Source organism: Hypanus sabinus, chromosome 12 (genome assembly GCF_030144855.1).
Source record: "Hypanus sabinus isolate sHypSab1 chromosome 12, sHypSab1.hap1, whole genome shotgun sequence".
In the NCBI taxonomy this organism is placed as follows: domain Eukaryota; kingdom Metazoa; phylum Chordata; class Chondrichthyes; order Myliobatiformes; family Dasyatidae; genus Hypanus; species Hypanus sabinus.
The window spans coordinates 32,463,273-32,524,220 of record NC_082717.1 but is presented as its reverse complement, the minus strand read 5'-3'; the positions used below and the strand labels follow the sequence as shown (position 1 = coordinate 32,524,220).

Below are 60,948 nucleotides of genomic sequence, written 5' to 3'. Positions count from 1 at the left end.
CCCCCCCCCCACCAAATAATATCAGAGGTGTTATACTTGCCTGAGAGCCAAGGAAACTCCTGCATTACTTGACTGCCCCTTCTCACAGTCATGCACTTATCTAACTGATCCTTTGGTGTGATCACCTCCTAAAGCTCCTCTGTATAATACTCTCTGCCTCCTTTATGTTCTTCAGTGAGTCCAACTGCTACTCCATTTGATCCATGCAGACTGAAAGGAGCTACAGTTTTCACTCTTCATACATTAAGGACACCAAAACACTCTCTGCACCTCCTAAGACAAGCAGACCATTCCTCTGACTGCCATTGCAGTCTCTTTTAACAACCATTAAGTTTTTCATTGGACATGGCATCAAAGGTTACAGGGAGAAGGCCGGGAACTGGGGTTGAGGAGGAGATAGAAAAGAAGGATCAGCCATGATTGAACGGAGGAGCAGACTCGATGGCCTCATTCTGTTCTTCTGGTCTAAAAGAAACAAGAAAAGGAAAAGGAACAAAGTTGTGCAAAGGAGTGAATGCACACAGTCTTTTCAAAGGGTTGAGGAATGAAGAACAAGAGAATTTGAAGTAAGAATGAAGGTATCTAATAGGAACCTAAGGGACAACTTTTTGACCCAGAGAACAATCTGCCAGAGAAAATGGTTGAGTCAAGTACATTAATAATATTTGTAAAGTATTTGGACAGGTATATGGATAGGAAAGGTTTAAAGAGCCAAACATGGGGAAACGGGACTGGCTTAAATGAGAATTTTAGTTAGTTTACATCAGATGGACTGAAGGGCCTGTTTCTGTACTATATGGCTTCATGACTCTACAAGCCTAAAGAGCCCAAAACGATTTGTAATTCTGACCAAGTACAATGATAACATTAGTAAAATGAGCAATATATTAATATGAGAGAAAACTGGAAGCTTGAAACAATATTCTTCCTGTCTTTATGCCACAGCATGCTTTTGAAAGATTAGGGTGATTAGGTTCTAAGTGGTGATTCAGAATATAAGATAAAGTTATGAAGACATCTTTCCAAAATTTCTCCAAGCTAGGACAGAACCAGTACATATGAATAAGAGAGGCCTTGCCACTTTTGTATTTATCACAAAGGGGACTAATATTAGGGTAAAATCGAGATAATTTAGATTTAGACATATGGGCTCTATGAACAATCTTAAACTGTAAAAGGCAATGGTGAGCACAAAGAGAGGTTGAATTAACCGATTTGAGAATCGAGTCCCAAGTCTCATCAGATAAAGAGATATTTAAATCATGCTCCCAAACCATTCTATTTTTATCCATAGGGCAACGCCGTAAGAATGCTAATTTATCATGAATAAATGATATTAAGCCTTTACCCAGTGGATTAATAGAAAGAAATAAATCCATAACATTTTTCTCAGGCATTTCAGGGAAGTTAGGAATTAAAGTGTCTAATTTGGAGATATCTAAAAAAATGAGCATTAGGCAGATTGAACTTAGCAGAGAGCTATTGAAAAGATGCGAAGCGATTATCAATAAAAAGATCTTCAAAATGTCTAATGCCCTTCCTATACCAATCATGGAATGTTGAATCATGCATAGTAGGTTAAAAAAGGTGATTATGTAAGATAGGACTAGAAAAGGAAAAACCATAGAAACCATAAAATTTCCTAAACTGAGCCCATATTCACAAGGTGTGTTTAACAAGAGGATTAACAATTAATCTGGACAAACTACTAGGGAGTACAGAGCCAAGAAGTGCAGAAATAGATAAATCTCTAGTGGAACTCAACTCCATCGCCACCCAATTAGGGCACTCGGGTTGGCTATGGAAAAAAGACCAAAAGGTAGCACAACGTATATTGGCTGCCCAATAATATAAATGAAAGTTAAGTAAGGCCATGCCACCCTCTTTTTTAGATTTTTGGAGACAAACTTTATTTATTCTAGAATGCCCATTCTTCCACAGATATGACAAAATAATAGAGTCTAAGGAATCAAAAAAAGATTTAGGAATAAAAATTGGGATTGATTGAAATAAATATAAAAACTTAGGGAGAACATACATTTTAACAACATTAATACGGCCTACCAAAGGCATAGATAGAGGTGATCATTGTGACAGACTCTGTTTTGTAGTATATAAAAGATTGGCAAAATTTTCACGAATAAGATCTTTAAATTTCCTTGTGACTGTAATCCCAAGATAAGTAAATTGATTATGAACTACTTTAAAAGGGAGATCACGGAATGTTAATTCTTGTGCTTCTTTATTAATTGAGAAAAGTTCACTCTTATGTAAATTAAGTTTATAGCTAGAAAACTGGCTAAACTGATCAAGAAGTGAGAACATTCGAGGTAAGGATGTAGACGGATTTGAAAGAAAAAGTAATAAGTCATCAGCATAAAGAGAAACTTTATGCTCAACACCCCCCCCCCCTCCAAATCCCGGTCAATTCAGGACAGCTTCGAAAGGCTATCACCAAAGGTTCTATAGCCAATTCAAAGAGAAAGGGACTTAAAGGGCATCCTTGACAGGTGCCACGTTTGAGGTTAAATAACTGGGATTTCTGAAAATTAGTCAAAACAGGGGCAGTAGGACACTGTTACAGCAATTTGATCCCAGAGATAAAACTTTGACCGAAGTCAAATTTTTCCAAAACTGCAGAAAGGTAGTTCCACTCTATACGATCAAATGCTTTCTCCGCATCGAGGGAAATAACACCTTCAGGAATCCCAGTTGAAGGTGAATATAAAATGTTAAATAAATGCCAAATATTAAAAAAAGGAAGACAGTTTTTAATAAAACCAGTTTGATCATCAAAAATAATAGAGGGTACAACAGTTATTAATCTATGCCAAAACTTTGGCCGAGATTTTAACATCAACATTAAGCAAAGAAATCGGCCTATACGAGGAACACTCTGTTGGGTCTTTACCATTTTTTAATAAAAGAATAATAGATGCCTCATTAAAAGAGGGTGGCAATTTACCATAATTAAACGAGTCAGATAGTACTGAGAGTAACTGAGGAGAATGAAGTGAAGAGAATGATTTATAAAATTCTACGGGGAACCCATCAGGTCCAGGAGATTTCCCTGAAGCCAATGCAAAAATTGCAAAAGATATTTCTTCTGATGATATAGGCACATTAAGTTTGGCTTTAAAATCAGATGAAAGCAAAGGAATATTCAGATTATTTAAAAAAAGATCAACAGAAATATTCTCATTCAGAGAACCAGAGGAATAAAGTCGAGAGTAAAAATTTTTAAATGCGTCATTGATTTCTAAGTGATCCGATGTAAAGTCTCCATTCTCCTTCCGGATCTTTGTAATATGTTGTTTAGCTTTGGAACGCCTCAGCTGATTGACTAGTGTTACGGACTCAGCAACAATAAATATATGAGTGAGGCAGGGGTTTTTATAACAAATAACACATTTATTAAACACTGAAAACAAACCCCCCAAAAGTAAACAAACCTCTCACGTAACCGGGAATCAGCTGCTGTGCGGCAGCTTAAACAGTTCTTAAAGCGATGTTGCAAAAACAGTTCTTCGAAGTAGTATTGCAAAAGTTCAAAATGCTCATAGTCCATTTAAGGGGGAGACTTCTTAAGACGATTTAAATTCTCTTTCACATCGTGTTGTTGCAGTTCCCCGCCAAACCACACTTTTCCCATGAAGAAGATGAAGAATGAAACGGCTTAAAGGCACTGACCTTTCCTTTACAACACTGTACTCAATCCTTTCTGCTATTCACAGGGATTAACACGAGCACAGTCAACGAATTCCTTCGGAATGAGGATCAAACAAGGTCGAACCTGTTCCACCGTCGAAATCGATTCTCCTCGATCTTTTAACTCCTGAACTCCGATCTTCACTCTCCACTGATTCTCAACTAGCAGTATTATAAAGAGACTGCTGGCAATGGCCTTTTAAACTTTAGGCATTAAATAGAACTTCATCTTTCAACTAAACTGCGTCATAACATTAAATCACGCAGTGGCATGAAGTCAACATGGCAAATCCAGCCACGAACTGCCCCTCCTCACAGGGAGGGGTCCTCCTTTTATACCCTGTAAAAAAGCCTGTCACATGTCCTCTACTGGCGGGAAAATGATGTCACTCCACCATCACAAGACCATTACCTCAAGTCCAGTATAGTTTCAACATCTGTCACGTGACAAGTACACCACTGTCACGTGTCACAGGTACGTAACACTAGAAATTTACCAGATTTGTCACCATGAATATAAAAGCGACTCTTACTTTCAAGAAGTTGGCATTCAACAGGTTGAGTAGACAGAAGATTAAATTTAGTTTGAAGTTCTATACGCTTCTTGTATAATTCAGGATTCTTAGTTTGAGCATACAGTTGATCTAATTCTATAATCTGATTAATGAGGTCTAATCGATCTGTACAGGACTTTCTATTAAGATTTGCTGTATAGGAGATTATTTGACCCCTCAAATATGCTTTCATGGCATCCCAGACAATCTGGGATGACATTTCAGACGATATATTGGTGTTAAAATAAAAGGTTATCTGATCCTTAATAAATTTTAGAAAGTCATCATCCAATAATAAAGTCGAGTCAAGACGCAAGTGTTTACTCCTCTGAGGGAGACCAGGAAAATTTAAAGATGAAGTAATTGGGGCATGGTCAGAAATCAGTATACTCTGATAATCACAAGAATAGACAAATGGAATAAGTTGATTATCAAGTAAAAAATAGTCAATTCTAGTAAAGGTATGGTGAACATGCGAAAAAAAAGAATAGTCTTTCTCAGTAGGATGAAGGAATCTGAGATACCATAATTAGAATGAAAAGAGTGAATAGCTAAGGCAGATTTAGTAGGTAATCTAGAAACAGAGGATGATCGATCCAAATTAGAATCCAACCAACAATTAAAATTGCCACCCAGTGTAAGGGAGTATGAGTTTAAATCTGGTAGTGAGGAGAAAAAACGTTCAAAAAAATTAACATAATCAAAATTGGGAGCATACAGGTTTGCTCGTACGACTTTAGTATTATATAATTAGCAGAAACAGTAATAAAACGGCCATTTGTATCAGATATCTTACTATGGAGTTCAAAAGGAATATTTGAATTAATAAGAATAGAGAACCCCCCCCCCCCCGCTTTGGCGGTAAAGGATGAATGAAAATGCTGACCCGCCCACTTTGACAAAAGCCGAGAATTATCAAAACTATGAATATGAGTTTCTTGAAGTAAAGCAATGTCAACTTTGAGTTGTTTAATATGCGAGAAGACCTTCTTTTAACAGGATGATTCAATCCCTTTACATTCCAGCTCACAAATTTAAGTGTATTAACCATTATCAATTGTTAGTGCATAGAAGGTAGCAGGCATATAAAAAATCAAGAAGTACAGTAACAGTCTGGGAGCAAAAATGTAAACATAGATCAGTAGAATCTAAACAGAGACATGTCCTGAATAACAAAGGAAAACAAAAGAAACAGTGAGTAGTGTTGGAACTGGAGAACCCACCCCACTCTCGCAACCCAAAACTAGACGGCTACCCGAAAAGGCAGCTTGCTCTACAAAAAAGTTAACCCAAAAATGACTTCCAGTTCCATATCGTTAACAAAAGTTCCATATAAATAATATAGCAAATAATAACTAATTTATGCAGTAGAGAACAGAATTACAAATAGGAACAACTTCAACAGAAAAAGTATAAAACTTAATACAAAAAAAATCAGAAAAGAAAACTAAAACTAACCTACCAGCGAAGCGCTATTTTTAAAGCAACTATTTAATATTCATATATATACTTACAGTAATTGAGTTATTTATTTTTTCCTTCTATATTTATCATGTATTGCATTGTACTGCTGCTGTTAAGTTAACAAGTTTCACAATACATGCTGGTGATAATAAATCTGATTCTGATTCTAATCAGCTATAATTGGTCAACTAGCAAATATGAAAGACGAGGGTATACATTTATAGGTTGTTTTAACATATAGTGTGTTATGGCCAGGAGAGCACTGTGTGCCAGATACAAATTTGATTGAGTGCAGGACTTTGGTGAGATAACAACAATGCTGCAGCTTTATACTTAAGTAATTAAATAAATTCATTCAAATAATTGGATTGATTAACTAACTTATTCACATGGCAGGGCATGTGGTGTGTTGCAGTTTTAGTCATTTGGAGATGATGGAGATTGTTGTGATCTATGCCAAACTCAGATAGAGTATGTGTACAGCTGAAGGAAACTTGGATCATATTCATGAGCTGGAGACCAATATTTGGACATTGATGTGGTTATGGGAGAGGAAACTCACCTGGTCACTTTATTTCTACTGGCAGTCACAGCCGTTAATGTGAGTACTGTAGAAATAGTCAGTCAAGAGAGATATAAATGTGTGACAATGACTGAGGCAGGTATATGGAACCAGGAGGTAGCACAGGAGGAACCTGAACCCTTGCTCAACAGGCACATGAATCCTGCATCTTTTAGTGTGCATTAGAGCAGATAAACAAACTGACTATGGCACATGAGGTAGAGGTTGGGAGAGTAACACAAATGTAGTTGTGACCTGAGACAGTATAGTTAGGAGGCAGATCGTGTTTTCTGAGTTTGCAAACAGGAGTCCTGATTGCTGTGTTGTCCACTTGGTGTCAGGTTTAAGGAAATCTCAAGTCCATACAAGAACTTGTGGGGACAGTGGGGAGAATATGTTCACCCACGTAGATCCAACCATGTAGAAAGGACTAATAAAATTATCCTACAGAATCAGCACAAATAGCTGGTATTCAAATTAAAAAGCAGAACCACAGAAGTTACCACCTCTGGTTAACTACCAAATATGCAAATATCCTCAAGATCCAAGAGACAAATGTGTGGTTTCAAATTACTGTGGAAAAATATGCTTCATTTCATGGGGCATTGGCACCAATGCTGGGAAAATAGAGAAGTGGTTTGTTGGGATGAGCTTCCTTTGAAACAGACTGTGAGCAATGTCTGAGTGAATGGAATAATTCGACCTGTTATAAAACCAATGTAGGTGTGGTAAGACAGCACTTAGAAAACTAAAGAGAAAGAACAGGGAGGTAGTGGAGTATTGCAAAGTGTGCAATGACAAGGTCTTTCAGAGAGGGGTAGAACAATCAGAGTTGCAGCAGAAAAATAGAATAAACAGACAAAATTGAAGGCTGCAGATCAGAATGCATGCAACATTCATAACAAAACAAGTGATTTAATAGCACAAAATGAAATAGGTATGATCTAACAGCCATTACTGAGACATGGTTGAAAGATTGGGAATTGAATATTCCCGAATACTTAGAAGACAATGGTGAAATGGAAATAAAGGAGAGATTCCCTCCTATTATACAATGACAGAAAGGATCTTAGATTATAAAATAAAGAAACTGTATCAGTGTGGCTGGAACCAAGAAAGAGCAAGATATAAAAATCATCGATGGGAGCTATATGTTGGCCTCAGACAGTGATGGAAGCATAAAGTTCAGAATAAATCCAAAAATTAGAGATATGTATTACATGAGCACTTCAATAATCATTGTGGATATTAACTTACATATATACACACATACACATCTAATACAACTAAAATCAAGGGCAAGTTTATCCTGGGTCTGGTAAAAAAATGCGGCTATTGAAACTTCTGTGGCACATTCCAGTTTGGGTTGTCATGTAGACCTGAGATAGTGTGGGTTCTTTTCCGGTGTCCCTTTGGATCAACGCTGCTATAACTGGAAGACTTCAAAAATGCACTGGGGAGAATATGTCAAAAGGAGTGTCCGTTTTGGTAAATTTTTCAGATATTTCCTTTTTCAAGGGTAAACAGGACGATCCATCATCACTTACAGGACAATCCATCACCACTTTCATGATTTGTCATCCTTTTGAATTCAGCCTTGTAATTGTGTCCTCTAAGAAACAGAGCCCATCTCTGCATTCATGCTACTGCTGTTGGTTGAACACCTTTCAGTGGATTGAAAATCAGTAACAAGGATAAATGGTCTCTTACACAGGTACTGATTGAAATGTTTTGCACTCCAAACCGGACTCAAGGCCTGCCTGTCTATCTGAGCATATTCTTTCTCTGCAGCGGCAAGAGGACGTGATGCAAAACCTATGGGGGCACTCCCTTCCATCACTTCCATAAGATGTGACATGACTGCATCTATACTATGAGGTGAGAGGCCACAGGTAAGCTTCAATGGACAATGTGGTTCACAATGTGTGAGTACAGTGTCTGATGTCACCACTTCCTTTGTCTTTTGGGAATCCACGTTACACTGCTTTGCCCATTGCTATTTCTTCCTGATCTGTAGTAATAAGTTCAACAAGTGGAGTGCAGTACCCAAGTTTGGCAGGAATCTGTTACAGTAATTGAAAAACCCTAAAAAGAACCTCAATTGTGACATGCCCTTTGGCCTTGGAACATTCAGTACCGCTTGAATTTTCACAACACACTTGTGGATTCATTGTGCTCCAATGGTGCGACTGCAGTAAGTAATTTTTGATTTGAAGAATTCATTTTTGTTGCGTCATGATCTTCTAATCTTTTTAACACTGTCTTGACATTTTGGAGAAGTTCTTTGTCATCTTCACCGGTAACAATGATGTCATCCAAGTGACACCCAATCTCTGAGCAGCTTGACAGCACTTGGTCCATAGCCTTCTACCAGAGTGCTGTTGCATATGCTACTCCAGAAATAAACCTAATATGACGATAAAGCCCTTTGTGTGTGTTAATGGTGAGAAACACTTTGGACTCTTCTTCCACCTCCATCTGTAGGTAGGCCTCAGCTAAGTCCACTTTGCTGAAGTATTTTCTTCCAGAAAAATTTGCGAAGATATCCTTTATCCTTAGCAGAAGGATTTGATCTATTTGCAGTACTGGGAAGCAAATCTCAGTTGACTCAGTTCAATTACATTACTTTTTCTCTAAATGCACTTCCTGAAAGAATACAGAGGCTTCTGGAATTAATGGAAGACAACAGGTGGAGAAGAGATGAGGAGTTGAAAGAAATCAGCATTATAAATTAAATGAAGAGATATAAATGGGTACAAAATCATCACCACTGAAGCCAGGCTATACAGTCTGTGGACCCTTTCTTTATATGTGTCTATTTCCTTAAATAGTGGGATTACACTTGCTAGAGTGGGAACTGTCATGGAATCAATGGAATGTTCATTTTCCCCTTTCAAAACTGCAGGATGCAGGTCATCAGGTCCTTCAGGTTTATTGGCTTTCATATCCATTTATATCTCCAAATTCTTTTTTATAATGTTGATTTCTTTCAACTCCTCATTTGCTCTCTACCTATTGGCTTCCATTATTTCCAGAAGCCTCTCTATCTTCCTTCTATGCAAACGAATACTTGTTTAATTTTTCTGCCTTTCCGATGTCCTCTCGCCTCAGTGTAAAAGAGTTGTAAATAACATTTGTTAGCGTTTTCCTATTTACTAATCTACAGAAGCTTTTGCTGTCTGCTTTTTCATCATATCTCTTTGACAAACTCTTATATTGTATTCTCCATTTGCTCATCAATTTCTCGGGCATCCTTTGTTGTGGTATGAAATTTTCTATCCTCAGTATAACAGCTATTTTTGCTCACACTATAAGCCTTTTCATCCCATCCTATAGTTCTGTTAACAAGACAGGATCACTTCTTTTGCTGAAGTTTTACATCTTGAAAGAATAAAACTTTGTCTTAATTCTTTAAATCTTTGCCTCTGGTCATTTACTGTAATACCTTTTAATCTTCTTAATGTGTTTTCTCAATATGGAAAAGCAAGCTAACACCTCATCCTTCCATAACATGCTTAGAACCTGAACACTAATTTCAGTTTATACTGAGTCATTTGGAATTGTTTTTGAACATTTTGGCTAGTTATTATCACAAATCCCTAAAGGAACCTTTACAACCAGATTAAACTGATCTAGTCAAGTAACTCTAGAAACCCACTGGATTTTTATCTTATTCTATCTAGAGGTACAGGATGCGACGTGCTCCTCAACCCCAATGAACTGCACTGCCCACCACCCCACCTATTTAACCCTAGCTTAATCACAGGACAATTTACAATGACCATTCAACCTGCTAAGCAGTACACATTTGGAATGTGGGAGGAAGCCCACATGGTCACGGAAATGATGTACAAACTTCTTACAAACAGCGGCAGAATTGAACTTTGAACTCCAACACACCGAGCGGTGATCGTGTGCTAACCACTATTCTACAACGGTGCCCCACTATATTTTCACTAATATCATTTCCCCAATCTCTATATGTACAGTACTGTGCAAACGTCTTTGGCACCCGAGCTATGTATATGTGCCTAAAATTTTTGCTCAGTACAGTATCTGGATGACAAGAGAGCAATGCATTACATATTTGATTTGAGAGTTGGAGCTTATAGCTAAGCAGGGAGGAGTGTAGTGCATTTAATATTTCAGTAATATTTGAGTAATATTGTAAATTTATTGTTTGTATAAGCATTCTTTGAATTATGTATAATTCATTCCAGGTTATATGTAAAAGTATGTGAATGGTATACATCATTATGCCACTACGTCATATATGCACATCTCACTAAAGAGAAATTAAATAGACATGCATTTCATGGCTCCTGGGTTTTTCTTTTGATTGGTTTCTGGAGTTACAAAACATAATACCGAGAGTGAAGTGAATCTTAGAAATTCTCTATCCACGAAGGCCATGGAGTCTGGTTATTTCCATGACAGATATTGATGGATTTTTAAATATTAAGCTAATCAAGGGTTAAGTGTTTAGTTCAGCCATGATCTTACAGAACAGTCATGAGGAGCTAAATTGCTTCCCTTTGTTTCTATTTCTCATATTTTTTCCAGAGACATTCATCACTTCTCTGTAGTTGATGAATTCTGTATATCTTGCTGATAACTCCATAAGAAGCTATACTGTCACCCTAGCAACACTGAAGCATCACACAATTTCAAGCTTTCACCATGCTCCCTGACTTTTTAAGACCAAGGAAATCATGCTGGACCATTTTCACTTGCCAGACTTCTTTCATGGATATTCACCACTGTAATAAATGGAAAAGTAGGATGAAAATCATAGTGGGAGTAGCAAAGGCACTCCATCTAATATCATATGATGCCACCATCACTCAGGACTTCAGAATCTGAAAGGTTTACCATAAGTTATCAGAGCAGAATTACAACATTTGGCCCATTAAGGTTGCTACATCAATTGATCACGGCTGATATTTTCCCTCTCCCATTCTCCTGCCTTCTCCCTGTTACCCTTAACCCCTTCAATATAAGAGTCCTTCAAAGAGATATGATGAAAAAAAAACAGACTGCAAAATCTTCAATCTCTGCCTTAAATACATACATTGACTTGGTAGGCATCACCTTCTGTGGCTACAAATTCCATAGATTCACCACCCTATGCCTGAAGAAATTCTTCTTCAGCTCAGTATTAAACGAACATCTCTTACAACTCTCCTGCTCTGCTTTAGTGGAATATTGTTGGTAAGACCCTCCTGAGATGAGTGGAAGTCTATTTTGGTATAATGATGCTTCCATTTGATATAAGGAACCAATTATTCGCCATGGTTCTGGTCCTGACACCAGGAAAGATGAAGCACAATAATGCCTTTTCCTAGATATGCTTAGTATTGAATAGATAGAGTGGAACTGTTTGGAAAACCTGTCAATAACCCAGACCAATGAGACATATCGCTTACCAGACGTAAGCTATAGGTACATGTAGTCTAAAACCTTAAAAGTGTGGTTCCTACCTCTTAAACAGATCTTAAAGGTCTTCTTTTTTTGTATCTGGAGTTTCTCACTTGTATTTGTAATAGCAGATCCAAGCAGCTGTTCTCTTGAACTACATATAACCTGCTCCCAGCAGAGTAGTTTAGAACTTAAGAGGAATTGAATGTGATTTAGTTTCTGGAGCTCATTCCGCTAGTCAGTATTCATGGTTCATCTTTTACTTCATTCCATACATTCAATTTTGCTCAAATAACAAATTCTTCAGATTAATAGAAATCTATTAATTTAAAGTTAACATTTGGCTTGTAATCTGTTGTGATTGGCCGATACTAGTGTTTGAATGTTACTCCTAAGATGCGCCAATTATTGAGTTCTTCTCAATCTATTTCCTCAGTTCCCCTTGATGTTTCAAAAGCTTCAAACAAATCACATTTTAACAATCTAAATTCCAGGATATTCCACCATAGTTTCAACAATATTGTAATTTAAGCAAATTGGAATCCAGACATTATTGTGATAAATCTGTGCTTCACTGCTCCGAGAGCCCCCCACGTATCTCATCAAAGAACCACTAACAGCATTTCACAAGTAGTCTATTCAGGGCTGTAACATCTATCCCTTCTATTTTAGATCTCTAACATTTTGATTACTTTAAATTATATTTTTTCAATGATTATATTATTTTATTACTTAACATACTCATTTTGTTCTTCCAGGCATTATAGCTTTTCATCAAATAGAGAAGTATGTGTCATTGTCTTGTTATGTCCAAAGTGGATGCCCTCACATTTGCTTGTATACAAATCCATTGGATATTTTTATTCACTTATTCTAATGATATCTTCTCTTAACTGCAGTCTTACATTTGCACGGATTACATTGTAACCCATTTATGTACAAAACTAGATGCTGGTTTTCTATTTGAAAACCTAAGATATTAATAAAAATGATTAATAATTACAGTGCCAGCATAAATCTTTTTGTGCATCACTGGTTTCTTCCCGGCATCTGGAGTGCCCTGCCCTTCAGCTCTTGCTCTCAACCATCTCTCACCCAAAGCAATAATGCGCTTTCAGTTTCTCAGCCTTCAAGTTTATCTGACAGCCTTTATCAAATGGCTTTGGGAAGTCCATATAAAGAAGATCTTTAAAGATCCTTCACTTACAGTTTTAGCCACCTCATAAAAATATTTAATCGAGTTTATTTGACATGACATGACCTAGACTTGGCAAATCCATGCTGCCTCTCTCTGATTAGCTAAACGCTTTTATTGTTGAGTTAATCTGTCCTTAATTATAGGCTCTGTTGATGGCCAGACAATGATCATAAAACCATATGACATAGGAGCAGAATTAGGCCATTCAGCCCATTGAGCCTGCTCTGCCATTCTCCCATGGCTGATTTATTATCCCTCTCAACCCCTTATTCCTACCTTTTCCCTGTAACCTTTGACACCCTTACTAATCAAGAACCCATCAAACTCTGCTTTAAATACATCCAGTAAATTGGCCTCCATAGCCATCTGGAGCAATGAATCCCAAGGATTCACTACCTTTTAGCTAAAGAAATTCATCCTTATCCCTATCCTACAGGGAGGTCCTTATATTCTGTGGCTGTGCCCTCTGCTCATAATCTCTCCCACTTTGAAAACATCCTCTCCATCCACTCTAGAGGATTTCAATATCCAATAGGTTTCAATAAGATCTCCCATAATTCTTTTCAACTCCAGCAAGTATAGGCCCAGAGCCATCAAACGTTCCTCAAACATTAACCCTTTCATTCCCAACATCATACTCGCGAATCTCCTTTGGACTCTCTCCAATCCCAGTACATCCTTTCTTCAATAAGGGGGCTGAAACTGCTCACAGTACTCCAAATGCAGTATGACTAACACTTTATAAAGCCTCAAAATTATATCCTTGCTTTAATATTCTCATCCTCTCAAAATGAATTAATGTATTTCCCCTTTGAACTCACTTTCCACCTCACCATCCTTCACTTCCAATGGAAATCTGTGACCTTAAGCACACTGAAGACACACATGACACATCCTCACTTCCTCTTTCTGTTTCACTTCCTCTTTCTGTTTCACTTCAGTTCGTTACTGCCTGTTATGTGGCTGGCATGAATCACCAAAGGTTGATTTGCAGGTGCAGCAGACTATCAAGAAGGCAAATGGAACGTTGGCCTTCATTGATCGAGGGATTGAATTCAAGAGCAGGGAGGTTATGCTGCAACTGTACGGGGTACTGGTGAGGCCACACCTGGAGTACTGTGTGCACTTCTGGTCTCCTTACTTGAGGAAGGATATACTGGCCTTGAAGGCAGTGCAGAAGAGGTTCACCAGATTGATTCCAGAGATGAAGGGACTGGACTTTGAGGAGAGATTGAGTCGCCCCAGGCTGTACTCACTGGAATTCGGAAGAATGAAGGAAAATCTTATAGAAACATATAAAATTATGAAAGGGATAAATAAGATAGAGGCAGGAAAGTTGTTTCCACTGGTAAGTGAGACTAGAACTAGGGGACAAAGCCTCAAGATCGGGGGAGTAGGATGAAGATGAGGAGGAACTGCTTTTCCCTGAGAGTGGTGAATCTATGGAATTCTCCACCCAATGAAGCAATGGAGGCTACCTCAGTAGATATACTTAAGACAAGGTTGCATAGATTTTTGCATAGTAGGGGAATTAAAGGTTATGGGGGTACGGCAGGGAGGTGGAGATGAGTCCATGATCTTGTTGAATGGTGGAGCAGGTTTGATGTGCCAGATGGCCAACTCCTGTTGCTATTTCTTATGTTCTTATGTTCCTATGGTGTTTATGGCAGCAGTGAAGGTCCTTTGCTTCAGCAACCCTCCATATCCACCAACACACATTATCATTTTCATGACATCTTTCCATCAACTGCAGGAGCTGCAATACCAGTCTTTTTACCTTTTCATTTTCCTTCAGCCCCATTTATGTTGTTCTTGGACTCCGTCCTCTCAAATGATTTATCTTCTGTTTTGTGTTCATCTGAATCTTCAGTCCTCCCACCAACTACCCATTCTCTCTGCAACTTAAAAATAGTTTAATTTCTAACTTTTCCCACTTGTGATAAAAGTTTATGACCTGAAATTTTAACTTTATTCATCTATTCATTGATGCTGAATATTTCTAATATTTTATTGTTTGCTGACAAGTACTTATAAACATGGTTTTTAATTTCTGAGTTTCCCTCTTTCACCTTTATTAGAATACTTAAAGTCCTCAGAGACTTATGGGTCTCTTTCTTTGACATGTGACTTAGTAGGAACCCAGTGGGTGGATTGTACAAGGCAACTTTATTATTTAAAAAAGTCAATACCATCAATTTTGCTCCATTAAGCATTGAAAATGATGAAGGAATTCAACCTCAGACACATAAAAGTTTGCAATGTGCAGCTCAGTTCAAGAATGTTGCATGCCATAAGGGCATAATAAAAATACGTTTGAAAAAATCCAAAATACCCTACTGAGGAAACTAATTTTCATTGGGAAATATTAGTGCTTTTTGTACTTCCTACATATGTCTTAAGACCTGACCTGCCATATGGAGGCAACTTATAAAATGTGTAAAAGTCAGTCAACTCTCAAAATTTTCCAAGAACACATTTCAATGGACACTCAATAATCCGGCAATAAATTCGTAAAGTTAACAGCCAGAATTTCCCAAAAACTAAGTGGATGCTAACACTAAACTAAAAGAGATGTTTTTATTTTTTTTAATCAGAAGAGTCTTCCATTTTCCAGAAGGACTCTTCCATTGTCAATGTGATTAGCAATTAACTTCATCATCATTGAGCAAAATAACACCAGTCTTGAAGGGGATACTTTCATTAAATAATCTGAAGTTTTTTACAACCAAACAATATTAAAACCTTTACAGTAGGTTCTGATGCAATATTTATTAGGGGGATAAATGAAAAATCTCTAATGTATAGGGAAAGCTAAAATTAAAAATGTCACTGCTGGCTAGCAAAAGCAGACAACAAAACTACATTTCTACCTGAAACATATTTGGAAACCATGGAGCTGAAAAGGAAAGAAAAGTTACACTAACTACAGTCAAGTTTGTTATTACAGATACAGAGACTAATAAAATGGCCTTTCTGATTGTTCATTTTATGGAAGGCTGAGATTCTTTATGGTCTGTGCTTGAATTTCAACCAAGGGAAAAGTCAGTTTATTATGGTAAGTGCTTTGCTTAGGTCGGTTAGCAATAGCAAGGTTTCGTTCCACAGTAAAGGTGCATAGAGCTAGAGAATTGCCGTAGTAAGCGTTCAAGACTGGTAGATCATTTCCTGACATATTTAAGACAAAATAAAACACTAAATGAACTTATTAAGAACATAATGCTGGTCATGAAAACTGATCTTCTCAAACTGAAGAGTATTTTAGTTGCAACACATAAAATAGTCTGGTAAATTGACCATAGTAAACTGATCCACTGGCCTTACTTGTGTAGAACCAGCCATATATCCTTTCTCACAGGTAACAAAATGGTCAAGTCAGGGTAATGCTTCCTAGCATTCAGGCCAAGGTTCCAAGATAAATCTGGAGCGGTAGTTGATAAAGTGGGGTTATGGCAACCCAATCTTAAAAGGCATGAGAAATATTCTGTATTTGACTTTGAGTCCTTCTCTACACCTGTTATCTGTGTATCTCTGAGTGCCTGCTCTAATCTGAAAAATGTGATTTGCATGATTCAAATAAATCAATGAATTACCAGATTATATAAGCTCTCGTTGCTCATTTAATTTGTCAGATGTGTCAGCCTAATTTTGAAATCTTGCTTCAGAGGGCTGTAGATACTCAGTCAGTGAGACTATTCAATGCTTAGAAAGTTTAAATATACTTTGGGTACGTGGAATGGGTGTACAATCAAGATGGGACAGGAAATTAGATCATTCATACTCTTACTGAATGGCAGAGGATGCCTGTGAGGCCCACATATGTTCTTCTATGCATATGTAGGATCACATTTCTCACCCAGTCTTTCCATTTTATGCTTTATTGTCCATTCTCATGTATTGTGATATTTCCAGGTTTCTCTTTCTCAAAGGTACCAGTATAACTTAAAGAGTAAGTTGAACAGAAATCTAACAATGGAATTTCAGTGTTTCAAGCAAATCTGTAATGTTTTAAGTCAAATATTTTTCTTGAGATTGTGCCATATCCTCCCACGATAATGTTAAAGATCTTTAGCAATAATATGGCAAGTTTATTTCCTCCAAATATCTTTGTTGGCTCAGATTTTGTATATACAACATAAAACAGTAGAGCACTGGATGCCATTAGACCTATGATAAGCCAATTCTGATATCAATTTATACTAAATGTCCTGCTCCTCGATATTATCCATTTCCCTCCATTCCCTTTATATTTGTGAGTCTATCTAAAAGCCTCTGAAACTCCACCAAGCTGCCTCTTTCCACTTCCGGAAACCTATTTCAGACACCTACCACTCTGTGCAAAAAAAACCATGTCCCTCCCATCGCCTTTCAACATCCCTCCTCTGATCTCAAAAGCATGTCCTCTGACCGCCTACACTACTTTCATAATTTTAAAAACCTCTACCTGATCTCTGACACTCACAGGAGAACACCCCAAGTTTATCCAACCTTTTCTTATAGTTATTACCATCTCATCCATGCAGTACCCTGGTAAGATTCTTCTGCACCCCCACCATAGTCTCCACAGCTTTCCTCTAATGGTGTGACCAGAATTGCATACAATACCACAAGTACAACCTGATTAAGCATTTATAGCTGCAGTGTGACTTCTTACTCTTATACTCAGTACCCCTATCAATGAAGACAAACATGCCATACACCTCCATTACCAACTTATCCACCTACATAACCACTTATAGTGAACTATGGACCTGGACCCCCAAGATCCCTTTACACCCCAATGACATTGAGAGGTATAATGTAGCAGATGCCTCGTACACCAGTCCTCTCACCAAATGGTTATGTCAGCTTTGAGCCAGGTTCTGGGGATGAGGTGGTTAGAGCAAGTTTGTTTGAATTTTTTCAGGAGGTATGAAACGGTTAGGCAAAAGAGAGTCGCTGGATGTTACTTATTTGGGTTTTCAGAAGGTTTTTATCAGGGTGCTGCATACAAGACTGAGAAGCAAGGCAAGAGCCGATGATATTAGAGGCATGGTTCAAATATTGGCTGTTGGTCGAAGTTAGAGAGGAGGGATAAAGGAATCCTTTTCAGAGGTGTCAGTGTTGGGACCTCAGCTTTTCACTTTATACATTTATGGACTTTAAGACCATAACATGTAGGAGCAGGAAAGGTCATTTGGCCCATCAAGTCTGTTCTGCCATTTCATCATGGCTGATCCAATTTTCCTCTCAAGCCTAATCTCCTGCCTTCTCCCCATATCCCTTCATGCCCTGACCAATCAATAATCTTCCTTAAATATACATAAAGACTTTGCCTCCACAGCTGCCTGTGGCAAAGACTTCCACAGATTCATCACTCACTGGCTAAACAAATTCCTCCTCATTTTCATTCTAAAATGACGCCCCTCTATTCTGAGGCAGCGTCCTCTGGTCTTAGACACTCCCACAATAGGAAACATTCTCTCCATCCACTCTATCAATGCATTTCTCCATTCAATAAGTTTCAATGAGGTCACCCCTCATTCACCTGAATTTTAGTGAATGCTGGCCCAGAGCCATCAAACATTCTTCATATGACAAGCCATTCAATCCTGGAATCATTTTTTTAACCTCTTTTGAACCCTCTTTAGTTTCAGCACATCCTTTCTAAGATAAGGGGCCTAAAACTCCAAGTGAGGCACCACCAGTGCTTTATAAAATCTCAACATTACATCCTTGCATTTATATTCTAGTTCTCTTGAAATGAATGCTAACATCAGATTTGCCTTCCTCACCACAGTCTCCCCTGCAAATTAATCTTTAAGGAATCCTGTCCAAGGACCCCCAAGTCCCTTTGCACCTCAGTTTTTTGTACTTTCTCTCCATTTAGAAAATAGTCAATGCTTTCTCTTCTTCTACCAAAGTGTATGTATGACAATACACTTCCCAACACTGTATTCCATCTGCCACTTCTTTGCCCATACTCCTAATCTAAGTCCTTCTGTACCCTCTCTGCTTCCTCAGAACTGTCTGCCCCTCCACCTATCTTCATATTGTCTGCAAATTTTGCAACAAAGCCATCAATTCCATCATCCAAATCATTGACATATACATAAAAAGAATCGGTCCCAACACAGACACCTGTGGAACACCACTAGGCACCAGCAGCCAATCAGAAATTGCTCCCTTCATTCCCACTCTTAGCCTTCTGCCAATCAGCCACTGCATTATCCATGCTAGAATCTTTACTGTGATACCACGGGCTTGTAGCTTGTTAAGCAACCTCCCATGTGGCACCTTATGAAAGGCCTTCTGAAAATCCAAGTACACAACCGCAACCAATTCTTCTTTGTCTATCCTGCTTGTTATTTCTTCAAAAAATTCCAACAGATTTGTCTGGCAAAATTTTCCCTTAAGAAACTTAACTTGGACAAAGTGCTCATCAGAGGTTAATGAGCTCAAACTACGAATGAAAGTCACATCAAATAAGGAGTATTTCATGATTGTGTGAATTCGAGAGAGTTCAAAAGGTGCATGATGTCAGCCAGTAGAACGCGAAAGGTTTAAAAAGAATACTACCATATCCAGCAGGCAGGGGAGTGAGAGACAGCAGAGTGATAGGGCTTTGGCTCAACAGACTTAGGTGGTAACGGGACGAGGCGAGGTTGGTTTAACTGTGTTAATTGCAGAGAGAAAGTAGTATGTGTGTGAGGCCAGTTTTCTGTGCTCGGTGTCAGATGTGGGGGTCCTGGAGTCTCCCAGCCTCCTGGACGGCCATATCTGCACCCGGTGTGTCGAGCTGCAGCTCCTAAGAGACTGCATTAGGGAACTGGAGATGCAGCTTCATCTTCATGGAGATTCTCCTTCATCTGGTCAGGGAGAGCGAGGAGGTGATAGAGAGGAGTTATAGACAGGTGGTCATACCAGGGCCACGGGAGATAGACAAGTGGATCACAGTCAGGAGGGGGAAGGGGAAGAGTCAGGCACTAGAGAGTACCCCTGTGGCTGTACCCCTTGACAATAAGTACTCCTGTTTGAGTACTGTTGGGGGGTGGGGGGGGGGGGGACAGCCTACCTGGGGGAAGCAACAGTGGCCATGCCTCTATCGCTCAGAAGGGTAGGGTAAGGAAGAGGAAGGCAGTAGTGTTAGGGGACTCTATAGTTAAGGGCTCAGACAGGCAATTCAGTGGACACAGGAAAGAAACTCGGATGGTAGTTTGCCTCCCAGGTGTCAGGGTTCGGGATGTTTCAGATGGTGTTCAAGGTATCCTGCAGTGGGAGGGAGAACAGCCAGAGGTCGTGGTACATAGGTAGAAAAAGGAAAGACCTCCTGAAAAAAGATAACAGGGAGTTAGGAAGGAAGTTGAGAAGCAGGACCGCAAAGGTAGTTATCTCGGGATTACTGCCTGTGCAACACGACGGTGAGTATAGGAATAGAATGAGGTGGAGGATAAATGTGTGCCTGTGGGATTGGAGCAGTGGGCAGGGATTCAGATTTCTGAATCATTGGGACCTCTTTTGGGGCAGGTGTGACCTTTACAAAAAGGACGGGTTACACTTGAATCCCAGGGGGAACCAATATCCTGGTGGGGAGGTTTGCTAAGGCTACTGGGGAGAGTTTAAACTAGAATTGCTGGGGGTGGGAACCAAACTGAAGAGACTGGGGAAGAGGAGGTTGGCTCACAAATAGAGAAAGCTTGTAGACAGTACGAGAGGGAGGATAGGCGAGAGATAGAAAAGGGACATGCTCAGACCGAAGGTTTGAGATGTGTCTATTTTAACACAAGGTGTATTGTGAACAAAGAGAGTGGATGAGTACTTGGAGATATGATGTAGTGGCCATTACAGAGACCTGGATGGTTCAGGGACAGGAATGGCTACTTCAAATGCCAGGTTTTTGATGTTTCAGAAAGGACAGGGAGGGAAGCAAAAGGGGTGGGGGCGTGGCACTGATGATCAGAAATAGTGTCATGGCTGCAGAAAAAGTGGACGCCATGGAGGGATTGACTAAGGAGTCTCTGTGGGTAGAGGTCAGGAACAGGAAGCAAAAAATAACTTTACTGGATGTTTTTAATAGGCCGCCCAATAGTGACAGTGATATCGAGGAGCAGATAGTGAAACAGATCCTGGAAAGGTGTAACAATAACAGTTGTTGTGATAGGAGATTTAAATTTCCCAAATATCAATTGGCATCTTCCTAGAGCAAGGGGCTTAGATGGGGTGGAGTCTGTTAGGAGTGTTCAGGAAGGTTTCTTGACACAATATGTAGATAAGCCTACAAGAGGAGAGGCTCCACTTGATTTGGTATTGGGAAATGAATCTGGTCAGGTGTCAGATCTCTCAGTGGGAGAGCATTTTGGAGATAGTGTTCATAATTCTATCTCCTTTACAATAGCATTAGAGAGAGATAGGAACAGACAAGTTAGAAAAATGTTTAATTGGAGCAAGGGGAATTATGAGGCTATCAGGCAGGAAATTGGAGGCTTAAATTGGAAGCAGATGTTCTCAGGGAAAAGTACAGAAGAAATGTGGCAAATATTCAGGGGATATTCGTGTGGAGATCTGCATAGGTACTTTCCAAAGAGACAGGGAAGTTATGGTAGGGAACAGGAACCGTGGTGTACAAAGGCTGTAATAAATCTAGTGAAGAAGAAAAGAAAAGCTTACAAAAGATTCAGAGAGCTAGGTAATGTTAGAGATCTAGAAGATTATAAGGCTAACAGAAAGAAGTTTAAGAAGGAAATTAGGAGGGCCAGAAGGGGCCATGAGAAGGCCTTGGCAGGCAGAATTAAGGAAAACCCCAAGGCATTCTACAAGTATGTGAAGAACAAGAGGATTAGACGTGAAAGAAGAGGACCTATCAAGTGTGACAGTGGGAAAGTGTGTATGGAACCGGAGGAAATAGCAGTGGTACTTAATGAGTACTTTGCTTCAGTATTCACTATAGAAAAGGTTCTTGGTGATTGTCGGGATGATTTCCAGTGGATTGAAAAGTTTGAGCATGTAGATATTAAGAAAGAGGATGTGCTGGAGCTTTCGGAAAGCATCAAGTTGGATAAGTCGAAAGGACCAAATGAGATGTGCCCCAAGCTACTCTGGGAGGCAAGGGAGGAGATTGCTGAGCCTCTGGCAATGGTCTTTGCATCATCAATAGGGACGGGAGAGGTTTCAGAGGATTGGAGGGTTGTGGATGTTGTTCCTTTATTCAAGAAAGGGAGTAGAGATAGCCCATGAAATTATAGACAAGTGAGTCTGACCTCAGTGGTTGGTAAGGTGATGGAGAAGATCCTGAGAGGCAGGACTTATGAACATTTGGTAATATGATTAGGAGTAGTCAGTATGGCTTTGTCAAGGGCAAGTCCTACCTTACGAGCCTGATTGAATTTTTTGAGGATGTGACTTAACACATTGATGAAGGAAGAGCAGTAGATGTAGTGTATATGGATTCCAACAAGGCACTTGATAAGGTACCCCATGTAAGGCTTATTGAGAAAGTAAGGAAGCAAGGGATCCAAGGGCACATTGCTTTACGGATCCAGAATTAGCTTGCCCACAGAAGGTAGTGTGGTTGTAGACCGATCATATTCTGCATGGAGGTCAGTCACCAGTGGAATGCCTCAGGGATCTGTTCTGGGACCCTTACGTTTTGTGATTTCTATAAATGACCTGGATGAGGAAGTGGAGGGTAGGATTAGTTAGTTTGCTGATGACACAAAGGTTGGAGGTGTTATGGATAGTGTGGAGGGCTGTCAGAGGTTACAGCGGGACATTGATAGGATGTAAAACTGGGCTGAGAAGTGGAAGATGGACTTCAATCCAGATAAGTGTGAAGTGATTCATTTTGGTAGGTCAAATATGATGGTAGAATATAGTATTAATGGTAAGACTCTTGGCAGTGTGGAGGATTAGAGGGATCTTGGAGTCCGAGACAATAGGATGCTCGAAGCAGCTGCACAGGTTGAATTTGTGGTTAAGAAGGGGTACGGTGTATTGGTCTTCGTCAATCATGGAATTGAATTTAGGAGTCTAGAGGTAATGTTGCAGCTATATAGGACCCTGGTCAGACCCCACTTGGAGGAAGGATGTGGAAAGCATAGAGAAGGTGCAGAGGAGATTTACAAGGATGTTGCCTGGATTGAGGAGCATGCCTTATGAGAGCAGGTTGAGTGAACTCAGCCTTTTCTCCTTGGAGCGACAGAGGATGGGGGTGACTTGATAGGGGTGTATAAGATGATGAGAGGCATTGATCATGTGGATTGTTAGAGGCTTTTTCCCAGGGCTGGAGTGGTTGCCATAAGAGGACACAGGTTTAAGGCGCTGGGGAGTAGGTACAGTGAAGTCAGGGGTTAAGTTTTTTACTCAAGAGAGTGGTGAGTGCGGGTAATGGGCTGCCAGCAGCAGTGGTGGAGGCAGATATGATAGGGTCTTTTAAGAGACTTTTGGATAGGTACATGGAGCTTAAAAAAATAGAGGGCTATGGGTAAGTCTAGCAATTTCTAACATAGAAACATGTTCAGCACTACTTTGTTGGCCGAAGGGCCTGTATTGTGCAGTAGGTGTTCTATGTTTCTATGATGAGGGGCATGTCATCAAAACGTACAAAAAACCAAAAGGACTGGACAAGAGGAAAGTGTAGAGGATGCTTCTGTTAGTATAAGTGTTTAAAAAATGAGAGCAGAACCTTAGAAACAAACTGAGATGAAGAAGAATTCCTTCAGCGAGAAGATGATAAATCTGGATAATTCGTTGCTACAGATAACAAGTCATTGGATGTATTGGAAAGAGTTGAGCATTATAGCAAGAAAGCAGGAGAATCATCCATGAATGAATGACAGGACAGTCTTGATGAGTCGAACGGCTTAATTCTACTGCTATATCTTACGTTCTCCATGCAGACACAAAGATACAATGAAGCCACTGGTAAAACCACTACTATTCTAGATGAGATTAAAGTTAGAACAGATATAGAATAAAATCAAAGCTATCTTCCACTGTTCTACTCTCTCTACACACTTGACTGTGAAGCTATGCACAGTTCAAACACCATCTATAAATTCCTTAATGACACTACTGTTGCTTGTAAAGTTTCGGATGGTAACAAGGTGTACAGGAGTGAGAAAGATCGAGCGATTGAGTGGTGTCGCAAGAACAACCCTGCACTCAACATCAGCAAGATCAAGAAACTGATTGGGGACTTCAGAAAGTAAAACTTTGGAGAATACACGGAAGGCTTCGTTGAGGGGTTGGCAGAAGAATGAGTAAGCATCTTTAGGTTCATTGACATCAACATCTCAGAGGATCTGTTTTGGGCCGAACACATTGATGCAATCAGCAACTATTCTTCATTACAAGTTCTAAAACCTGAGTCTCTACCTCCCTCTGCAACTGGATCCTCGACTTCCTCACTGGGAGACCACAGTCAGTGCAGATTGGAAATAACATCTCCTCATCATTGACAATCAAGACTGGCACTCCTCAAGGATGTGCCCTTAGCCCACGTCTCTACTTTCTCTACACCCATGACTGTGTGGTGTGGCAGAGCTCAATGTCCATCAGTGAATTTGCTGATGACTCAATTGGTGTTGCAGAATTTCAGCTGGTAACATGGAGCCATGCAGGAGTGAAATAGATCAGCCGATAGAGTGGTGTTACAACAACAACCTTGCTCTCAGTATCAGTAAAACCAAGGAATTGATTGTGGACTTTGGGAAAAGGAGGTCAAAGGAACACACTCCAGTCCTCAGCAAGGGATCAGCAGTGGAAAGAGGTTAACAGTTTCAAGTTCCTCAGTGTCAATATCTCTGAAGACCTATTCTGGGCTTAACATATTTATGCAATTACAAAGAAGGCACCACAGTGGCTATATCTCATTAGGAAATTGAGGAGGCTTGGTATGTCATTAAATACTCTCACAAATTTCTACAGATTCTAACTGGTTGCTTTATTGTCTAGTATGGAGGGGACACTGCACAAGATTGGAAAAAGCTGCAGAAAGTTGTGAACTCAGCCAAAACCATCATGGGCACTAGCCTCCCCAGCACTGAGGACACCTTCAAAAGTCAATGCCTCAAAAAGCAAGCATCTATCATTAATGACCCCTATAATCCAGGAACATAAGATATAAGGACATGCCATCTTCTCATTTCTATCATCAAGGAGGAGGTACAGGAGCCTGAAGACACCCACTCAGGATGTCAGGAACAGATTCTTCCTCTCTGCCATCAGATTCTGAATGGACAATAAACCCATAAACACTACCACACTACTTTTGCTCTCTTTTTGCACTATTTTTTTTTTATTTTTATATCTTATACTTATTGTAATTTATAGTTTTTTAAATTATATATTGCAATGTAATGCAGCTGCAAAACAACAAATTTGACAACATGTTCCCGTGATATTGAGCCTGATTATGATCCTGATTCAGTTTCTGATTTTGAGGGGATTTCGTATGTCACCGAAGACTCTAGAAGATTTCTACAGAGGTATATGGTGGAGAGCATTCTGCTTAGTTGCATCACCACCTGAGATGGAGAATCAGAGGGCTGTTGACTCAGCCAGCTCCATCATAGCACAAGCCTTCCCATCATCAGGGACATCTTCAAAAGGTGGTTCCTCAAGAAGGTGATATCCATCATTGAGGACCCACAGCATCTGGCACAAGGGATAAGGTGCAGAGGCGCATGAAGACCCACAGTCAGTGTTTTAGAAAAAGCTTCTTCTCCTCTGCCATCAAATTTCAGAACAGTCCATGAGCCTATGAATACTATTTTTCTATTCCACCTTTGCACTCTTTATTTGTTTTTATTCTAACTTATAGTAACTTTTATATCTTGCATCATACTGCTACCACAAAACAAATTTCACAATGTATGTCATGGATAATAGCCCCTTTTCTGATTCTGGTTCTAATTCTTAGAAATACACTGCCATGATTGTTCTAAGAGTTGACAATCTGCAACCTGACATTAAGCAGGAGGTATGATTGTAGATTTTGTAACTGAAAATGTCAGCTGCAAATTGTATTTTCCAGCAAATTATTACATCGGTCATCTGACATCCATTTTTGCTTAAGACGCAATGAATCCCAGAAATGTTATATTATGAGATGTTCACTTTTAAGTTGTTAGTATTGGCAACCCAGAGTTCAATCATGCTAACTGGTTGTAAAATGATTGACAACATATATACATCCAAAAGATTCCAAGAAAATGGCAGAGTACTTCCAATTCTTTCTCTCTATTAAGCAGTCCCTTAGGGTCAGGGATGATTTGCTCCCACTTTTGTCTGTCAGTCCAGAAGAGAGTCTGCAGACTGTTACATAAAGGGCAGGAAAGGGTGGGTATGTCATTTTTGTGGACATTTTCTGTTCCTTCTGCCATTTTTTCTTGACTCCACATGCTCCTGATGAAGAGATGGCTGCACTCAACGCTTTCCCAAATGCATTGTCATTTTGATCGATCATGGGCCAGGGATTCCTGTGAGCTGATGATGTATGTTATTTGTTTTTTTTTTGTTTCCAACTAGGTTTCAAAAATGTCTGAAGTGTCTCCTTTGTCTCACCGGAAATATTCTGCCATGACAACATTTTGAGGCAAGTGTCTATTTCAAGAGCTTGCTGTCAAGCATGTAAGCAATGCAGCTTGCTTCGCTGAGTTGGTTGTGTGTCGAACTGGAGCCTTAGAGATGGGATGTAGCCTGAGAGGGGTCACTAATGCTGGTTCACTTACCCTGCCAAAGGATTTGAAAGACTTTTTAGAATCAGCATTGACAATAACTCTCCAGAGCTTTGAGACAGTACATGTCATCAAAACATGGAAGGTGCAAAGGCATGGAATAGTGCATTCTTGTTTAATTTTTGATCCAATTTGCAATTTCCATTTGTCTATTTATTTGCTAAAGTTAGCAAGCTGGTGACATTATGGGTCTTAAAGTCTTATACTGCTTTTATTGTGCCTTTGTTATTTGCCAGCACATTTAAGAAAAAAAGTTACTGAAATATCATGGCTTTTCCATGGTGTCATTTCCCAGAGGATGATGTTAAGTGGTTATGTACCTTTGGACTGAATTTGTGAACAGGCTTAGCTGAACTGCAGTTTCATGGCAGAGAATAGCTTCCATTTGAGGCTGCCTAGTCATTAGAGAGCAGTATAACTTTCAGGAAGTGATATCAGAAAAAGGAAAAGAGAAGAATATATTCCCCTTTTGAGATGAAACACGGCAACAGTCCAGGTTTTATTCATGGCAAGGCTATCAACAACTGCATTAACACTGGGCCAGTCTGACAGCAAATTCTGGCATCTGCGAGTGTAGTTAAGCATGGAAATCCAGAAATTGCTGTCATAGATACCTTACTCCTCCACAGGGCGCATTGTCCTTGCCAACAGGCACAGCACTGAAATCATTGCGATGACATGAACTTTTTTATTTGTTCACTAGTTCTGTGTGCTTTGAAGGGTGCAAATTTTAATAGCACAATAAATGATAATTACTGCTAAACAAACACCGTGACCATGAAATATTAATTTTATGAGTCTGCTGTCTCACTTCCTCAAAAGAATATTAATGTTAAAAATAAACATAATTCTTTCTTTGTAGTGTCAGAGTCGTAGAGAGATGCAGCTTGGAAACAAGTCCTTTAACCAACCGTGCCATCCATCAAACACATATTTTTATGTTAATCGTACCCTAACCCATTTTATTCTCCTCACATTTCCCATTAATTCCAGCCAGACTCATCTATCTTCTTGCACACTTGGAGCAATTTATAGTGGCTAATTAACGTCCCAACACCAGTGGAACAATGAAGCTCTTTGCTCATGGAAACTCAGGTGGAACAGGCAAACTCCACACAGACAGCACCAGGGGTCAGGATTGAAGCGAGGTCACCAGAGCTTGGAATCAGCACCTCTATGAGCTGCATCATGTGCCGCTTATCATTTTCCTTGAATAATATCTATATTAATTTAACTTTGTTTCCAGAGCTTGATTTATAACTCATATTTCCTTTCTTTTGCTTCCTGCATTCCTGTCGGCATATGCCAGTGATCTTATTGTAATCTGATTGGCTAAAGAGCTCCATTGTTACTTATTCAGAAATGCAACAAATCTCCTGCTCTGAGACAGATGCTGATATAGATATATCCCCATGGATAAGCTACAGAAAACTTAGCAAGCTGATCAGTGAACTCGGTTCCTTTGTTGCTAAGAATAAAATTCTGTTGCAGTGTCATAGTGAACATTATTACCCCATGTAATACTCACTGAGTAGGGCTTGAAACACTGTTGTGTTACAGCCTGTTAAATAATCACTGCAAATGAAACACCATAGGCAACAAATCTAGAAATAAACTAATAAAACATTCATGTTTCACATTCCAAGGGCAAGATTAATCTATATTTGGAAAGGCACAGATAGAGCAGGGATAATCAGCAAGAATTTTTTGATGGGAGCTATTATCTGACAAATTTATTTGAGATTTCTTCCTCAGGAGGCAATCGGATATATTGATGAGGGCAGTGTAGTTGATATAGCCAGCAGAATCAGAATCAGATTTATTGTCAAGTCAAGTTTATTGTTGTTTAACTATAATACATGTATACCATCAACTAAGACAATGTTTCTCTGAACCAGGGTGTAACACACTGCAGTACACATAACACATAATAACTTATGAACGCAAGGATGAAATCTACAGACAGATTACACATAAAAACCAAACTAAAATGCACAAATTAAATATTGTAAGGGACCAAACAGATTATCCAGTTACACTTTGAATGCAATGAGGCAGGAGCTTCAGAAGCCTCATGGCCTGAGGGAAGAAACTGTTTCTCATCCTGACCACTCTTGTTTTCATATATCGGAGTCTCCTGCCTGATGGAAGAAAGTCAGAGAGGATGGTGGATGGATGGGTGTGATCCTTAATAATACCAAGGGCCCTGCATACACTATGCTCCTGATAATGTGCCCATTGGATGGTAGGGAGACCCCTATGATCCTCTCACAATCCTTTGTCACTGACATATGACATAACATTTGTTGTTCTACAACAGCAGTACAGTGCAGAAACATAAAAGCCAATAAATTTTAAGAACAAATAATACAAAAAAAAGTATTATTGGGTTCATGGACTGTTCAGAACTGTGATGGCAGAGGGGAAGAAGCAGTTCCTAAATTACTGAGTGTGGGTCCTTAGGCTCCTGACCCTCCTCCCTACTGTTAATAATGAGAAGGCACATTCTGGCTGACAAGGGTCCATAATGATGGTTGCTGCCTTCTTGAGGCATTGCCTCTTAAAGATGTTTGTGATAGTGGGGAGATCCATGATGGAGTTGGCTGCGTCTATAACCCCTGCAGCCTCTTGTAATGCAGCCTATGCGTTGCAACTTCCATACCTCAAAGTCAAAGTCAAATCAAATATAATAACAAATTACATATATGTCACCATATACTAGCTTGACATTAATTTTCTTGCAGGCATTTAGAGGATAATGAAATTCAATAGAATTTATGAAAGCCTGTACATTAACAAAGACGGACAAACAATCAATGTGCAGCTAATAATGTAATTAGTTAGAATGGTCTCCACGTTACTTCTGCAGAAATCTGCAAGAGTCTTGATTGACATACCAAATCTCCTCAAACTGCCTATAAAGTAGAGCCATTAGTGTGCCTTTCTTGTCATTGCATTGATGTTAGACCCAGAATAGATCCTCCAAGATGTTGCTGCCCAGGATTAAAAGCTGCTCACCGTTTGGATCACTGACATCTCAATGAGGGATAGAGGTATGTCCTTCTGACTTCCCCTTCCTGAAGTTCACAATCAGTTCATTAGTCTTGCTGGTTCTTGCAATATGCCTCAACCAGCCAATCCACCTCTCTCATCTTATAACAACTTATGACTGTGTGGCTATCACAGCTCCAATGCCAATTCAAGTTTGCCGGAGACACCAAAGTTCAGAAAGTTCAAAGAAAATTTATTATCCAAGTACCCATATATGTCACCATATAAAACCCTGAGATTCATTTTCTTGCAGGCATAGAATAATAACCATAATGCAATCAAGGAAAACCATGCCAACTTGGGTGTTCAGCCAGTGTACAAAAGGCAATAAAGTGTGAAAATACAAAAAAAGATAAATAAATAAGCAATAAATATTGAAAACCTGTGATGAAGAGCCCTTGGAAATGAGTCCATAGGTTGTGGGAACATTTCAATGATGGAGCAAGCAAAACTGAGTGAAATTATCCTTCTCGGCTCAAGAGCCAGATGGTTGAGGGGTAATAACTGCCCCTGAGTCTGGTGGTGAGAGTCCTGAGCTTTTTTTAAAATCTTCTTCCTGGTACCAGCAGCAATAAGAGAACATGTTCCGGGTGGTGGGGGTCCCTGATGTTGGGTGCTGCTTTCATGCAAAAGCATTTCATATTGACGTGGAGGACTTTACCTATGATTGACTGGGCCTTAACCATTACTTTTGTAGTATTTTCCATTCAAAAGCATTGGTGTGTCCAAACCAAGCTGTGATGCAACCAGTCAATATACTCTCCACTATACATCTATAGAAGTTTGTCTTGCCAAATCTTCACATACATCAAGATGCTCTTTAAATTCCTCTTTGCTATCATTTCAGAGAACCTGTCCTGGGCCCAGCAGGAAAGTGTAATTATGAAGAAAACACAGTAGTACCTCTACTTACTTAGAAGTTTGTGAAGATTGGGCATGACATCAAAAACTTTGACAAAAGTCTCTGGATATGTGTTGGAGAGTATATTGACTGGCTGTATCACAGCCTGCTATGGAAGCACCAATGCCGTTGAAGAGAAAATCATACAAAAAGTAATGGATATGGACCAGTCCATCATGGGTTATCGCAGATAAGCAGCATTCGTCAACAGGGACCTCCACCATCTAGGTCATGCTCTCGTCTCACTTCTTCCATTATGAAGAAGGTAAAGGAGCCTCAGGACCCACTCCACAAGGTTCAGGAGCAGTTATTACCCCTCAGCCATCTTGAACCCTCAATTTACTTGAACCAAAGGGGATAACTTCACTTAACTTCAAGCTCCATCACTGAAATGTTCCCACAACAGATAGATTCACTTTCAAGGACTCTTGATCTCATGTTTTCAATATTTATTGCTTACTTATTACCATTATTATTGTTGTATTTTTGTTTTTCTCAGCTCAATCAGGTAAAACGTAAGGTATGGGCATAGACAAGCACACTCATTTCTCAACTGCCTAAGAACTTACTGTCTATTCCAGTGGTGTTTAGTATTGTAGCTTTCTGAAGATTAACATAGATTTTGTTGTGTAGACCTAATTATTTAATGCTATTGTGTAGTGATTTTGGAATGATACCGGTTGTAGATTTTACTATTGGTACAGTGTACCCTGTTCATGTTCCATAGTCCTTCAATTTCCTCTTTCAATTCAGAATATTTCTGGAGTTTTTCACATACTGATTTCTGTATGTTATGTGTGTATGGAATGGCTATACCCATTAAGTAAGTTGTCCTTGCTTGTTTATCCTTTAAATTTATATCCAGCTGGTAACTATGGATGTTCCTATCTGTAATTACGGATCAGTTATAATATAATTAGTAGGATTTTGAGTCTAAACCAGGATCAGGCTAGTATTTATAGTAAAGTATGGTGTCTTTTATGAGTTTGTATTTTTAAGCAAGATTTTGGTGAATTATGTTTGCTACTTGATTGTGCCTGTGTAAGTAATCAGATTGAGTTAAACTGCTGCAAGATCCTGTAATGTGTGGGGTTGTTTTTGGCTTCTCTTGATGTTTTCTGCATTTATCATCTTGAATGTGTTGGTCCATTACCATGTATTTTTGATCATTTATTGTGTTAAGCACCTGGGTCCTGTATGCCACAAGGGATGTCTCAGCTTATGAGAAGAGGTCTCCAACTCTGAGCCAGGCATTCAATGCTTCCTTGTTGACATGCAGTTTGCTCAGGTCATGGGTTTGTTTTCTATGGAGGGGTGTGCTTTTCTATTAGCTTCCTTTTTCTTCAATACTGATAATATCTTCACCTGTCTGGGTTGTGCTTTCCTTTAATTTTAATGGTATGTACTTCTCAGAATTGCACAGCCTTGCCTGGAGTGCTGAATACTGTTTTCATTGATGAAAATATATCCATACAAGTTTTATCTGACTGTTGTGTAATTTTTTTTATGTCTGTTATTCCTCTTTCTCCTTCTATTGCAGGTAGTGTTAATCTAAGTGTGTTCAAGAATACATAGTGTTTTCTAAAATTTGTCATTTCAGTTCTTACTTTTTTTGTAAATTTTCCAGATTAGTTTCAGACCAAAATATTATGTCAAAAGGATATATTATTATGAGTATAGCAAATGTGTTTATTGCCTTTGTTATATTTTTACTATTGAAATCTGTTTGGCAGATTTTCTTAAGTAAATTCTGTCAAAAGTTTTTCCTTTATCACAGTATGATCTATTTTCTTTGCTTGTTGATATCCTAGATACTAATATGTTTCATATTCATCCATGGGTTGTATTGTATCCTACTGATCTGTTTTATATTCTATTAACTCTGTTGCACCCTTGTTTATGTTTGATGTTCTGTACTTACCTTGTCCAAAGTTCATGTTTATATCTTTTGGAAAATAGTTCTATTTTTGAATGTATTGGTTTAGCTTTAATGATGAAGGAGCTTATAATTTTAAATCACCCATTTATCGGTGTTTAAAGGTATAATTCTTTTGGTTGTTTCTGAATCGATAACCCTATGTTCATCCAATTCAGTAAATTAGAGAGTGGTTTTAAAGTAAGACAAATCCTTAGTGGGCTTAGAGAGTCACACTGAAAAAATGCCTCACTTTATATTGATAATGTTATTTGTTCTTTTTGTTTGTTAATTGATAGGTTAAAAAAAAAGGATCTAGTGCTTTCTTGGTGTTTATGACGAGTAAACTCTTCTTGGGCTTCCAGCAGGTACAGGTATCAATTATAACCAGCCTTTCAATGTCAAACTCTGTCATTGAGAAGATGATGGCAGAGTTTGTCACAAAACGTCAGTTATAATCAATACGTACCTGGCTGAAAGCCTGAGAAGAGTTTAATAGATGTTGTAGGAATTTCACAAATATTGGGTGTTACTGATATATATTAAAAACTTCTATAAATCATGAGTATTATTATTATTGTATTCATGATTTTTTTTCTCAGCTCAAGCTAGTAAAACCTGAGGTACAGGCATAGCCAAGCACACTCCTATATCAATTGCTAGGAGCTTTTGCACTATTCTCGTAGTGTGGATCTCTGGAGATTTACATTGATATTGCTGTGTAGCCCTGGTTGTTTATAGCTGTTGTGTAGTGACTTTGAGATGATGCCAGTTGTAGATCTTACTACTGGGATAATGTATACCCTGTTCATGTTGCATAGTCTTTCAATTTCCTCTTTTAATTCAGCATACATCTGGTTTTCTTCACATTGATTTCTGTATGTGTGTACGTGTGTATGTGTTTGGAATGGGTGTATTTATTAGATGTCGTTCTTTCTTAATTATCCTGTATTATTATAATTGGATAGTTATAATGGACTTCATATCTGTAATCACAGATTAGTTATAATATAATTTGTGGAACTCTGACTCTAAAACTGGATCAGGCTTGTATTTATAGTAAGGTATTGTTTCTTTTATGAGTTTGTATTTTAAAGCAAGATTTTGGTGAGTGATGTTTGCAACTTGATTGTGCCTGTGTAAGTAATCAGATTGAGTTAAACTGCTACAGGATCATGTAATGTGTTGGATTGTTTCTGTTATCTCTTGGCATTTTCTGCATTTATCATCACAGATTTGTACGTCGATTATTATGTATTTTTGATAATTTTTTTCTGTTACGTGGTCTTGGATTGCCACAATATTATTATTATTATTTCTTTCTTTTTGTCAAATTAACAAATTAGATCCAGAATTGACTTGGTAATATGATACAAAGGGTGATGGTAAAGAGAAACTTGTGACCAGCTATGTGCTACTGTGATTTGTTATATACATTAATGACTTTAATAATGAGGAAGGTAGTGTTGGGTCATTGGATAACATTGATCAGCTAATAAACTGGGCAGAGCAATAGTTGATAGAATTTAATCCTGATAAGTGTGAGGTGATGCATATTAAGGGTCAACCAATGCAAGAGAGTATTGAGGAACAAAGGGATTTTGCTGTACAACAAGGACCAAAGAGCTAAGTACCAGAGGTGAGGTGAGAGTGATAGCTCTCGACATCAAAGCAGCATTTAACCAAGTATGGCATCAAGATGACCTAGCTAAAATTGAGTCAATGGGAATCAGGGGGAAATCCTCCACTGGTAACTCACCTCCTGACTCCTCAAAGCCTGTCCACCATCTACAAGACTCAGGTCAGGAGTGTAATGGCATACTCACCACTCACCTGGATGACTGCACCTCTATCAACACTCAAGAAGCTCGACAGCTTCCAGCACAAGGCAGCCCACTTTGGTACTCCTTCCAAAAGCGTCCAATCCCTCCACCATCAATGAACAGTTGCAGCAGTGTGTACTATGCACTGCAACAACACGCCAAAATTCCTAAGGCAGCACCTTCCAGACCCATGACCACTACACCTAGAATGACGAGGACAGCAGATACCTGGGAACACCACCACTTGGAAATTCCCCTCCAAGCCACTCACCAACCTGACTTAGAAACATATTGTCGCTGGGTCAAAATCATGGAATTCCCTCCCAGACAGCATTGTGGGTGTACCTACACCTCAGGAACTGCAGCAGTTCAAGAAAGCAGCTCATCACCACCTTCTCAAAGGGACCTAAGAATGGGCACTCAATGCTGGCTTAGCCGGCGACACCCACAGCCCATAAATGAATAAATAAAATATATAAAGTCCAAAGATTCCTGAAGGTAACAACACAGGTAGATAGGAGAGTGAAAAAAATGATACAGGAGGCAATCCTTTGTTAGCTGGGGTATGGAGTCTGAGACCAGGGAGATTGTGATACGTTGTGTAGGCCACAGTTGGATTATTGTGTGCACTCTGGCTGCCACACTATAGGAAGAACATGGATGCTCTGGAGAACGTGCAGATGATATTCATCAGGACATTTCCAGTGTTGGAATATTTCAGTTATGAGTTGGTTTCCTCAGAGCAGAGCGGCTGGGAAGATGTGATAAAGGTATATAAAATAATGAGGGACATAGATAGTAAGAGGTTTTGGCCATGGAAGATGTGCCAAAGACTAAGACCACAGGATTGTAAGATTTAAGAACAGAACTAATAAACTATCACGTCTGTTTTGCCATACAATTTATTTTTCTTCAATCCCATTCTCCTGCCTTCTACCCATAATCCTTAACCCCCCACCTTTACCAATCAAGAACCTATCAGTCTTTTTGACTGAAATACACCAAAATACTTGTCTGCTTTAGCCCATCATTTTCTCTCTGTTGATGATGGTTCACAGGACTGTATTTAGCAGAATTTCCTCTGCTGCCTTTCTTGAAAAGGGGGAAATAATTTAAACGTTTTCCAGTCATCTGGTACTGCACTTGTGGCCAGTGAAGTTTTAAAAATCCCAGGCAGGACTCCAGCAAACTCTTCTCTGGTCTCCCTAGGGATAAATCTAATACAGTCCTGGGGATTTATCTAAGCCCACTAAGGCATCAAGTACTTGCTCTTTCATTTATGAAAAGTTGCACTGGAATTTCACCTTCCCCTTCTCTGAATATAGACCATGTACAGACAGATGGAATTAGTTTGGATTAGCATCTTGGTTGGTACAGACATCATGTGCTGCAGGGTTGCTTCCATGCTGTACTCTTATCTGTTCTATGTTGAAAAATTGGCAAAGGGTGAAATGGACTTTCGCATTCGGGGACGACGTACTAGTGGATAATGCTGTTTTGCAGTGATGTTCCCTAAAGGTCAGTTTTGTGTCTAACACAATTTAGAATGTATGAAGAGAATTATCAGATCTACAGATGACATAACATTTGACATAGTGAATAGATAATGATGATACTTATAGGCCACAGGATGGTGAACTGAGCAAGTGAAAGCCATATTGAGTTAAATACTGAAAATGTGAAGGAATGCACTTTGTGATATGCACTCTTTGTGGCTAGAGTTGAGCCACCTGCATGTGCTTCTAACTTCAGAGAGCATTTGGTGAGAAGCAGCCTGCTTCCCAACCATGATGCCTTGCATGGTGCCCTGCCTTCCTCAGCATAAACAAGCCCCATCCACAAAATAACAGGAAAAAATCATCGCAGTTTGACTAAGCTAAGTCACTTTGCTTGACCGGATGTCAAAGCTATCAAAAGACCCAACACTATCAGTGAATATCAGTGTTTTCAAATTCAAGGGCACGTTAGCTACTAAAAACTATTAAAAATTAAATACATTCTTGTTTTTAAAAAATAGCAAAAGCTTCATCAGTAAAAGAACACTTTTAGAAGTTTAACAAAACCAAGTTAAAACAATTTAATTAATGAATATTTACTTGTTGCTCATCCCTGAGGTGTAGGTGAGTGGTGGAATCTGGGAAAGTGTGGTGAATAATGAAGAACTATTGTAGGGTAACTATGTCGTTACTTGATTGTCGGTGCAAATTCAATGGACCAAAGTACCTGCTTCCATGCTGTATCATTCTATAATATAATGACTGATTCCATGCCATTGAGATCAATGAAGAACTTCCTGCATTACATTCATTACATGCCGATTATTCAAGTGGATTTCCTGCTGTGTGTGGTACATAATTGTTACAACTTCACACTCCATGCTGTCTTCACTGTCAATAACACCAGCATGAAGAATACCTTGACTAGAGGTAAGAAGTTTAAAACAAAATTCTGTCCAGTGATCCTGTCTGTGCACCACTTGTAGTATTTATGAATTTTCTCCATCCTGAAGTTAGGAATGAGAGACCTGGCCAGTTCTACCAGACATTGGCTCTAAAAAATGAATCTATTTTTATAAAGGTAGGATTAGTCAAAGTCCAACTGCACTGCAGACGTCAAATGTTTTCCTTAAACCTGCAACTTTTTTTCCTGGCTTTAAGCAAAAAAAGAAAAATAAAATGAAATCAAGATGTTAAAACTGAAACAAGAATGTGCTCTACACCCAGAAAGTGTGCCTGGTGATGAACTGCGGCCTCAAACATCAGCAAGCTGTCAGAAAAGAATGCCGTATAATTCTGGACCCTTTTAATTAGGCTACTGAATTTTGTGTTCAGTGAGAATAAAATGCTACACATGTCGCTCCTTTCGTGGCAATATAATTAAATTTCAAGAAAGTTAAATAAACATAATCTTAATGAGACAAAGCCATAATCAGGTAAATCAGACCATCAAAGATAAAATTCCAGAATTGAAGAAAATATTGCATAATTTTTTTTTCAAAAATCAGAGAACATTACAGACAATTTTCTTTATTTAACTTCCAGAATCTGGGGATTCTGGGCAAGACCAACTTTAATGCCCATTTTCTTGAACTACTGCAGTCTTCCTAAGTCCTCCAACTTTTGACAGTCTTATGGTAGACTGGTCCAGAAGACAAGTTGACATGGGATCCAGAGAGGTCTTCCCCATTAAATACAAAATTATTTTGGTGGGAGGAGCCAGAATGGAAGTTTTTTTCCATAGATTGGAAGCTTGTAACCAGTTGTGTACTGCAGGGATCGGTTCTGATTTCCTGCCTCCTTTTACTTATCAAGGACATTAGAGATCTGAATGACAATTTAGGATGCACGATTATTGGTTTTATGAATGACAACAAAATTGATGGTATGGTGAACAGTTAAGGAGGATGTCTAAGGATACAACAGGATCTAGATCAACTGGGAAAGTGGATAAAGCTTCTATGCTGTATATCTCCCTGATCCTATGAATAAGGATACTCCCATAAGGCCTTTGTAAGGAGTTCCTGAATTTCAACGCGGTGATGATTCAAAGTCAGGATGTTGGGTAATTTAGAGGGCAACCTGCACTCAGATCAGATCTTGCAGTCACATGAATTTTGTGGAAAATGACAAGTGTGAGATTGATGGTAAGGGACTTGACAATGGTAATATCAAAAGGAGGTGCTTAAAATTTCTCTTGTTGGAGATTATTCTTGCTTTGTGCTTTTGTGTCAAGAATGTTTTTTTATCACTTTCCAGTACATCCCTGAATGCAGCCTATGTCATGCTACTTACAGGTATTGATGCTTTTATTCACTAAAACATAAGGATATACAAAACAGGAATAGGAGTAGGACATTTGACACTTCAAAGCCGCTCGGCCATTTTTCAAATCACAACTGACCTTCTATCTCAGTGACTTTTTCTTGTGCTGCTTTGATATCTAGAAATGTATCAATCTGAATTTTGTGTTCAGTGAGAATAAAATGCTACACTTATCGCTCCTTTAGTGTTTTAGAATGGACTCTGTCATGGAGCTTCCCCGACTGCCAGCAGCTCTGCATGAAAATATTTATCCTCATTTCAGCCCTAAATGGCACAAGCCTTATTTTGAAACAGTGACCACTGATTGTAGACTCCTCATAAGATGAAACATCCATACTGTTGAACCCTGTAAGAATAATGGCCAGCACGGAAGCACTGCAGTTAGCATAATGCTTCATATTGCTAGCTGTAAGATCAGGGTTCAATTCCTACTGCTTCCTGTAAGGAGTTTGTACATTCTCCCCATGACCATGCGGGTTTCCTCCCACGTTCCAAAGACATGCAAGTTAATAGGCTGTGAGCATGTGATATTGGAACCAGAAGCACGGTGACACTTGTGGGCTGCCCCAGCACATCATGGACTATGTTGGTTGTTGATGCAACACGTTTCACTGAATGTTTTGATGTTTTGATATTCATGTGAAAAATAAAGCTAATCTTATTCTTTAATTCTTTATCCTTAGTTTGTAAACAATGAAAAGAAATTTCAGTAAATCTGATTTACTAAAATCTCTTCTCATTTTTTACAAATTTGTATAGCGTTCAACAGGGTAGATGCAGTGAAGATGTTTCCCCTAGCTGTGGAGTCTAAATTCAATGGTCATGGTCTCAAAACATCAACATTATTACATCTCCCTCCATTTAAAAAATGCTTCAAATTTATGTTTTCTGCATGATATTGCTTAACTTTGTATTTTTCATCACAATAATGTCATTCAGTTTATGTATGTCTCCTTAAAGCCTTATTATATTCTCCTCACTACTTGTACTCAGTTCTGTACTTTTCTGTTCAGAAAAGTTTGAAATGTGACATTTGATTCCCTCAGCCAAATAACTGACTGAATTGTGGATATATGAGACCTAAGCAGCAATCCCCGCAGTAACCTCATAATCACAGCCTGCCAATCAGAAAAATATCTGTTTATTCCCCCTTACTACTTTCTGTGCTATAACCAATTCTCAGCCTTTGTCAATATATTACCCCCAGATCCACACATTCTAACATTGCTCACTAGCCTCATATTTGGGATCTTATCAATAATCTTCTGAAAATCTCTCAACTAGTTCCCCTTATCATTTGTAATTATCACATCCTCAAAGGAATTTACAAAGTTAGACAATGATTCTCCAGATACTACTGACCTCTGCCAGGTCTCAAAGCAAGCTGTTTACTATTTGTTAGTGTGGTCATCTAAATTACATATTATGAAAGAGGCATCACCTAGCTTTCCTTCAGCCCACAGGAGCAAGCAGAATGAGCACAGGTTTCCACAAAGATCACCAATTCAGACACTGCACTTGCATTCTTACAGAAACCTTGGCAAGACTTAGAAGTAGCCAGGACCTCTTCATGCAAGGAACAGACTTCCTGTGGAAAATATTATTATCCAAGAACTCTATGGGTGCTCTCTCCCAATCATCACTGCAACATTCATTCATTCAGCAGCAACAGGCCCCTGTTGCTTGAATTGTGATATCATGAATGGCTGTGATGCCTCACTCCCAGATGAACTCGATGCCTTTTATACATGCTTTGTAAGGGAGAATAAAATTACACCTTTACGAATGCCTGTAGCATCTGGTGACCCTGCAGTCTCTATCTCAAAGGAAAAAAAAAGTCAGAAAATCTTTCAAGAGAGTGAACCCTCACAGGGTCACTTGCCCTGATGGTGCACCTGGTAGGGCTCTGAAAACCTATGTCAACTGGCGGAAGTGTTCAAGGACATCTTCAATCTTTCATTGCTGTGTCAGAGGTTCCCACCTATTTCAAAAGGGTGACAACGGTACCAGGGCCCTAGAAGAGCAGGATGAGATGCCTCAATGACTTTCTTCCAATGGCACTCACATCAGCTGTGATGAATTGCTTTGAAAGTTTGCTCATGGGCTGAATCAATTTCTGCAAGGACTTAGACCTACTGCAATTTGCCTATCACCACAATAGGTCTACAGCAGGTGCAATCTCATTAATAATCAACAAAGGTGGCATCTCAAGGATGTGTTCCTAGCAATGAGAAGAGTGCATGTGCTGGGTGATGGGGGGCCCTTAATGATGGATGCCACCTTTTAGAGCATTGCCTTTTGAAGATGTCCTCAATGCTGGTGAGGCTACTGCCCATAATGGAGCTGACTGAATTTGCATTTTTCTGCAGCTTTACCTGATCCCATGCAGTGAACTCTTCATACAAAATAGTGATGCAAACTATTAGAATTCTCTCCACAGTATGTCTGTGGAAATTTGCTAGAGTCTTTGGTGATCTCCACAAACCTCTAATGAAATATCACCATTGTCATGCATTCTTTGTAACTGTATCAATATTTTGGGCCCAGGATAGATCTTCAGAGATGTTGACAACCAGGAACTTGAAACTGTTCACCCTTTCCACTGCTGATCCCTTGATGAGGACTAGTGTCAACAAGCTCCAAAACCTGGACACTGGTGTGTGTTTCCTTGATGTTCCCTTCCTGAAATCCACAGGAAGGTCTTGCTAACGTTGAGTGCATAGTTATTGTTGCAACACCACTCAACCAGCCGATCTATTTCACTCCTGTATGTCACCTCATCAACAATTGAAATTCTGCCAACAATTGTTGTGTCAGTTGCAGATTTATAGATGGTACTTGAGCCATGCCTAGCCACATAAATGTGGGTGTAGAGAGAGTAGAGCGGTGGGTTAAGTACACATCCTTGAGGTGTGCTGGTGTTAATTGTCAGGAAGGAAGAGTTGTTATTTCTGATCCATACAGTCTGCTGTCTTCTAGAGAGAGGAAGTCAAGGATCCAGTTGCAGAGGGAGGTATGAAGACCCAGGGTTTGAACCTTATTGATTGGGATTGAGGGTATGATGGTATTGAACACTGAGCTGTAGAAAATAAACAGCAGCCTGATGTAGGTATTACTATTGTTCAGATGATCTAATTCTGAGATTTGATCCACTGTAGACCTATAATGGTGATGAGCAAATTTCAGTGGGTCCAGGTTCTCGCTTAGGGAGGAGTAGATTCTAGCCATAACCAACCTCTCAAAGCACTTCATCTCAGTAGATGGGAGTGCCACTGACCAATATTTATTGAGGCATCTCCCTCTGCTCTTCTTGGGCAGATGATTTAAAAGCAGAAAGGAAGATCCAACTACAGCAGTGACAGACAGTTGATGTCCTTGAACACTACCACCAGTTGGTTGCCACAGGTGTCCAGAGCTCTACCAGGTACACCATCAGGTCCTTACACCTTATGAGGATTCACCATCTTGAATGAAGTTCTGATGTTGGCCTCCAAGATAGAGATCACAGGGTCACTGGATTTGCACAGGTGTAGTTTTGTTCTCCCTTTCAAGGTGTGCATAGAAGGTGTTGAGCCCATCGAGGAATGAAGCATCACAGCCATTCATGATGTTGGGTTTCACTTTGTCGGAAGTAATGGCCCGTCAACTCTGCCAGAGCAGAAGTGCTTCCGATTCTGTCTCTAACCTCAATCAGGATTGTTTCTTTTTATCCTTAAACAAGCGTTCTGTAGATCATACCTGAACTTCTTCCACAGTTCTGGATCATCAGTCTTGAATGCCACAGATGTCGCCCTCACACACAACAAATCTCCTGGATCATCCATGGCTTTTGGCTTGGGTATGTCCAGTATGTTCTTGAAGGTGCACATTCATCCACACAGGTCTTCAAGAAGTCAGTGACAACTGACATATTCATTCATTCATTCATTCAACTGACTCAGAGATGAATCCTTGAATATTGTCCAGTCCACCAACTCAAAACAGTCCTGTAAGCTTCCCTTGAACATACCTTCTTGGTCCTTACCACTGGTGCTGCAATCTTTAGTCTCTGCCTATATGTCGGGAGTAGAAGTACAGCCAGGTGATCACTCTTTCCAAAATGTGGGCATGAGATGGCATGGTGAGTGTTCTTCATAGTGGTATAACAGTGGTCAAATTTGTTGGCTCCTCTGGAACCACAGGTAATATGTTTGTGGTAGTTGTTCAGGGACTTCTTCAAGCTGGTCTAATTGAAATCTCCAGCAATCATAGGGAAGGTATCAGGGTGTGTTGTTTCATGTCTGATGATTGTGTTGCTCAACTTCTCCAGCTGTTATCTGGAGGAATATACACTGCTACCAGGATGATGGCAGAAAACCCCCTCAGCAGATAAAATTGACGACGTTTGACTGCTAGATAGTCCAACTTGGGTGAGCAGGACTGAGACAAAACTGCCACATTTGTGCAGCACGATGAGTTAATCAAAAAGCATACTCCACCTCCTCTTGCCCTGCCTTTAAAAGATAGAGCCATCCTGACTTTGTGGAGAATGGTGAAGCCATCAGCTCCTGCACTGGCTCCGAAATTGCCAGTGTGAAGCATGTTTCCATTTAAGCAGAATACACAGCATTCCCTAATGTCTCTCTGATACAGAAACCTTGTTCTAAAGTCTTCAGTTTTATTTTCCAGCGAGTGTATGGTAGGTTCACCAGCAGAATATTTGGGAGAGGAAGTCTAAGGCCTCTGCATTCCAATCGTACATGTAGATCACCACATGCCCACTTCCGTTTTCATACAGATGAACGGCATTCAGAGTATGCCATCCGAGGTTCATCAATTTTGAATACCAATACATTTTTTTAATTCTTTAAACAATGCTGCTTATTAAAGTACTCATGGCCGTGACTGTGGATTTCAGCTGTCATAGTCCTTAGTGGGAATATTTGAAGATTCCCATTGGAGCTGCAAACAAAGGTTTGCATTTAATGGCCTCATCTTTCCGTAAGTATGTATTACTTAGATAGTTTTGAAGAGAAGAGAAGGAAATCGCAGCATGCACTCTTGGAACTGGAAGAAGGCATATGGTAAAAATACTGTGAAGCAGGTAGATGTTAAAGTATCTGCATCAGGTTTTCCACATAATCAATATAGCAAGAGAAATTAAAGTAGCTGCCAAATGTAAGCCAATTACCTTACGTGAAAGGGAAGTAATTGGCAAGGAAGTTTAGCTAGCAAAAGATTAATGTATCCACTGGAATGAAATGAGCATTAAAGCAACATATTAACATTAATATTCATATTCATTTACCCTGCAAAACAACAGTATCCATCATTTAACAAGATGTAAAATATCTGGAATGCTCTGACATTGAGAAAGGCAGCAAGTAAACAGAAGCCTTTAGTTCGATATTAATCTTGAAAATGGTAGCTCTTTGTTTACGTTAAAAAATTAAGGATTTTACTAATAACAAAGAAGAGGAAGAGTTTTTTATTTTACTTAGTTTCCTATTTTGACCCAAATTTCAACAAGGGCACCAAACAAGAAGTAGGGGAAAATTCAGCCAGTATTCCAATCCTAAATTGATATTCAAAGGGCAAAAATGTGCCCTTTTACTCTTCTCTTTCTACCATTGAGGGCCTGTATGCCAATCATTTCTTTCCAGATGAAACTACGACACACTTCTGCCAACTTTGTGCAGTGTACTCAATGGTATTGATGTATCCTCCTCTGCTATGGAGAAACCAACACGACTGATTCGTTTGCAAAGATGCTTCTCCGCTTCCAACTGCCAATCACTTAGTTCTCCATTTCACACCCACTCTGTTCTCTTTCCCTTGGACTTTTACACAAATCCATTGAGCCTAACAGGAGCACATGGAACAGCACTTCTCTTCTCTTTAGGTACATTATAGCCATTTTAACCACCACTTCCCAGATGATACCATCATTTGTGCCATTCAGTCTCCCTTATACTGCAGCCAATCCCAAATATTCCTTTTCCAAATCATACACATCTTTGCCAATTAAAGCATTTGATTTATAACTTTTTTCCAGTTTTGGTCAAAGGTCATTAACTTGAAACATTAACCGTGTTTCTCTCTCTGCAGGTGCAGAGTGTCTCCAGTGTTTTTATTCCTATTGATATTGTTGCCTTTATACAGAAAATCCATGTGTTTCTGTTCCTATAGATGACAAAAAACTCTTAACAGCCATCAGTAGCCCAAATCTGTGGAAATAGAATAAATGATAAAGGGAAAGGATATCTAAAATGAAGAGGTTGGGCTGGATTATGACTGAACTGCCCTTCCCCTTCAAAAGGTTGCTTGCCTTTCAACACTGTGCCCTAAGTGCTATGGAAACAAAGCTTTTGAATTTTTTTAAGATAAAAGTAGATGGTATTTGAAAAGCATGAAGGTGAAAGGTTACAATAGATAAGTAAAAATTCAAATTTAAAGTAACAATCACATCAGGTATGATTTTATTGTGCTGTAGAGTAGGCTCAAGAAACTAAGCGGATGGCTCTTGCACTCAATAAACACAAGACATTCTGCAGATTCTGAAAATCTTAAGCAACAAATGCTGGTGGAACATCTACATGGAATGCTGTTGTAGGAAAGCATCATCAAGAACTCACGCCATACTCTCTTCTCGCTGCTGCCATCAGGAAGAAGGCACAGGAGCCTCAGGACTCTCACTACCAGGTAGAGGGACAGTTATTACCCCTCAACCATCTGACTCTTGAACCAGAGGGGATAGCTTACCTCAACTTATCTTGCCCCATTGCTAAACTGCTCCCACAACCTGTAGGACTCACTTGCAAGAAATCTTCATCTCATGTTCTTGATATTTATTGCAAATCTATTTTTTATTACTATTCTTTTTCTTTTCTTTTGTCTTTGCACAGTTTGTTGTCTTTTGCACACTGGTTGCTTATCTGTTCTGATGGATGTGGTCTTTCATTGATTCTATTGTGTTTCTTGGATTTACTGTGTATGTCCACAAGAAAATGAATCTTAGGGGTGTATATGATGACATATACGTGCTTTGATAATAAATGTACTTTGAACTTTGACTTGTTGTGACAAATTGCAGTGGGTACAGGTGCTTGTGCCAGGCAGAAATTAATTCTACTATGACTAACCTCTTAAAGTATTTCATCTCAGTAGATGTGAATGGTGTCTGCTCCTATGATGAGCTTTTTCATGACGCCACTGATATGTCTTCCGTTTTCCTTAACTGTAGTTTTACTCTCCATGATTTGAAAATATATTAACAATGTTTCCTCTGTTTCTTGCACTCTGCTCTCAACTCTTCAGCCTGAACATGGAAACAACCTCCTTGTACTTTCTCTCCATCATACCAGCCTCTGCATGTAGCGGATTATCCTCTGTAACCTCTGCCTCCTCCAATGGGGGTAACACTACCAGTAACATCCTTCCCAGACCCCTCTTTCAGAATTCCAAAATGATTATTCCCTCTGCAGCTTCATGGTGAACTCATCTAAGGTCAAACAACCTTTCTTGTTCTCTCAATAGAACTGCAAGAGATGGAACACTTGTTCTTTTACCACATTTTCCCCACCCAAACAACCTTAGCAGGAGAAGCAGAAATTCACTTGTATTTCTTAAAATTTACTGCATTAAATTCGGTGCTCACAATGTGGTGCCTTCTACAACTATACACACCTTGTAGAACCTCTCCATTCAACTCACATGGATGAGCCTGAGTTTTCAGATGCTTGTCACTTAAATCCTCAGCCTCACTCCTATGATATGTACTGTACATGTCTCAGTATATATTCTCCTATATTACCCAATCTATAGAACATTACCTTCTGACTAGATGCATTAAGGTTTTATAATGAACTTAACAGTTTCCTGTAACTATGCCTTTCTTTGTCCATCCACAGATGTGGCTGTATCTTCCTGATTCAATTTATTACTTAGTTCTTTTCTGTCTTCTATCATAGGCTTTTAAACTAATTGTTACCTAAATACTTTGGTTTGCACTCTATCATAGATATTGATCCTATTCCTCCTATCCTCCGTGATAATGGTCTCACTTTTCCCATTTTGGTTACTGACCAAAAATGTTGACTTGTTTCTTCCCCCACTGACACTGCCTGGCCAGCTGAGAGCACCCAGCAACTTCTGCTTGTAAAAGCATCAGTAGCACTGGCTTGAGAGTAAAATTTCCAAACTAAATTTAAAAAACACTTTGGATGCTGTCTGCAGTGTGAGCAATAGAGAGAAATTCAATGGTCCTCTGTGTTCATTTTCCAGCGCTAAAAAAATTTAGCCCTGGTTCCCCAACTATATCTGCTGCTGACAGATTATGGGCATATCGAATGATAATAACTCAGATAATGTAGTTTTTCCAGCTAGATAATCTGGCTTGATAGTTAAGTAATTCTTGAGGGGAAAAAAGAGAATGGATTTCCCAATGGCCAACTATTTTAATTCCAGTCCCCATTCCCATTCCAATGTCAGTTCACGGCCTCCTCTGCTGCCACAATGGGGCCACTCTCAGGATGGAGTAGCAGCATCTCATATTCTGTCTTGGTAGCCTCCAACGTCCGGTAAATTGTATCCCTTCCCCTTCCCTCTTCTTCAATTCCCCACTCTGGCCCCCACCTAACAGCTTCTCTTCTCCTCACCTGCCTATCTCCTCCCCCTGCTGCCCCTGTTCCTTCCTTTTCTCCCATAGTCCACTCTCCTCTCCTATCAGTATCCTTATTCTCTAGCCCTTTACCTTTTCCACCTATCACAGCCCAGCTTTTTACTTAATTTCACTTCCCTCACCCACCTGGCTTCACCTATCGCCATCTAGCTTCTACTCCTTCCTCTTCACCCACTTCCTCCACTTTCTTATTCTGGCTTCTTCCCCCTTCTTTTCCAGTCCTTCTAAAGGTGCTCGGTCAAAACATTCATTTTCCATGGATGTTGGCTGACCTGATCAGCTCCTCTAGCATTTTTTTTTGTGTCTTTCTGGATTTCCAACATCTGCAGAATCTCTTGTGTTTATGCAGATTTTAATATTGATCTTTGTAATGTTCCAGCTCAAACCTGCAGAGTTTTGATAAATGCACATAATCTATGTCACTCTTCTGTATTATTCAAATCTGCAAGTCAATGTAATATCACTTGTAATTAAAGAGCATTTTAGAAGTAAACACAAAACATCCCAGAGCCAATAGAAACTTCAAAAGATAGTTTATAAGGCTATTATTCAACCTGATAATTACAAGTTAACAAATATTATGTTTGAATTTCTTGCCAATTGTAGTCAAAAGGACCCAGAAGAGGATTATTCATTGTGAATTTTTTGCATATCTATAAAAATAGACCATCCTTCATGATACTGACACCATCATTGTTAATTCTTGTATTTCTTGCAGCTTGTCTCTAGGTTTCATGTATGTCTCAATGGAGACTGAAAGCTTGGAAATTGGACACCAGACATCCCTCCAGCCTTTTAAATCACTCTTTCATATTTCATTTTCATTTACAAGCTGCTGTAGTTACATTCTCATCCCTACTTCTGACCTCAGAACTTAAATTTGTATTAAGCTGCACTAATGCTCAGGTCAAACTCTAACGCTGGTCTTGGACTTGCTTGCTCAATTGACTTCACTGATACTCATTTCAGAAAAAAAATCAATGCATCCAAAGTAATTGTAAATACGCTTCTTAGTTTGTTCAGTTTATTTTCAATTGGACTGAAAATCATTCTATTTTCTCAAGCCCAGTAAATACTTTTGAGGATATCCATTTGCATAAGCTATTGAACTTAGAGGTTGAAGTCTTGAAATATTAGGTTCCACTGATAGGTTTTGATAGGAAGGGAACTATTTTCAGTACAATGCATATGATTGGTTTGGGGAACGAAAAAGTGGAAATCTGCTGGAAGTATTTGGTCAGGCAAGACCTACAGAGAGAAAAACAGAATTAATGCTTCAAGTTAAAGACCTTCTGTCAGGAATAGGAAAGATGAAGCATCAAAGCATCCAGAGTGGAAAGAACAAAGTGAATGTTTGAATGAGAGTGAAGATAACGAGCAACCAAATGACTTCCCATGGTTGTGCTGTTTGGGAGGGGAGTGATCACGTCTTCTAAATTCCAACTCATCCATCTGAAAGAGTTGCAAATATAAAGTCAATGAGAAAAAGAGATCCTAGAATTGTGAAATACAAAATACTGCAAATGCTTGAAATCTTAAGTAAAATATAGAATCTTGGATATACTTAGCAGGTTGGTCAAAACTATGGAGCGAAAGCCACCTGGTTAACCTTACAAGCTGATAAGTATTCTTCACAAGTGGACAATACTGATACAACCTGGAGTGACTGGTATCTGAAATCTTCTTTTAGTCTCTACCTTATCATAGACATTCCCTTTATTCTCATCAGTTGGCCCTTTGCGCAATTTAAAACATGCATAATTTCAACGTTCAGATGGAAGGTCATAATCCTGAGAAGTTAATTTTGTTGATTTCTCCAGATATCTGCCTGACTTGCTGTGCATTTCAGATATTTTCTGTTTCTATTTCAGGTTCCCAACATCTGGAACACTTTGAATATTGATTTGCATAGGAGTCCTACCATTCCTTAGACCTGACTGCAATTCATATTTTTTGTTCAAGGACTTCATATGGTATAATTTGTGCAGTCAATATATTACCAGAAGATTGGTATAAAAATGTATTAGTCAAGATTTTTTGAATACTCAGTGAAGAAAGTCTGTGGTCATTGCCTTTTATTATGATAAATCATCTCAAATTCATTTTTATGCTAATCATATTATTAATTTGCACCCCATTTATCTTTTGTTTTTAATAAACATGTTGATTATAATTACTGTAAATCAAAAAGGAACCATGCTATTCTTTGATTTATAGAATTAGAATAGGAAATAGGTTTAATATCACTGGCATATGTTGTGAAATTTGGTTTGTGGCAGCAGTACATAGTATTAAAAGTTATAAATTACAATTAAAGTATAAATAAAATAAACAGTGCAAAAAAATGGTAAAAAACTGTTGAAGAAATGTTCATGGGTTCATTATCTATTCAGAAATCTGATGGCAGAGGGGAATGTTGAGCAAGTCTCTTTGGGCTCCTGCAGACATTTGTGAGTGGCTTTGGTGACATATCAATTCTCCTCAAACACCTAATGAAATATTGCAACTGGCATGCCTTCTTTGTAATTACATCAATACGTTGGGCCAAAGACGCCCAGGAACTTGAAAATGTTCACCCTTTCTACTTATCCTCAAAGAGGGCTGGTGAGGGTAACTTCAACTTACCTTTTCTGAAGACCACAATCAATTTCTTGGTCTTACAGACATTGAGTGAAAGATTGTTCTCTCTCACTCCAGTATTCCTCATTGTTACCATCTGAAGTTCTGCCAATGATAGTTGCATGGTTGGTAAATTTATAGAATGTATTTGAGCTGTGCCTGCCTCATCACAAAGTCGTGGGTGTAGACAGAGTAGAGCAATGGGCTAAGCATATATCCTTGAGATGCACCAGTGTTGATTATCAGCAAGAAGGAGATTATTCATCCACACAGACCATGGCTTCCCAGTGTGGAAGTCAAGGATCCAGTTGCAGATGGTGGTACAGAAGCCCAAATTTTGGAGCTTTTTGATTTTATTTCTATAGTTATCATATATTGCATTGTACTGCTGCCACAAAGCCTACAAATTTCTTGACATATGCCGGGGATATTAAACCTGATTCTGACCCTGATTTTGAGAAATGTGGGTATGATTGTGCTGAACACTGAGCTACTGTCAATAAACAGTAGGCTGATGTAAATATTACTATTGTCCAGGTGATCCAAGGCTGAGTGGAGAGCCAGTGAGACTGCATCTGCTGTAGACCCGTTGTGGCGATAGGCAAATTACAGTGAGTCCAGGTCCTTGCTTAGGCAGAAGTTCATCCTAGCCAAGCACAACCTCTCAAAGCACATCATCACAGTAAATGTGAGTGCCACTGGGCAATAGTCGTTGAGGCGGTTCATCTGCTCTCCTTGGGTACTGGTATGATTGTCATCCTTTTGAAGCAGGTGGAGCATTCCAGCCAGTTGGTTGGCACAGGTTTTCAGAGCTCTGCCAGGTGCACCATCAGTGCCTGGCCCCTTGCAAGGGTTCACCCTCTTGAAAAATGATCCGAAGTCAGCCTCCGAGGAAGAGATCACAGGGTCACTGGACAGCACAAGGATTCACAAACATGCAGTTTTATTCTCACTTTCAGAGCATGCATAAAAGGCATTGAGCTTTTCTTGGAGTGAAGCATTACAGCTATTCATGATGTTAGGTTTTGCTTTGTAGGAATCAATGGCCTGCAAAGCCTGCCAGAGCTGATGTGCATCCAATTCTGTCTCTAACTTCAATTAGAATTTTTTTTTGTCTTAAGATAGTCTATAGATCATATCTGGTCTTCTTGTTTAGTTCTGGATCACTGGTTTTTAGTACCACCGATCTAGCACTCAGCCGACAATGAATCTCCTGCTTCATCCATGGCTTTTGATTTGTGTATGTCTGGTACATTCTCAAACCCACACATTTACCCATGCAAGTTTTGATGAAGTTGGTAACAACTGTGGCATATTCATTCAGACTCAAAGACTCCCTGAATATTGACTCAAAGCAGTCGTGTAAGTACTCCTCTGCCTCCTTGAGCATACCTTCTTGGTCCTCTCCCTTGGTGCTGCAGCCCTTAGTCTCTGCCTATGCACTGGAATAGAAGTACAGCCAGGACTTTCCAAAGTGTGGATATGTGAAGGCACAGTAAGAAGTCTTAATGATGTCATAACTGTGATCAAGTGTGTTGGCTCCTCTGGTTCCACAGCTGATAATTTGCTGGTAGCTGTTCAGACACTTCTTTAAGCTGGCCTGGTTGAACTCTTTCACGTTGATGGGGAAGGCAAAAGTGTTCACGGTTCCTTCCTCAACTCCTCCAGTGCCTTCCTGATGTTGGCCTGGGGTGGAACATACCAGGATGATACCAGCACATTTGGAAAGAGGTGGATTCATCGGACAAAGTCAGCATGGATTTGTGAAAGGAAAATCATGTCTGACGAATCTTATAGAATTTTTTGCAGATATAACTAGTAGAGTGGATAGGGGAGACCCAGTGGATGTGGTATATTTAGATTTTCAAAAGGCTTTTGACAAGGTCCCACACAGGAGATTAGTGTGCAAACTTAAAGCACATGGTATTGGGGGTATGGTATTGATGTGGATAGAGAATTGATTGGCAGACAGGAAGCAAAGAGTGGGAGTAAACGGGACCTTTTCAGAATGGCAGGCAGTGACTAGTGGGGTACCGCAAGGCTCAGTGCTGGGACCTCAGATGTTTACAATATATATTAATGATTTAGACGAGGGAATTAAATGCAGCATCTCCAAGATTGTGGATGACACGAAGCTGGGCAGCGGTGTTAGCTGTGAGGAGGATGTTAAGAGGATGCAGGGTGACTTGGATAGGTTAGGTGAGTGGGCAAATTCATGGTAGATGTAATTTAATGTGGATAAATGTGAGGTTATCCACTTTGGTTGCAAGAACAGGAAAACAGATTATTATCTGAATGGTGGCTAATTAGGAAAAGGGGAGGTGCAATGAGACCTGGGTGTCATTGTACACCAGTCATTGAAGGTGGGCATGCAGGTACAGCAGGCTGTGAAAAAGGCAAATGGTATGTTGGCATTCATAGCAAAAGGATTTGAGTACAGGAGCAGGGAGCTTCTACTGCAGTTGTACAAGGCCTTGGTGAGACCACACCTAGAGTATTGTGTGCAGTTTTGGTCCCCTAATCTGAGGAAAGACATTCTTGCCATAGAGGGAGTACAAAGAAGGTTCACCAGATTGATTCCTGGGATGGCAGGACTTTCATATGAAGAAAGACTGGATCGACTAGGCTTATACTCACTGGAATCTTATTGAAACGTATAAAATTCTAAAGGGATTGGACCGGCTAGATGCAGGAAGATTGTTTCCGATGTTGGGGAAGTCCAGAAAAGGCATCACAGTTTAAGGATAAAGCGGAAGCCTTTTAGGACCGAGATGAGGAAAAACTTCTTCACACAGAGAGTGGTGAACCTGTGGAATTCTCTGCCACAAGAAACAGTTGAGGCAGGTTCATTGGCTATATTCAAGAGGAAGTTAGATATTGCCCTTGTGGCTAAAGGGATCAGTGGGTATGGAGAGAAAGCGGGTACAGGGTTCTGTTGGATGATCAGCCATAATCATACTGAATGGTGGTGCAGGCTCGAAGGGCCAAATGGCCTACACCTGCACCTATTTTCTATGTTTCTATGATGTTGGATAACTCCCTTGTCTAATAAAATGGACAGCATTAGACCACTAGACCACTCGGGTGAGCAGGACTGAGATAGAACCATGATGTTTGCGAAATACGGTAAGTTATTACTTCACCTCCTCTGCCGTTAAAATAATGAGCTGTCCTGACTTTGTGGAGAATGCTGAAGCCAACAGTCTTCAGTGCTGTGTCCAAAACGGCAAGTGTGAGCCATATTTCCATGAAACATAATACATAGCAATCGCTTATGTCCCTCTGGTACAGAATTCTTGCTCTGAGATAATCAATTTTATTTTCCAGAGGCTGTATATTTGCTAGCAGGATAGTCAGGAGCAGAGTCTAAAGCATCTGTGTTTCAATCAAACTTGTAGAATGGCATGGAGTCCCTGGCTTATAGTTCTCATGACTTTAAAGATATACCTAAATTAGTAAACAGTGGAGTTAATTTGGCAATACAGTATATCTTAAGTGTTGTTAAGAATTGCACCCCAATTGCCAAACAACTCACTTAATCAGCAAGGTAATCCATTGTAATCTAGTGTGCACTCACGCCTCAAACCAAATGAAACCACAAGGCATTTCAAAGCCATTCCCTTTAAATCTTCCTTGAATGAATACACATTTCTTGTTGTGTGTCTCTCTTCATAGTTAATGATAGTAAAGTATTTTAATGCCTTTCTTGAACTCTTTTGCCTGTGATAATCTTCCAAAACTGCTCTACTTTTCTTAAATTGAAATTATATCTTTACATAACAGAATTTCCTTAAAACTTATTTTAGTACCTTATTAATACTGTTGATCATTGGCCCACAATTTGATCAGAAATAATATGTACTTTTTGTTAACATGTAAATAATCTATGAATTTATGCCAAGCAAAATTACTTGCAAATTTTTGAAATTTGTGAGTTAGAACCAACCACATTTATAGTTAGACACACCAAAACACGATCTCTCCTTTATCCTCCCCAGGGATTTCATGAAACCCCTGCATTTACACTGCTATATTGAATTAAACTCTTGGTACAAATTTTGGCATGGTGCTTAGTGATGCATGGGCCCTTTTTATAATAAGACTGAAAAGTCAATAAATTTCAGCAAAACTGCAAGGGAATAATCAAAACTCTGCAGTCGCAATATGTTTCCCGAATTTGAAAACTCTTAATATTTAACCTGTCCTTACAATCACTTTTCATTCTGCTTTAAATCAGTTTTTATTTCAATCTCTTAATTTAATGTTAAATCTCTGTTGACTTTAACTCAACTGTTTCATTTCCATTGTTGCTGTTTCTTTCTCCTTCAATGTCATTAATTAAAAGAAGCTGAGATAATTAATGTTCCTTTGACCTCCTTAATGTCAATATTTCCATCAATTTATGGCACAGAACTGTTTTGTGGAACTGAATAGTGAGAAACATTATAATAGAAGGCTTACACTGAGATGTTCTGCTGCAGTAAGACCTAAAACTTTACATTCACGGACAGAAAATGTTGAATAGTCATGTCACAATATTTCTTCTTTCTCTGCTTTGTTTTTAGAGCCAATTCCATCTGCTAAAAAATGTTAATCCTCTCCGTTAATAGCACAGAATTACCAACTCTTGCTTGAGACTGACATACTTGCTCAGTCTGATTTTAACTTTAGTGGGTTTCTCAAGCACCAACTTTCCAATGAAGTTCTAGATGATCGTTAAGAGTTAAGTTGATTGAAGTCGGTATTCTGTCAGGTAGGAAGGAGGGTAGAGATGTGATGCACCATCAATAACTCTCGGAGACAGGAGGCGATCGATAGGCTTTTATTAGCTGCAAGAGACCACGATTAGCAGCAAAAGATCACTACACAACATCCTGGAGACTGAGGGAGGAGCAGTGCCTCCAATCGCCTTTATACAGGGGTCTGTGGGAGGAGCCACAGGAGCAGTCAGCAGAGGAGCATGTCCAGACATGTATATATAGTTCACCACAAGACGTCAGGAAGTAATGGAGATAGCAAACAGGAGGTGGTATGGGGTGACAGGAGTTGTATAGGAAGGGCAGGCTTCTGGGAAATGGAAAGATAAGCAGCTAATTGAGGATTCTGGAGGCTTATCATCCAGTGGTGAAGACAGTAGACAGGATTTAAATAGAAGAAGGAAGGAAGAGCTAAATGTTTTTTGTGTTTTGAATGTAGGCCTGTTTCTAATATTGGTCCAATTAAACTAACTACAGATTTGACAAAAGCATTAGGAGATATTGTGGGCACAAAACCTTTAAGAGATGGGGCATTCTTAATATTTTGTTACAATAGTAAGCAATGTGAGAAAACTTCAGAGTTGAAAGCTATGAGAGGAAGGAAAGAAACACCAAATTGAATGACAGTGGCTTTGGGGTGTCATATCTGGGCAGCCACTAAATGTTCAAAGTTCATTGGATTTAAGTACTATCCCCCTCAATGTATCACCCTAAGTGTGAAACTCATCAATAAATTTTGAGGTATATTATTTTCAATTACAAGTCTACAACACAGACAGTGTCTGAAAGCTGTGTAAATCTGCACTTTTCAAAGTAATTAGCAGCAATCAATAAGACAACAAATATTACTATTGCTCTAAATATTGCACTGAATTTTAAACCTTTTTCAATAGCTAGTGTATGACATGAAACTGTGATGTCAACACCTGTTCACTGAAAAATTAGCTTTAGTTACCTTAAGCATTTTTTAATTGGAAGGAAACGGACCAACAGGATCTGGAAAGGGCTTTAACATTGATTTCAAGCATACAGAACAAATGCACGTTTCACCCTTTAAGGCATAAATATCTATGCTTAGTCATGGAATAACACATTGTGACTTACAGAATGCTAAAAGTTGAATTCCCTTTATTAACATGATCGAGGTGGTACCCATTGGTACTTTTATACAGAGCTTTGATTTTATTATTTCTTTCTGTGTTCACGATGAACAGTTTTTCTTAACTTGACGACGACTGTTGCTATCAATCCTGAAGCTACCAACCTGTCATTTCATCAGCCATGATGTAATAACAGAGCAGACTTAATGGGCCAAATGACCTAATTCTGCTCCTATATCTTACGGTCTTATCCTTGACAATCATATATGTAATTATAAACTCACAGCCTGTCTGTCAAGTCTCCCTCATGGATTTGCTGATTCTTCTTTTCTATCCAAGACTGAAGATTTTGATATTAAAATGATGTTACTTGTGCTTTTGCAGTAAATAATATGATTTAGACCTACTGAATCAGAAGTTCAAGCAAGGTAGCTATATTTTGGATATTTGGTACAAAGGCCACCACACACAATTGGAGGGTCGATGGAAAATGATGGAGGCAGCAGACTGAGTATACTGACTGCTGCAAAACTGAATTCCTGATAAGCACTAAAACATTAAACGTAAGAAAGCACTAAATCCCAAAAAGTTACATGCTCATTTATCAGATATTCTGACTTATAAACCAACCACATTGCTCACTCAGAAGAAAATGATAGGAAATGTGGAAGACACCTATAATGGCAGGAGACAGAATGAGTCAAAAAGAGATGGTCATATGAAGAGGACAAATAATTTTATGTTTTTATGGCCCATGACAGTAAAATAATATGACAGATAATTGCTATTTTTTCAGTGATTTTACTTGTAATGCAACTGCTCTCAATGCTACACTCTGATCTGCATAGTTGAAATAAATTGAACATACATATAGTCCCCTAAAGTAGATCATGGTTAGGAGAACAGAAGAAAAGCTAAGATGAGTGGCCAAAACTCTGTTGAAAAGACTGAATTCTAGACAGGATTTTTGAGGATTGGGAAAGATATAGCAATAAGGGGGTAGAGTTCTGCAATGCAAAGCCAAAATGACTGTAAGTACTTCACCGCTCCTGTAGCCCGAGCTCCAAAGCCTTCTTTGTCGAGATTCCATTTCATGTTTCCATGAGGGCTTCACTTCGCTCCCATACCCTGAAGACATGTGGGCAAGTTAATTGACAACCATAAATTCACTTCCCTGATTAGAAGAGTCAGGAGGAAGTTGATAGACATGTGAGAGAAAATGGGCTACAAGGAATTAGACTGGGAACGATCAGATTGCTTTGCGAGCCAGCAGAAATTTGAGGGGCCAAAAGTTCTCCTTTTATGTCATAGGGAAATATGAGAACCATTTGACATTGGCACTAGAATGAATGGACAAGGAAGCAAGCTGAAATTTAAAACTGCATAGGCCTGTGATAGAAATAAATAGCATTTGTAAAATAACTCACACATTCTCAGGAGGTCCCAACATTCTTTACAAATCTATGCAGCACCATATAGAGTAGCCTTTTATATATTGACATACACAGTAACCATTTACTAAACAGCAAATAGCAATTGAATAAATGACTAGTTAATTAGTCTTGGCTGAAGAATAATTGTTAGCCAAGATGCCAAGAAGTCCCTAACCTTTCTTTGAATAGTGTAACTGGATCTTTTACATACACATAAGGCCTTGGCTTAGGCTCAAAGACGGCATTCCCTTTCCATTCCACTGAAGTGTCAGCCTAGATTATGTGCTGAATTCTCCAGGGTGGTACATGAATTCTAAGCTGAGACAAACTGACATAGGATTGTTTTGGGGCAATGTAGAAACCTAAAGATCAGGTCCAGAATTTTCAAGTGAATGCATTCGGAAACTACTGGCAGCCAATGATGATCAGCAAGGAAAAGGATGATAAATTACTTTAAATTTGGGAGGACTGAAGGACGGTAAATGTTTTATGGCTCAGTTATGGTCTAATGAGATCAATGTTGCAAAACCATTGCAGAAGGTCTGAAGTTAAACTAAAATCATACAAATTTTATTTTGTATATATTGGAACTTAGTTTTCAGTTACATGGTATTACTTTTCTGCTATCTTCTAATCTCTATGAACATGAATAGCTCTCTTGTGGTGAAGGTATTTCCACATTGCTGATTAGGTGGGAGGTACACAATTTAGACTCAGTGACATTGAAGGAACAGAAGTACATGGGTGGACAACCCACCTGGCAGGAGCTACAACGGCCGTGCCTCTGGCACTGAGTCTGGCCCTCTGGCTCAGAAGGGTAGGGAATTGAAGAGGATGGCAGCAGTAATAGGGGACTCTACAGTCAGGGGACAGAGGCAATTCTCTGGAAACATAGGTGGTAGTTTTCCTCCCAGATACCAGGGTCCAAAATGTTTCTGGACACATCCACAATATCCTGAAAAGTGAGGGTGAGCAGCCAGAAGTTGTGATACGTATTGGTACCCACGACAAAGGAAGAAAAATGGAGGAGGTCCTGAAAAAAGAATACAATGAGTTATGAAGGAAGCTGAGAAGCAGGACCTCAAAGGTAGTAATCTCAGGATTGCTGCCTGTGCCACACGACAGTGAGGATAGGAATAGAATGAGGTGGCAGGTAAATACATGGCTGTAGAGTTGCAGCAGAGGGTAGGGATTCAGATTTCTAGATAATTGGGAATACTTTTGGGGCATGTGGGACCTGTACAAAAGAGATGGGTTGCACTTGAATCCAAGGGGGACCAATATTCTTGCAGGCAGGTTTACTAGAGCTGTTGGGAGTGGTTTAAACTGATATGGCAGGGGGATGGAAAACAGTATGAAAGAGATGAGGATGAGCCAGCAGGTTAACAAGTAGGTGATGAGTGTAACATGAATGTAGGGGAGGACAAGCCAATGATTCGGAACAAATGCAGAACAAGTAACTAAATTGTACCACAGAGGCAAAATTCAAAAGGGCAAAGAATCCAAGACTGAAGGTGTTGTATTTAAATGCATGTAGCATTTGGAATAAGGTGGATAAGCTCATGGAACAATTAGAGATTGGCAGTTATGATGTTGTTGGCATCACTGAGTCATGGATGAAAGAAGTCCATAGTTGGGAGCTTAAATCAAAGGATATAATTTGTATCAATAGGACAGGCAGGAAGGCAAAGGAGATGGTGTGGCTCTGTTGGTAAAAGATGGAATTACAACTTTAGAAAGAGGTGACATAGGGTCAGAGAATGTTGAATCTTTGTGGGTAGAGTTAAGAAATTGCAAGGGTAAAAAAAAATCATTATGGGAATCATATACAGTCCTCCAAGTTGTAGCCAAGATGTGAAGTTGAGATTGCAAAAGGAGCTGGAAAAGGCATGTAATAAGCATAATGACACAATTGTAATGGGGGACTTAAATATGCAAGGGGATTGGGAAAATCAGGTTGGTATCAGATCGCAAGATAGGGAATTTGCTGAATGCCTACAATATTGCTTTTTAGAGCAGCTTGTGCTTGAGCTTACTCGGGGAAAGACCATCTTAGATTGGGTGTTGTGTAATAACCCAGATTTTATTAGGAGATTAACATAAAGGAACGCTTAGGAGGCAGTGATCAAAATATGATTGAATCCATACTGCAATTTGAGAGGAAGAAGTACAACTCACATGTATCAGTAATGCAATGGAATAAAGGGAATTACAGAGGCATGAGCGAGGAGCTTGACCAGGTGGATTGGAGCAAGATACTGGCAGGGATGATAGCAGAACAGAGATGGCTGAAGTTTCTGGGAGTAGATATGTCCCACAGGAAGAATTTCTCAAATAGTAGGGGTAGGCAACTATGGCTGACAAAGAAAGTTAAGGACTGATTAAAAGCAAAGGAAATGGCATATTAGGTAGCCAAAGTGAGTGGGAATTTGGATGATTAAGAAGCTTTTAAAATCCAACAAAAGGCAACTAAAAAAGCTATAAAAAGGGAAAAGAAGAAATATGAGGCCTGACTAACCAATAATATAAAGCAGATACCAAAAGTGTTTTTTTTTCCAGTTATGTAAAGAATAAAAGGGAGGGGAGAGTTGATATTGGACCACTGGAAAATGATACTGGTGAGGTAGTAATGGGGGACAATGAAATGGCAGATGAACCAAATGGGTAGTTTGCATCTGCCTTCACAGTGAAAGACTCTAGTAGAGTGCCAGAGGTCTGTGATTGTCAGGGATCAAGAGTGAGTACCATTGCTATTACAGAGAAAAAAAGTGCAAGCATACTCAAAGGTCTTAAGGTGGATAATTCTCCTAGACCAGATGGACCACAGCCCAGAGTCATGAGAGAGTTTGCTGAAGAGATAATGGATGCATTGGTCATGATCTTTCAAGAATCACTTGATTCTGGCATGGTCCTGGATAACTGGAAAATTGTAAATGTCAATACACCCTTTAAGAAGGGAGGAGGGGAAAAGAAAGGAAACTATATGCCAGATAGCCTAGCTGCAGTGGTTGGGAAAGTCCATTATTAAGGATGAGGTTTCAAGGTACTTGGAGACTAATGGTAAATTAAGTCAAAGTCAGCATGGTTCTCATGAAGGGAAATATTGCCTGACAAACCTGTAAGAGTTCTTCAAGGAAGTAACAAGCAGGGTGGACAAAGGAGAGGCAGTGGATGTCATTTATGTGGTTGAGTAGGATCCTGGATCAGCCATGATGGAATGCCAGAGCAGAAGCAATGGGCTAAATGGCCTATTTCTGCTCTCATGTCTTATGTTCAAGTCAGGAAGGTAGGTACCTTGGGGTAGGGGTGGAGGGTGCCTGGGTTGTTCTCCCATGCACTTCTGCTCTTGTTTTTGTTGGTCACAGAGATAATAGGTTTGAGAGCTGTTATCAAGTGACCGGTTGAGGAATTGCAAATGTCAGCATCAGTTTCTGATCTTATGTTGGGAGTAAAGTGACAGATAAAGCAGACGAATATTGTCCTAGACCACAGCTCTGGTGAAGACATGCAACGACATATAAGGCTGAGATGAAAGACCACCACGAACTACAACTATCTTCCTTGTCTGAGGTATGACTACAACCATTGGAGTGTCTTCCCTCGATGAGTTACTTGGTCACAAGTTCACTTGACATACAGCACAACCAATCTTGTCCCATCTCTGGCATTCAGTGTGTGGTCTGTGCTTCACCAGCACTTCATCACTTGAAAATCAGAGAGTAGTTTATTGATGAATAAGTTTCGCTTGAGAGCTCTGTGAACGCCGACTTCTGCCATTTTGATGATTATTGAGGCTATGCTAACTGGATAGTGATTGGTCTAATTGGATTTAGACCATAAAAGGTAGAGCAGAAATAGGATATTCAGCCTATTAGTCTGCTCGACCATTCGATCGTGACTGAGTTATTACCTCTTGCAGCCTCATTCTCACATGAGTGCAATGTCAGTGCACAAAATTAATTCCATATATTTAAAATAGAGGTTAAAAACTTCTTGATTAGTAAGGGTGTCAAAGGTTACAGGGAGAAGGCAGAAGAATGGGCTAAGGGAATAATAATAATAACGATAAAGTCCTGCTTTTTGGAAAAAAGGAAATAGCAGCATTTCTTTTACTATTGTTGGGTATCTGCCAGTGTATTGAAACTGAGCTGGAACCATTTGGCTAAAGGTGCAGATGATTCTGGAACATGGATCCACAGTGTTACAATGAAAAAGTTACCATAGCATGTGCAGTATGCAGTGTTCATAAGATA

At 39.4% G+C, this 60,948-nt stretch overlaps 1 long non-coding RNA gene across 1 annotated transcript; it reads left to right on the top strand.

The window, feature by feature from the left end:
- The first annotated feature begins 3,772 nt into the window (after positions 1-3,772).
- On the top strand, positions 3,773-26,472 carry LOC132402470 (uncharacterized). The gene is made up of 3 exons (XR_009514913.1): positions 3,773-4,183; positions 8,080-8,180; positions 26,408-26,472. It is a non-coding gene; the product is annotated as an uncharacterized LOC132402470 (long non-coding RNA).
- The last annotated feature ends 34,476 nt before the right edge of the window (positions 26,473-60,948 follow it).